The following is a 72,089-nucleotide window of genomic DNA, read 5'->3' as shown; positions in this document are numbered from 1 at the left end:
TTCTGCTACATATTTTTGGTAAAAAAATCCCAATAAATGTATATTGATTAGTTTGTGAAAAAGTTATAGTGGCAACAAACTATAGGGAATATCCTATTAATGACAGCGATCGGTGACTTATAGCGGGACTGCGATATTACAGAGGACAATCGGACACTTTTGACACTTTGTGGGAACCAGTAACACAGTAACACATCCTTTTGGGTGAGGAGCACCCCACTCCCTCATTAGTGCCTCTCATTAGTGTCCACCTGTGTCATGGGTGGAGACCTCAAGTTCTCCCATCTAGAGGAGTGTATTACTCCCATGGTTCAGAGTAGCAGGACCTCCCAGTCTATGGATAGTGTAGGACATACTAATCATGGGGTACTTTATCACAGTAAGGCCGCGTACACACGAGAGGATTGTCCGTCCAACTTAGTCCGCTGAAACGTGTTTCAGCCGACAATCCGCTCGTGTGTGGGCTTCAGCTGACTTTTTCAGCGGACAGTCTGGCGAACTAAGTCTTTCGGAATTTCCGTAAGTTTGTCCGTCCAAACTTGGTTTCAGCGGACAGTCCGCTCGTGAGTAGGCAAGTTGGACGGACTAAGTATGGCGCATGCTCAGAAAGGATTTACACGGCCGAAGGTTGCATTGCAGTGTATTGGACGTCGTATTTCTAGTCCCGTCGTACGTGCTGTACACGTCATCGCGCAAGCTTTCAGCGGACTGTCTGTTCATCGTATGTGGTCAAGTCCGTTCATTCAAAAGTTGGACGGACTGTCTGTCGGATTGTCTGACGAACTTAGTTGGGCAGACAATCCGCCCGTGTGTACGCGGCCTTAGTGGGCTTAAGCACCATATTGCAATATGGGGTGACCAAATCCCCATTTTTTTTATAACATTTTTTGAAAAATGTCTAGGTGTTTTAAACAAGCCTTGCAGGAGGTAAATGTATTTTTTGCATTTGTGCGCTATAATATTTTGTTCTGGCAGACATCTATTCACCGGCACCCGCTAATCAGCTTCTGTTGCGACAAATCTCAGCAGAGGCGGCACACCAGCGGCTGCATGTGCACGCCCCCTACCCGGAAGTGCAGAATCACATATACTGTATATAGTAGATAGTTGCATTTTCAAGTTGAATTCCAGTTGAAACTTTCTTTTCTAATGTTGGACAGGGTGGTGAAGGGTGACAATCTGACAAATTTTGTTGGTGTCTGTGCTCCCATAGTGGAGATATCACTTCATGTTCCAGAGACTTCCAGAAATTAAATTTTTGACGGTTATCATCAGAACAATTGTGCCCATGCAAAGACTTCGCCTTTACTCTTTTTCTGGTAACCACTCCAGGATTGCTTTGGAAACAGATTTAAGTCTCAACTCAGATTTCGGTCTGGACTTTGATTAGGCTAGTCTTTCTCAACCTTTTCAACACAGAGAAACTCTTGAAACTTTCTGATCTCAGGGAACCCCTGCTAAAAATTACTAGAACTAAACTCATGATACATTAGTGTGATGGTCAGTGGGAAAAATGCTCTTTACTCTTGTACTCATTGGGAAGATTTCCCCCATTACAGATAGATAAAAAACATTATTGGTGTCAGTGAGAGCTTATCTGAGAGGCAGAACGTGTCTATTGTTCAAGGAATCCCTAGCAACCTCTGAATGAACCCTCGTTGAGAAACCCTGGGCTAGGCCATTCTAAGCCCTTGTACACATGGTCAGAGATTCCGACAACCAAATTTCGGTCGGAGTAATTCCGATGGATTAATTCCGGAAGAGGTCCGGAAGTGATGTTGCATACACACGGTCGGATTAAGTTGTCGGAAAATCCGATTGCACATAACGTGATGACGTTATTTCATTACGACGGGACTACATTCAGGCTAGTAGCCAATAGCTTTGGTCTAGGAATTTGATCTGAGCATGCATGGCACTTTGTCCATCGGAGTAGGCTACACATGATCGGAGTATGTCCGATAGGAGCCTTTTGTCGGAAAATTTTACCGGCAAGTTGGAAAAGTTGGTCCGTCGGATATTCCGACGGAAACAGTCCGATGCAGACCACACACAGTCGGAATATCCAACAAAACGGTCTGATAGGAAACATTCCGTTGGAATCTCCGACCGTGTGTACAAGGGCCAAGACCCTGGATTCTTGGTTTCAAATCCCACCAGTGTAGTTTGACAGTGTGTTTAGATCTTTATCCTGCAAGTCTCCCTGGGGTTAAAAAGTTCATTTTTGGTCACAATTATAGCTTGGGACTTCACAAAGCTTGATGGGACCAGAGAACATTTGCCAGCTCTAGTCGGGTATATATGTTTTTTTTTTAGCAAAGAATTTCTGTCACTCTTCTATAAAGCCCACCAAGCTTTGTGAAGTCCCAAGCTATAGTTGTCCAGTGATGAATTCCGTTATCTCAGCTTTGAATCTATAACCTTTTTTTGGTTATTGCCCAATGCCTTTATTAGCTAGTCATTACATTTTCCTAGATGCCCTTTTTTATGGTTCATATATGCTGCAGTATAAAGTCGAAAGCGGGTGAATAATTATATAAAGCACTGTAGTATTATATAAAGATACAATTATTTTCTAAATTCATTACTCAAAAAGTTTAAATGAACTTGACATTTTTGAATGTCTTTTTTGGAATGTATGGAAAAGTAGAGGAGGGATAGAACCCATTGATCAAGTTTTTTTTATTGTTATGTGTCACCCTTTTGGGGTGATATAATCTCACTTTTGTCCTGGTGCTTGTTGTTACCAGGGGAGAAAATGAGGGCAAATGTAAAATGTTAGAGTGGTTACCAGAAGAAGAGTAGAGGTGAAGTCTTTGCATGGGTACAGTTCCTGATGATAATCATCGAAAGTGGAATTTCTGGAAGTCTTTGGAACATGAAGTGACATCTCCCCTAGGAGAGCACAGACACCAACAAAATCCGGCAGCTTTTCACCCTTCACCACCCTGTCCAACATTAGAAATTAAAGTTTAGGCTGTTCAAGTTTCCATACACTGGCCTTTTGTACCAATCCCACTGGCCCCTTGGAAATGTCCTGTTTTTTGCACAATCCACTTAATTTTTTGTCTGTTTTGTGTGCTTTTCATTTTTAGTTTTATTTTGTACTTGCCCCAGATTGTTGAGGCGTATGTCTGGTGTTTTGTTATGTTCTATGTTAAAACTTCTAATTTTTCAATAAAATTTGATTGAACATAATAAATATTTTATACCTTCAAACAATTAAGTATGTTTTGTAAATCTAATGGGAAACTTTAAATTTAAATCCATCTCAACTCTAGGTTGTAACATTACAAAATGTGAAAAAAAGTAAAAAAAAGTAAAAGAGGGTGTAAGAATACTTATAAAGAGCAGTGTACAAAATGTATCTATCTCATCTATTAGAACTTAAAGCACATACATATAAATATAATAATTAATGCAGCTCCATATTCACTAATGCACCATTAAATGCATTTTTTAAGTGCAAACACTGAGTACCTGAATTTGATCCAATATTAGAGTTTTGCAGTTCAGGGAGAATACTTGTAAAAGGAGAAGACAGAGAGATGAGCTCATCACTCTGCTACTTCTTCTTTCACTGTCCAGTCACAGGCTGGGGGAGGGACAAGACCTGTAAATGTTACTGAACCAGAGTAGAGAAAATTAAATCTCCTGCCCTGCCAGACAGGGCTGTACTGTACAGCAGAGCTGTGAACATTTCAGGACTGAATAGACATACAAATCATTTGCAAATAAAAACAGCTCCTATATATATAAATATAACCTTCACACTTAGCTGTTTACCTGGAATTCACCCATTAACTGCATTTACCTTTTACTGGATGTATACTTTTCAAAGAGCTTCCCCAGCCAGCTATGTTGATGCAATTAGTCTAAAGAGACAATTATTTCTGCAGGTAGATTTTGGCTAGAACTGTGTCCTCATATATACAAGTCTATGTGCATGTCTTTCATTACATGTCTGCAGGGAATGTTTGACACATACTGAAAAGCTGGAGAAAAATGCCATTAACATGGTAAAAATGATGATCTGTGCTGACAACTCAGGTTATTAACCCAAACAGACTTGAGGTTTCCCACCTGGAGAGGAATCACCCTTATTTATAACTTACTGTCCTAAGTGGCAGGAGTTAAATAGCTGTACAACTAAATGACAGCTTTACGTCTATGACAGAAGCATCGTCTGAATGGGTAGCCACACACACAGTTCCTTCATTTTCTTAGTGTCCCGCTTGTACAGTGCCTTGAAAAAGTATTCATACACCTTGAAATTTTCCACATTTTTTCATGTTACAACCAAAAACGTAATTGTATATTTTATTGGGATTTTATGTGATAGACCAACACAAAGTGGCACATAATTGTGAAGTGGAAGGAAAATGATAAATGGTTTTCAATTTTTTTTACAAATAATTATGTGAGAAGTGTAGCGTGCATTTGTATTCAGCCCCCCGAGTCAATACTTTGTAGAACCTCCTTTCACTGGAATTACAGCTGCAAGTCTTTTTGGGGATATCTCTATCAGCTTTGCACATCTAGAGAGTGACGTTTTTGCTAATTCTTCTTTGCAAAATAGCTCAAGCTCTGTCACATTGGATGGCGAGTGTCTGTGAACAGCAATTTTCAAGTCTTGCCACAGATTCTCAATTGGATTTAGGTCTTGACTTTGACTGAGCCATTCTAACACATGCATGGATATGATTTGACCTAAAGCATTCTATTGTAGCTCTGGCTGTATGTTTAGGGTCACTATCCTGCTAGAAGCTGGAATGTAAAGTGTATTTCCACCTTTAGGCTAGATGTAAACAAATGTATTGAGGTATAAAAATATGCAGAGAATAAAATGCTGAAGTTTTTCCATGCCAGGGAAGCCACAGGTGGCACGTATAGCTGACCATCGAAGTAAATGTCTATAGGTGGCCGTATTACAGTAAACACCATGCTTTAGTGTAGGGATCGCCAAACTTTCTAAACAAAGGGGCATTAACTGTCTTTCAGGCTTTTGGGGGCCAGACTGTGGCCAATGGGATTAAAAAAACACTGTGTTTTAGTATGAGTACTAGTGCTCCATTGTTGATATCAGTGGGAGGAATGGTGCCCTGTTATTAGTATTTAGGGGAGGAATAATGACCTATTGTTGGCATGTAGGGGAGGAATAGTGCCCCATTGTTGGTGCCAGTGGGAGGAATAGTGCCCCATCATTGGTGTCAGTGGATAAAATGGTGCCTCAAAGACTGGGAAAAGGTAAGCAAAGGGTACATCCGCCCACAGGCCGCAGTTTGGAGACCACTGCTTTAGTGCATCAGTGGAAACGTGCATGAAAACAGAATTTCAAATATGTCTGTGTGCATATTGAAATACATAATATACATACAGTATTATTGGGGTTTCTCAAATTTGACTGTAAGGCTTTACAATGTATTCCCATTCACACAAGTACAAATTTGTAATATATTATTTTGTAAATATCTAATGCAGCAGTCAAACAAACTTCACCTTTGTTTAAAATGAAACAGGCCTACTGTAAGAAAAGTATTTTGAACCTCTCAGTAACTTTACAACTCTGCAAGAATCTATTCCTGACATGTCACATTATAAGGAACAGTACATACACTATATTGTCAAAAGTATTGTGACGCCTACCTTTACACACACATGAATTTGAATGGCTTCCCAGTCTTTGTCCGTAGGGTTAAATATTGAGTTGGCTCACCCTTTGCAGCTTTAACAGCTTCAACTCTTCTTGGAAGGATGTCTATGAGTTGTTTTTTTTTTTTTGTTTTTTTAACAGGTATGTTTTTATTTGTCTCCATTAGGAGAAACATGGCGTACAAGTTTAACAGTGTATTACACATACTATTTACATAAAGATCGGTGTATAAACATTCTTTCAGGTTATAGTATTACAAAAGTATGGTATATTGCAATACAGTCACAGTAGTTTGAGGAGGATCCACTGAAGAGCCGAAATTAGATTGTTTGGATACATATCAAACTGTTATTCATATTTCTTGATCATACATCACGGGACACAGGAGCTTCATTACATAGTGGGTTATAGGCACCTCTGGTGATTGGACACTGGTTGACCCTAATTAAGGAGAATTCCTCCCCTATATAACCCCTCCCATCCGGGAGGCACCTCAGTTTTTTCGCCAGTGTCTGGTCGATGGTCACGTAAAACTTAGCTCTATGCGGGTCCCGGCGAGGGCCGAAGGGCTACAACAAACCGGATCCATACCTCGGGCCGATATTTGACTCCCAAGATGGTATGGTACCCAGGCCTCGTCTGCCGAAGACACGAGGTTTTGCCTGTAAGTCCTCTCCATTGGAAGACTGGACTCTGGGACAACCAGACTTGGGGTACTGTTGACTCAGGGCACCCGTAAGTTTCTGGCAGAGTTTTTTACAAGGCGCAGGTAGGAGGATCTTTTCGTAAGAACCCCAGATACGCCTGAAGGTTGGCTAACAATACCCGCCGTGATGGGTGAAGGCTGGAATTGGTCTGAACACAGCAATTCCTGCGGCGGGGAACAGGTATGGGAAGTCATCCTATATATTTAATATATGAATGGATTTCTTCATTGTGAGTAGTTGTATGTCTTACCTGGTTTCCACCACTTGAGGGAGTAAGAGCAAGCCTGATGCATACTTACATGCCTTTCAATACAAACACGCTCAGTGAAATGCCTGGTTCTCCCAGCTACTCACGTCTCCTTGCAGTCCCTGCCACAATAAAGGTAAAAAAGGGGTCCCACGCAGATCAGGGGGTCCCATGTCACTCCTTTTGGGTTCTCCTCCCCCCCCGGATCCCGCGGTCCTCGTGCACGCGCGCGGGCGCGCTCCCGGCCTAATGGGGAAGGGGGGGGGTGTGGTTGCCAGCTGTGCACAATCAGGTGCTCAATGCTGCAGTGCAGGCGCCAAAACGGCCGTTTTAAAAGCCCAGAGCGTCAGGGGACTGTAAGGTGAGACACAGGAGCTGTGGGCTGTAAGCATCCGTGGGATTGGATCCAGGCGAACCTTAAGACACCTACTCGGCATCATATTGTGCAGTTAAGCTTATATTGATTTATTGTGAGACTTTAAGCACAACAAAGTGATTGCATTTTACACTAGTAACTCTGCTTTGTAGCTCAGTACTATGTCTCCTCGTAAGAGGGTTTCAGGGGCAGGTAACAAAAGCACTGGCAAATCACCGCCTAGGTCCAGGGGTTCCAAAAGTGCATGCAGATTACCATCCCCCTCTGCAAGAGTGGAGCCTGCATCTCAAGACGAGTCAGTGCCCCTTTCAGGCTTTGCAGCCTCTCCTAATGGCGCAGCCCCGGTCTATGTCACTGAGGACTCCCTTAGGGCTTCATTGGAGAGTTTTGAAGGGAGGATAATGAATTTTATTTCTGCTTCCCTAAAAGATAGCAGAAAAAGGGGTAGATCCCCTCCCCCTGCTGAAATCCCTCTCTCAGACAGTTGCTCTGAAAATGAGGAGAGATCCCTATCTTTAGAAAGGGATCATGAGCAGTCGGATCAGTCAGAGGATGAGGAGTTAGTCCCCTCCTCCCAGGCACTCAGAAAGCAGGTGCAGTATTACACTGAATTGGTGCGTACCACGTTCAGAATGCCGGCTGCTGAAGTCGCTACATCCTCTGTCTCTTCCCTGGGAGTCAGGAAAGCCCCACAGACTGCTTGTTCCTTCCCAATTCATCCTTTAATGGCTGACTTGATGTATGAGGACTGGGGACATCCCGATAAACTGTTTACTCCTCCCAAGAGGTTTTCTATGAATTATCCCGTGGAGGAAAGTTTCACCAAGAAATGGGGGGCCCCATCTGTTGATGCGGCTATCTCTTGTGTGAATAAAAACCTAACTTGTCCTTTGGATAATGCGCAGGTATTTAAGGATCCAGCTGACAAAAGGCTGGAAACCTTGTTAAAAGCCTCCTTTTCCATGGCCGGCGCTGTGGTGCAACCTACAGTCGCAGCCGTGGGGTTGTGCCAGTTCCTTAAGGAACAGGTCAAACAAATGTTTGAACTCCTCCCCAGCGAGGAAGTAGAGAAATATGCAGAGATGCCTCACATCTTATGTTTCATAATTGATGCGATTTTGGATTCTGTCCAACAAGCATCACGTTTGTCCCTCATGTTGGTACACATGCGTAGGGCTCTATGGCTAAAAAATTGGGCCGCTGAGATGTCATGCAAGAAGCATTTGGCTGGGTTCCCATTTAAAGGGGAGCGTTTGTTTGGAGAAGAATTAGATAAATTCGTCCAAAATATTTCAGGAGGTAAATCTACACTCCTTCCAGTCAAGAAGAGTAAGCGTCCCTCATTCAGGCGTACTCTTTCTCCCGAAGCGTCAAGCTCTAAACAGTGGCGACGGCCTTCCCAGCCCTCCGCTGCTAGAAAGCCTCAGGGCCGAGCCTAGGGACAGAAGAGGACTTGGGGGCGGAAGCCTGCCAAGCAAACCTCCAAGACCTCCTTGTGAAGGGGCGCCCCCGCTCGGCCGAGTGGGGGGAAGGCTCCTGCGGTTTTGCAGGCGCCTGGCGGGAGGAGATTCAGGACAAATGGGTGATCTCTTCGGTATCTCTGGGCTACAGGCTAAAATTTCAGAAGATTCCACCCTCTCGTTTTCTAAGGTCAAGGATCCCCAAGGATCCGATAGAGCGGAAACCGCTACTCCTGGCCTTAGATCAGTTACTATCCCAAGGAGTGATAGTAGAGGTGAGCCCGAAAGATCAGGGTTCAGGTTTTTATTCGAATCTCTTCACCGTTCCAAAACCAAACGGAAGTGTCAGACCTATCTTGGATCTGAGAGACTTAAAGCGGAGGTCCACCCTAACATGGACCTCCGCTCATCGGAATCCCCCCCCCCCTCCGGCACCACAATCGGCACCTTTCAGGGGGGAGGGGGGTGCAGTTACCTGGATAATCCAGGTAACTGCACCCACTTCCGGGCTAGCTCTCTGCGGAACGGGGCGTACGTTCCGCAAGCGCCCGCCCCCTTCAGCAAGTGCCCCGCTGCCTGCTGGGAAACACACAGCTCCCAGAGGCAGCGGGGACCGTCCGGATTGCGCCGCGCGGCTCGCGCATGCGCAGTAGGGAACCGGGAAATGAAGCCGAAAGGCTCCATTTCCTGATTCCCATACCCAAGATGGCGGCGGGACCCGGCAGCCGAGCGAGCGATCGGCTTCGGGTGCCGACATCGCGGGCGCGCTGGACGGGTAAGTGTCACTATTTAAAAGTCAGCAGCTGCAGTATTTGTAGCTGCTGGCTTTTAAAAAAAAAAAAAAAAACGCGGAGTCCCGGTGGACTCCCGCTTTAAACCAGTTTCTACACATCCAGACCTTCCGGATGCAGTCTATACGCACTGTGGTTTCCTCCCTGCAGGGAGGAGAATTCATGGCATCAATAGATATCAGAGATGCATATCTCCATGTGCCAATATTTCCCGCACACCAGAAGTTTCTAAGGTTCGCGGTAGAGCAGCGCCATTTTCAATTTGTGGCCCTGCCATTCGGCCTAGCTACGGCCCCCCGAGTCTTCACGAAGATTCTAGACCCTCTCTTAGCAACTTTAAGAGTTCAGGGCATAGCCGTCATGGCTTACCTAGACGACTTGCTTCTCGTAGAGAGAACTACAACGAGCCTAAGTCGCAGCGTCACCAAAACGCTAGAACATCTGGGCCGCCTAGGTTGGATTATAAACCTAGAAAAGTCGTCTCTACAACCGACCACCAGGTTGGATTACCTGGGTCTCATTATCGACACCGCTCAGGGCAGGGTGTTCCTTCCAAGGCCAAAGGCCTTGGCCATTGGAGATCTGGTGCGCCTAGTTCTGGGCAGAAGATCTCCCTCTATTCGCTTATGTATGAGACTGTTGGGAAAGATGGTCGCCTCATTCGAGGCTGTCCCATTTGCCCAGTTCCACTCAAGGCCCCTGCAAAGATGCATCCTTGCGATTTGGAACAGGAAGCCCCAATTTCTGGATCTTCCTATGCGTTTATCCCCCCGGGCACGCAAGAGTCTTGTTTGGTGGTTACAAACCAGAAATTTGCTAAAAGGCAAAACTTTTCTTCCCCTCTCATGGAAGATTGTCACAACGGATGCCAGCCTGACGGGCTGGGGAGCCGTATTAGAGGGAACATGCTCGCAGGGAAAATGGTCTGCGACCGAAAGTCTGCTGCCCATAAATATCCTAGAGATTCGGGCAGTTTACATGGCACTCAGAGAGTGGTCTCACAGACTGCGAGGCTTCCCGGTTCGGATTCAGTCCGACAATGCCACCGCGGTGGCTTATATCAATCACCAGGGCGGTACCAGAAGTCTGGTGGCCCAAAAGGAGGTGAATCGCATACTTGTCTGGGCAGAAGAGCATGTTCCGTGCCTCTCTGCAGTCTTCATCCCAGGAGTGGAGAATTGGCAGGCGGATTATCTCAGCCACCAGCAGTTGTGCCCAGAAGAATGGGCTCTGCACCCCGATGTGTTTCGAGACATATGTCACAAGTGGGGTACTCCAGACGTGGATCTTTTTGCGTCCAGATTCAACAGGAAACTGGACAACTTTGTGTCAAGGACAAGAGATGCACTTGCTCAGGGGTCAGATGCTCTGACGGTTCCCTGGAATCAGTACAATCTGATCTATGCCTTCCCCCCGAACCCGCTACTGTCACGGTTCCTGGGAAGGGTCAAGAGGGAGGCGAAGTCGGTCCTTCTAGTGGCCCCGGCTTGGCCCAGGCGACCATGGTTCGCAGAAATCATGAAGCTAGCAGTGGGCAGGCCATGGACCCTCCCTCTCCGGCCAGATCTGCTCTCGCAGGGCCCAATTTACCATCCTGCTTTACGCAGTCTGAATTTGACGGTCTGGCTGCTGAGACCCACATTTTAAAAGGCCGTGGTCTTTCGGGGCCAGTCCTTTCCACTCTGGTCAATGCCAGAAAGCCGGCCTCCAGGCGTATCTATTACAAAATCTGGAGGGCATATGTTTCCTGGTGTGAACCCAGGAGATGGCATCCCAGAAGGTATGTCATTAGCAGAATCTTGGCCTTTCTCCAATCAGGCCTTGAATTGAATTTGGCCATAAGCACCATCAAGGTGCAGATTTCGGCCCTGTCGGTCTTTTTTCAAAGACCGCTTGCATCACAGTCCCTGGTACGGGCCTTTATCCAGGGGGCTATGCGGATAAGACCGCCAGTCAGACCTCCGGTATGCCCATGGGATCTGAATTTGGTTCTCTCGGCCTTAGTAGCCCAACCATTTGAACCTTTGCATCTTGCTTCGTTAGTCCTCTTGACAAAGAAGCTAGTCTTCCTAGTAGCCATATCCACGGCTAGAAGGGTATCAGAATTGGCAGCTCTTTCTTGTAAAGAGCCCTATTTAATTATCCATAAGGACCGGGTGGTTATGCGTCCCAATAGGTCTTTTCTACCTAAGGTGGTTTCAGGTTTTCATCTGAATCAAGATATAATCCTACCATCCTTTTTTCCAAATCCTCAGTCCATAGAGGAAGAGTCCTTACACACTTTAGATGTGGTTAGAGCAATCAGTCTTTATCTTCAAGCAACTGCTCAGATAAGAAAAACTGACTGCTTATTTATTCTGCCAGAAGGCCCTAGAAGGGGTCAGGCAGCGTCAAAGTCCACTCTCTCGAGGTGGATCAGACAGGTTATTTCTCAGGCCTATAGCTTAAAGGGGAAGATTCCTCCTTTTCAGGTGAAAGCGCACTCTACTAGGGCTGTCAGTGCTTCTTGGGCAGTGCATCACCAGGCCTCCCTGGCTCAGATCTGTAAGGCTGCGATTTGGTCATCAATCCACACATTCACCAGATTCTATCAGGTGGATGTCAGAGGGCAAGAGGATATCGCCTTCGGGCGCAGTGTACTGCAGGCTGCAGTTTAGGTCCTCAGGTCCCTGGCGGTCTATATTTATGATCTGTGTCTCCCTCCCCTCAACCTGAGCATTGCTATGGGACATCCCACTATGTAATGAAGCTCCTGTGTCCCGTGATGTATGATCAAGAAAATGGGATTTTTATATACAGCTTACCTGTAAAATCCTTTTCTTGAGAGTACATCACGGGACACAGGGCTCCCGCCCCTCTTGGGTTTTACGTGGTTCTTATTGCTTTGCTACAAAACTGAGGTGCCTCCCGGATGGGAGGGGTTATATAGGGGAGGAATTCTCCTTAATTAGGGTCAACCAGTGTCCAATCACCAGAGGTGCCTATAACCCACTATGTAATGAAGCTCCTGTGTCCCGTGATGTACTCTCAAGAAAAGGATTTTACAGGTAAGCTGTATATAAAAATCCCATTATCATTGTTATCCAAAGCAAGGTTTGACAATAGATGCTAGTGATCTTCCATCTCTAAGGGAGGAGGGGGGGAGAGGGAAGGAAGGGGGATCATGGGGTAGAGGAAGGGGACCGGGGACCAATAGTGGGGGGGAGGGGTTGAGGGAGGAACTGAAGAGAGTATGGGTAAACTTATCTCCCCATGTTCTTTCATGTTTCCTCGCTCTGCTCAACTCCATGTATCCCACTGCCTGTCTTGGTGTTCAGCTCTTAGTCCATTTGCCCCATATCTTCCCAAATATTTTGTGACACTTACGACTCATATAAGTGATTTTGTACAGTGGTAAGACCGAGTCAACCATGGCTTTCCATTGTGAAACTGTAGAGGGTCTGATTGCTTCCAATGAAGCAGGATGGTCTTCCTAGTGTAGAATGTCGCATAGAAAATGAACAGCTGTTCATGTGTGTTCGGGGTAACATTGTCACATATACCTAGTAGGAGCATGAGCAGATCTAAACCTATTGATAGATTACCAATTGAGTTGATCGTAGTGACCACGTCCACCCAAAACTGTAATATAATAGGGCAGGACCATACCACAGGAAGGTGCCCAGTTCAGTGGTGCACTTTGGGCATCTCTCCGAATGCATAGGGTATATTCTCAAAAGTCTCTGGGGTGTAAAGTATGCTCTGTGTATGAATTTAAGCTGAATGAACCTGTCTTTAGCATAGATCATTGGGGGATGTATTGTTGGTTCCCTTCCTTCCAGTCATCATCCTGCAAGGCAGGCACATCTACCTTCCATTTCCGAAAAACTATTTTGTCCCTTCGCTGGATTCCTCACAGGATATCTGCAGGTATAATGAGGAGAGAATATGATCTACATTGCTGGAGACTAGGAAGCTCTCTACCCCGTGTCACCTAAGAGAGATTCCGAGAGGGAATTGTGCCCGCACTGCATGACGCAGCTGTAGATATCAGAACAACATCCTAGATGTAAGCTGGAAGGTATCTTGAAGAGAGTTAAATGAGAGCAGCATACCCTCCCGTATTATGTGTTGTAGAATTTTAATATTATATCTGGCCCAGAGAGCTGGAGCTGGGACAGACTGCAGGTGACTCAGCTTTGGGTTAACCCACAATGGTGTGTACAGCGAGATGGTATTAGCCTTGTTAAGTTTAGCTGACATGTGTTCCCATACTCGAAACGTTGTTCGCATTGTGGTAGTCATTTCTGGGTGTGCTCTTGGGCCCCTAAACACCAGGTTGCTTAACGCAGGGTAAGACCCCAAGATTGCTGCCTCCAGGTTCTCTGAAGGGTTAGTATGAGATTGGGTGAACCACCATCTCACTGTTACTGTAACCGCTGCCCAGTAATATTGTTTGAAGCAGGAAAGTGCTAATCCCCCGAGGGAGAGTGGAAGTTGGAGGGCACCTCTGGCTATTCTAGGTAGCGGATCCGGCCCCACAATGAGTAATTTCAGTCTGTTACATATAGCATGAAGAGCCAGGTATCTCCCCTCTGGGTCCAGGTGGAGATCCAGTAGGGTAAATTGGAGGGATTTGTGGACCAGAACACTGAACCCCCTGAAAATGTGGAATAGGTGGAGTGGTAGTAGGAGCCCATCCAGGGTTTCCGGAGGGTCTGTGTCCTGCTCCCCACCAAGTGTGTCTCCTGGAGCAGTGATCATCAACCCTGTCCTCAGGGCCCCCTAACAGGCCAGGTTTTATGTATTACCTTGGGGAGATGCAGACTAGAATACTGCAATCACTGAGCAGCAAATTATATCACCTGTGATGTATTTCAGTTATCTTGCAAACCTGGCCTGTTAGTGGGCCCTGAGGACAGGGTTGAGGACCACTGTCCTGGAGTATGCAGATTCGGGGTGTGTACTTTTTGATATAGTTAAATACCAACGACCTTTTGATCTTTAGAAGTGTGTCTATGGGAATGTTTGACCATTCTTCCAGAAGCGCATTTGTGAGGTCAGGCACTGTTGTTGGACAAGGCCTGACTTGCAGTCACCACCAATGACATGTATGAGCGAGTTTGGGGTGGAGGAACTTGACTGGCCTGCACAGAGTCCTGACTTCAACCCCAATAGAACACCTTTGGGGTGAATTAAAACGAAAACTGCAAGCCAGGCCTTCTCGTCCACATCAGTGCCTGACCTCACATATGCGTTTCTGGAAGAATGGTCAAACATTCCTATAGACACACTCCTAAACCTTGTGGACAGCCTTCCCAGAAGAGTTGAAGCTGTTATAGCTGCAAAGGGTCGACAAACTCAATTTTGAACCCTACAGACTAAGACTGGGATGCCAGTAAAGTTCATGTGCATGTAAAGGCAGGTGTCCCAATACTTTTGACAATATAGTGTATAATGTAAGAGGAAGCATTTCCTCGGTCTCCTCTCCCCCATTGATCAGACTGCAACATTGTAACTTTGTAGTAAGCCACTGCTCAAGGCCTCTTGCACGCTGCAGCTTGAAAGAGCTCAGTACAGCTTTTTTTTAACTGAGCTAAAATACAGTCCATTAATTCTAACGTGCCTATGCACACAGGCATGTAAACAAGCACTGTGCATTCTTCAGTAAAAAAAAAAATAGAAAAATCTGCATTTTTGGTCAGTAATTTACGACTCATGCATGCAAACACATGCACAAATGTGCGCAAATGCCTATTTACATACTGCAGAACAAGAACGCGAGAATAAGTTTGCATGCATTTGCGTGATTGCATATGTTTAAAAAAGTGTGAAAATACATGCAAATACATAAAACAAAAGTCTGAAAGAGTAGATGCTCAAACAGGAGTATCGTGTGCAAGAAGCCTTAGACATTTGCTAACACAGCCAAAGACAGCACAGATACCAGAATTTACATGACTGTACTTCTTGGACTGGGATGGCAGCTCAAAGGTGACAAATAGTGAACCTGGATGATGTATGAACAAAGATGGCTTCTGTCTTTCTGGAGAAAAAAGTAGGTGAAATCATTATTGCCCTGTACACAAGGTCAGAATTTCTGAAGGAAAATGTGTGACCGGATCGTGTTGGAAAATCCGATCGTATGCGGGCTCCATCTGACTTTTTCCGTCTCAATTTCTGACACACAAAGTATGAGAGCAGGATCTAAAATTTTCCGACAACATAATCCGATCGTTTAAATTACGATCATTTGTAGACAACTCCGACGGACAAAGTGCCACGCATGCTCAGAATGAATTAAGAGATCACAGCTATTGGCTACTGGCCCGTTTATAGTCCCGACATACTTGTTGTACGTCACCTCGTTAAGAACGATCGGATTTTCCGATCACTTTGTCTGACCGTGTGCATGCAACACAAGTTTGGCACAAAATCCGTTGGAAAAAATCCGATGGGTTTTGTTGTCGGAATGTCCGACCGTGTGTACAAGGGCATAACAGTGGGAGCACTGAGATCTCTGTGAGAGGTAATAAATACGTAGAAGGGGTAAACTAAATGTGGAGTACAAGCGATTCATCATCATTTAAAGTATTGAAGGTTGCTACACATGCAGTATCGACCGAAAATACAATCTATCAGAAACAATTTATTAAAAACAATCATTTAATTGATTTGTATTAAGATCTGTTGTCTGCCACACATGCAGGTATTCATGTGATCAATCAGAAATGATTGATACATTTCTGTCCTGGCTCGTTGACTTGTCATGTTCTAAATCGATCAGAAGTTCACAAAATCAATTAAATATAAGATCCATAGTTTACGATTTTTACTTACTCATTTAAATTGCACTGAATGATCATATTGATGTGTATGTATACCTTAGGACAGTGATGGCGAACCTTGGCACCCCAGATGTTTTGGAACTACATTTCCCATGATGCTCGTGCACTCTGCAGAGTAGTTGAGCATCATGGGAAATGTAGTTCCAAAACATCTGGGGTGCCAAGGTTCGCCATCACTGCCTTAGGACATAACCTAGCTTGCTCCACTTAACTTGAAAGAATGTATCGGATGTTAGGCCCATTGTGATAAACTGGACATCTGATTCCCATTTCCTTCTCTTCTATGGAGCGCTCAGATTTTTTTTTTTTATAAGTTATCTGCACTCTAAAAGGTCAGTGCACAGCTTGCCTATCACTATTGTCAACCCAGTTACGTATCTTTTTCTCCGACTGAAGACTCAAAGGGGTTGTAAAGATTTGTTTTTTATTTTCTAAATAGGTTCCTTTAAGCTAGTGCATTGTTGATTCACTTACCTTTTCCTTCGATTTCCCTTCTAAATGTTTTTTTTTTTGTCTGAATTTCTCACTTTCTGTTTCTCCTCAGTAAACTTCACACCATCATCTGAGCGGTGTTTAGTCAGCCAGAACAGCTTACTGATCAGCTTACTGAGGAGGAACAGGAAGTGAGAAATTCAGACAAAGAAAACAAAGAAAAAAAACATTTAGAAAGGAAATCGAAGGAAAAGGTAAGTGAACCAACAATGCACTAGCACTTAAAGGAACCTATTGAGAAAATAAACAAACTTTTAAAACCTCTTCAAATACCATATACTTGCCATATAAAAGGAACAGGAACATATCTGCAGCAGTTTAGAAATACTCACAGGTTCGTCCGTCCGTCCCCACCCACCACCTGTAACTGAATAATGAAGAACAAGCAGCAAACTGATTAACTCATCTCTGTGCAATTTGCTTTCTACTCCTATCAGCATGTCCTTTGTTAGCACCTGACCACTGCAGCATGCCCTGATTGGATCTTTGTTCTGCTTCTCTTTTTCCCTGTCTGAGCTCTGCTGTACAATGAATTGCAAGAGACTGATGTCAAGTCAAATTTAAGTACTTACACTGCTTTATGATTATTAAATGTAATGATGTATTGAGGGATACATTCATTTGTGGATTTTATAACTGCCTGCATTTTAGTTTTAGGTAGGCTTTTGCCAAAAACATTGAGTTACACTAATTGAAAACATTATTATTCAAATGAAACTGTTAACATTTCTTTAGCTTGAATGGCTGAATTATATGATTTTATTTACCCTTTTAAGCTTTCCTAATTCATTTAAAATAGACTACATGTAAGCCTGCATTCATAACTGAGCAGAGCGTATTTCTAGTGATTGTTAAGCATTTTTCATGTGTTTTTCAGAGGTTTTGTATTAATTTTGCACATGTTTTAAGCTTCAGGAGTTTATTTATCGCACTGGCGAGAAGAGAGCACTTTTATAGAAAGAGGTGACTTCTCTAGGTGTGAATACACCCCAAAATGGTGCATGTTGAGCTTTTGCAGGCACTCCTATGGGACCAAAAATGCCAATATGCTAAAAAAAAAAAGCTCATGTACTTTTTTTAAGCATAAGTGTTGGGCACGAGTACAAGTGTGAACCAGGACAATTAGAAAGAATGGGATTCTGCATGCCGAGTGTACTCAGGATTAGTCAGACTAGGGGAACAAGCTGAAAATCACAGGGACAAGTGTCAACGGGGGCTTAATGAGAAAAGTCAAACATCGATGATCACAGTGTAACCCCCAAAATCAACCACCTAATTTGTCTGTATAGAAGACACAACTTTGTCAACTTATTTTGGATACCTGATTTTGAGATATTCTTGTGAGGGCTATAGTAAAGACAAATAAAATCAAGAATAGGGGAAAAAAAAAGAGAAAAGAGAGAAAAGATATAGCAAGGGCAGAAGAATATGAGAAGCAAAGGAAGATATTTGAAGAAAAAAGGAAAACACCGAAAAGAAGCAAAAGAGAGGAGAAAAGTCACAGCTAAAAGAATAAGAAAAAAAGAGCAAAAAAGACAAAAGATTTAAAAAAAAAAAACAATTAACAATATTTGAACTGACCTTTCTAGTTTTATTACAGCTTCTCCACTCTTCTGTGAAAGTTGTACTTCTTTCTTCTATGTGTCGTGCAGAGGAGACTGAGCAGTGATGGCCTCACAGGTAAGGTCTTTATAGCCTCAGGTGAGATATGTGTGTGTGAGTGAGAAACCACGTGAGTGGCTTAAAACAAACTCCCTTAGGCTGCATCTGGGTATTTTGGCCTGGGAGTAATTATTCACATCAAAGGATTGATTCAGTATCTTCATCATGTTCTTCTCCAGCTCTCCTGCCCTACCAGACAGAGCAGATAAGTCCTCTCTTTTCAGCTACTGAATCTCTCTATTAAAGGTGGGCCAGATCACATTACAGAACAAGGTGACTGAGATATTTGAATGCATTAAAGGATTACAAGCATCCGTTTAATGAGAGCTATCTTTTCCTGAGTGATGGCAAAATCAAAGAAAATGTAAAACAAAATGTCAAAAGTGTTCCAGACACTTATAGTGTGATGAAATGGGCTGTGATTGTTAGATTTTTAATAATAGCAATTAATAAAACTCAGTGCACGCAAACAAAACGAAACCATATACATAGCATATAAATCTCTTTCAAATGCATGAATAATAGATCTGCGTGACTAAAAAATATTATCTGAATAGAAAAAGAGGAGAAGCAGAGGAAAGGGAAAGGGGGAGAAGGGGAAAAGAAAGGGGACACTTCCCAACATTCCCCATACTAAATAAAAAAGGATGACAAGTGTCAAGCTGCTGCGGTAGCCAGACCGTGCGTACAACTCCAGTACTCCTTTCCAGACTTAACGCATTTAGCACTCTCAATCCTAGACCAAAAAAAATTAAAAAAAATAAAGTGTCAAGCCGCTGTGGAGGCCGGTCTGTACGTATAACCCCAGTACTCCTTTTTAGACTTAGGATATGTAGCACACTCAATCCTGGAGTAAATTAAAAAAAAAAAGAAAGAGAAAAAAGAATGATAAGTGTCAAGCCACTGCGGTGGCCAGGCCCTGCATACAACTCCAGTATTCCTTTCCAGACTGTTAGAACACACATTTAACCCCTTTATCGCCCCCTAGTGTTAACTGTTCTCCTCACGCTGGTAGCGTGAGTAGAAAAATAAAAGCTGATCACCAGCGGCTGCGAGAGAGACATCAGTCCTGATTGTGGAGAGGCTTCGGTGCCCACTAGCCTCACCTACCACAGTGCCACCCATCAGTGCCCACAGTGCCACCTATCAGTGCCCACAGTATCACCCATCATTGCCACCTATCAGTGCCCACAGTGTGTCATCACCAGTGCTGCCTATCAATATCACCTACCAGTGCCCATCAATGCCACCTACCAGTGCCCATCAGTGCCACCCATCAAAAGGTGCTAGACAGCCCTCTAATTTCACACTTGCATCTCATGTCATCTGTAGGAATTGTTTACTGTTCCGTCATTTGCACTTGCTGTTATTTCACTATATAGACTTCTATTAATCAGTTCAGTTTACATATTTATTAATTTACATGGATTGTTTATTACCCCACCATCTGCATTTTTTTTTTCACTTTATTTCATCTTATGGACTTTTATGAATTCATCAGTTCAGTTTATTTACATATATCTGATACCCATAACAGTGTGACCCTACTGGCACTTACGATTTAGGAGCCCATCACCAAATATTGATTTTTTTATACTTTTATTCTTTGGGTAGTGTTTAACCCCTTCAGTGATTGCTGCACCTTTACCAGGGTATTTATCTCCTATTAGCGCAGGAATACACATTTGTACACCATGACTGAGTAATTGTCATTCAAACTGTGACAGCACTAAAAGCTGAAAATTGGTCTGGGCAGGAGGACGTTTAGGTGCCCATGTCACGTCACATTTGGCTACCCATCACATTTTGCTGGAGTGTGAATGCGCGACACCGCCATATGCGCTCCAACACAGGGCCCCTCTCCTCCCTTCGCTTGCCACGCTTTGGGCACAGCCTCGCTTGGCATATTTATAATCTAACTCTGTCCACTTGGATGGTGGGGCTTGAACCTGGACTCACAAATGTGATGGGTCGCCATATGTGACAAAGCAAGAGGTTAAAGCGGAGGTCCACCCTAAAGTGCACCTTCCGCTCATCGGAACCCTCCCCCCCTCAGGCGCCACAATTGGCACCTTTCAGGGGGGAGGGGGGTGCAGATACCTGTACAGTACAGGTATCTGCACCCACTTCCGGGATAGCTCTCTGCGGAAAGGGGCGTAGATTACGCCCCTTTCCGCAAGTGCCCGCCCCTTTCCGCAAGTGCCCCGCTGCCTGCTGGGAAACACACAGATCTCAGAGGCAGCGGGGACCGTCCTTATTGCGCAGCGCGACTCGCGCATGCGCAGTAGGGAACCGGGAAATGAAGCCGAAAGGCTCCATTTCCTGATTCCCATACCCAAGATGGCGGCGGCAGCACCCGAGAGACGATCTAGAGATCGGCTTCGGGTGCCGACATCTCGGGCGCGCTGGACAGGTAAGTGTCACTATTTTAAAAGTCAGCAGCTGCAGTATTTGTAGCTGCTGGCTTTTAAAGAAAAAAAAAAAAAAGCGGAGTCCTGGCGGACTCCCGCTTTAAGATCAGCTGTTGTCTGGCGTTGCCGATGGCACATTCATGTAGGTGAGGGAACAGGTATTTACATGAAGGGGCCGGATATTTCAATGATGGCCAGTGCTGGGGACGGAATTTTTATCGATGGCCAAACAAATCTGCTAAATAAATCTTTATGGAATATAGAAAAAGCTGCCCTTCAATTGACTAAACACGCCCTGCAAGCGTTCACAGTGAATAACAGATAAAGATTTTGAAGATATCTTTGCCCATCGATACCCAGCGCTGCCCATCATTGAAATATCCGCCACCTTCATGTAAATATCTGTCCCTCCGCCACACTAGACAACAGCTGATCGTAAACTCAGCTGTTCCTCGGCTCCATGCGGCGCATGCGCAGTTCCACATGGGCATGCGCAGCTCAGGCCGGGCTCTATCCGCTGGGGGGCACTTCTCGACAGAACAGCGGCACCTCGGTGGTCAATGATTGGTTGGGCCTTCCAGACGTGACGTTGCTTCCGCGTGCGCCATCTTGGGAGCGGAGGATGAGGACGGAGTTTCCGTGGTGGAGAGGGGTGTGAGTAGCTAGCGGTATGGCGCCCTATCTTTCGTCTGGTGGCCCTTAGAAGAGCCGGGAGGTCTTCAGACGGTGTGGAACTACAAATCCCAGCATGCCTTGCTGTCCTTGGTGTGTAGGCTCTCCTATACATGTCACAGAGGGTGGTGGGGTGTATTGCTGTCGTTCTGTTCTACTGGGACTGCACTAGTCACACAATTGAATCTCTTACTACAGAGAGGAGGGTCTTTGAGCAGCCAATCAGATTTCACTTTCCTGGTAGCAGATGATTGACAGATGTCTATTTACTGGTTGCTATGGGTTACCACACTTCCCATCTCATGTCTTTGATGGGGTACGCCCCGAATGTGTGTGTGTCTACCGCTTGTGTTTTTTAACCCCTTCATGACCAGGGCATTATTTTCTTTTTGGCACTACGTTGCTTTAACCACTTGCTTACTGGGCACTTAAACCCCCTTCGTGCCCAGACCAATTTTCAGCGCTGTCACACTTTGAATGACAATTGCACAGTCATACTACAGTGTACCCAAATGACATTTTCAGCATTTTTTTTCCCACAAATAGAGCTTTCTTTTGGTGGTATTTGATCACCTCTGTGGTTTTTTATTTTTTGTTAAAATGTTTTAAAAAGACTGAATTAAAAAAATTTTTTTTTTTATATTTTGTTATAAAATTTTGAAAACAGGTAATTTTCTTCTTCATTGATGTACGCTGATGGGTGGCAGTGATGGGTACTGATCAGCACTGGTTGGTTACACTGATAGGCAGAACTGCTAGGTGGCATTGATAGGTGGCACTTGTGGGCAGGTAGCAATGGCAGCTGGCACTGGCAGGGGGTACTGGTGGCACAGATGAGGCAGAATTGTCTCTTCCCCTTCGGGACCAATGTCCCTTGCACATAAGCCGGTGATTGGCTTTTTTTTCTCCGCATGCTGTCAGCATGAGGAGAAAAAAAAAACCCATTAACGAGCTTTTGTTTACATCATGTGATCAGCTGTCCTTGGCTGACAGCTGATCACGTGGTAAGGGGCCGGGACCGGCCCCTTAATGGGATCTGTGATCACATGAGTCTCAGTGACTCAGTGATCACAGCGAGCACCCTGCAGGGGGCGTGTGCAAAGGGGAGGCCGTCCTGTGATGGCCTCCTGGGAATTCAGGTCCGCTCTGTGGCTGTCATTCGGTTATAGCGCAGACGCCAAGAGGCTAGCTGACCATTGTGCAGTCATGCAACACTGTACACAAAATAATTTATATCTCCTTCATCCTTCTTTTTTTTTTTTTTTTTTTCACACAAATAGAGCTTTCTTTTGCTGGTATTTGATCACCTCTGTGGTTTTTATTTTTTTTGCACTATCGATGAAAAAAGATGGAAAATGTTTGAAAAACAATGTTTTTTACTTTCTGCTATAAAGCATCCAATAAAAAAAAAAAAAAAAATCAAATCTTTTCATAAATGTAGGCCAATATGTATTCTCCTACATGTTTTTGGCAACAAAAATCCCATTAAGTGTATATTGATTGGTTTACATGAAAGTTCTAGCACCCACAAACATGGGATATATACTGGAATTAAAAAAAAAAGGATTATTTTTATACTAGTAATGGCGGTGATCAGTGACTTAGGCCCCTTTCACACTGGGGCAGTGCGGGTGTTTTTAGCGGTGGTATGCGGCCACTAGCGGGGCGGTTTTAACCCCCACTAGCAGCCGAAAAAGGGTTAAAAGCGCCGCTGCAGCAGCGCTTTGCCGGCGGTATAGCCGCGCTGCCCCATTGATTTCAATGGGTAGAAGCAGTGAATACACTGCTCCAAAGATGTGGCTAGCAGGACTTTTCTTCACTGTCCTGCCAGCACACCACTCCAGTGTGTAAGCCCTCCGGCTTTCACACTGGAGTGAAAGGGGCCGTTTTTTTTTTTTTTCAGGCGCTATTTTTAGCACTGTAGCACCTGAAAACTGCCCCAGTGTGAAAGGGGCCTTCTAGTGGTAATGTGATAGCATGGCAGGCAATCTGACACTAACTGAAACTTTGTGGGAACCAATGACACTAATACAGCGATCAGTGCTAAAAATATGCACTGTCACTGTACTAATGACACTGGCTGGGAAGGGGTTAAATGTGTGCCTAGCCAGTGTTTGTGTGTGTGTATAGTGAGGTGCTTTCTGTAAGGGAAGCCCTGATTTGTTTTCCTGCTTTGCTGCCACCTCCCCACTGGCAAGACAGGGCTTTGTCTATGTAAACAATGCAGAGCTCTATCTTGTCAGCGGGTGCCAGAAGTCATCCATTGCCCAGCACCCACTGATCGGCTTGTGCTGCGTCTAATCACAGCTGGTGGTGCGTGTGGGTCCCCTACCCAGAAGCGACAGATCATGTACTAGGTAGGTGATCTGAATCAGGAGAGCCCTGTGGCAGCAGTACAGGGAGAAGTTTCCCTGTCACTGTTTGAAAAGCTGTCCACGTGGCCTTGTCATTTATACACACAGATCTGTGTCTGAGTGAACTACAAGCACCCACAATCCTTAGTGGCTGTCGGCTTGTAGTTATCAATGAACTACCAGGGTGCTGTGGTAGTTCATTGAGTCTTCCTGTCGGGGAGTATCGGCTCACCCATACAAGGAAGCAGATACACTGACTGTGTGCAGGAGATCTGCATGGCATCAGCGATCTACTAGTGCAATGCTTTACAGGTTCCTGCAACAAAAAATAATAAATAAAATGTGCATTTTTTTTTTTTTTAAGCTGAGCTTATTTTTTTAAAGTGCATCACTTGACTAAACCTGTGTTTTAAGTTTAGTCTGCGGGATCATTTCACTAACGGTTATCACATGTGATATGTTTTTTGGAAATATTGTATACAATAAAAAAAGTCACTTCAGCAAAGTAAAATATCAAATTTGAGGTAAATACTGGAAAAAAAAAAAAATCTCTATATGTTGTTAAAGTCAATTCACTTAAAGAGGAACTGCAGTCTGCTCACATAATTTTGCAATGAAAACATCTTTGCCATTGTGAAGCTTCCCTCCAACCACTTGGCATATTATTTTATATATACTGTGATTCTGTACTTGCCAAATATGCTGCAGAAATCTCCTTCAGCTGAGTCTGGCTGAAGCTGCTGCTGGTTCACTTCCTGGATTTACAGAGGCACACCTCCCCAGCTCTGAAGCTCTCATTGACCCTCTTATGGCTCATCTGTCCCTTCCTGACAGACTCTAAGGAGAGAAATAGAGCTGTACATGATGACATAAGCCTAGGCTAATGACCAGACAAGAAACAAGAAGTGGTTTTTATGAGGTATTTACTGGCAGGAAAAAAAAATATTTTACTATCCAAAGTTAAAACAAGGGCAGGACATTTAAAAGATGGAAAGTTGAAAAAAATTACTGAAGGTCTGCTTAAAAAAAAAATTCAGTGGCTATTTATCTCCTTAGGGCCGGTTCACACTGCAGGCGAGGCGAGGCGACTCCGACTTGCCTCGCCGCGACCTGCAGCGGCCTCGGCGGCGACTTGCAAATGACTTCTGTATAGAAGTCGGAGCGACTCAAGTCGCTCCTCTCAGAACGGTTCCATTGTACAGAACGGGGGCGACTTGCGGGAGCGAGGCGAGGCGAGTCGTGTCGCCTCGCATCGCCCGCTGTGTGAACCGGCCCTTAGGCTTCATGTACACGGAATGTTTTTACAACCTCTCCTGAATGACCTAACAGATAGTGACCTACATTTAAAATGTCCATTTTGCAGCGTTAAAGTGTCACGTTTAGCAGCTTTTGCGTTTTTATGTATATATAGTTATATACACATACATACCGTCGTTTTAGCTGCATTTGTAAGCGTTTGGCACTTGAAATGCCTCTAAACTCAGCATCTGTACCTATTTAAAAAACAAAACAAAAAAAACCTCTAAACACAAATGCCTAGAAACGAGTATAAACCACCCTGTGTACATGTACTGATAAGATAACATAGAGGAGAGTTGCGAGGCAGCTGAAAAAAAAAAAATGCCCAACCGCTCCTAAATGTCCGTTTACCAGCAGCAGTGTACATGAGGGCTTATACAGGCAGTTGATGTTTTAGGAATATACAAAATAAGGCCCCTTTCACACGGGACGGATCAGTAATGATCCGCCCCGTGATGATCCGCTCGCTCAGCGGGGATCGCTCCGTTGCCGCTGAGCCGGCTGCGGACAGGGCGGTCTCCGCACACTGTGCAGGGACCGCTCTGTCAGCTCTCCGCTCTCCTCTATGGGGGATCGGATGAGCACGGACCGTCTGTCCGTGTTCATCCGATCCGCTCTGCAGATGGATGGAAAAATAGGATTTTCCTCCATCTGCAGAACCGGACAGTAGCGGAGGCGGGCGAAATCGGGTGTCTGCAGATGTTCATCCGCAGACACCCGCTATCCCATAGGGATGAATGTATGCCCATAATTTATCCGCAAACGGATGGATGAAATACGGACATATCGTCCGCATGTAAGAAAGGGGCCTAACAATGAAGGGAACTCTGAGTGAAAAGTATACAATGTATCAGTTCTACTCTGAACTCAGGATTGGAAATAAAATGTGTGTCCCAGCAGACAGCGCGGCAGGGCAGGAAATGGCGTAGACTCCCGTGGGAGTCTATGCCCGGAAGTGGGTGAAAATACCTGTCTTTGACAGGTATCTTCACCCCCCTCCCCCCTGAAAGGTGTCAATTGTGACACCGGAGGGGGGGGGGGGTTCCGATCAGCGGAGGTTCCACTTTAGGGTGGAATCCCGCTTTAAGGGGGTAAAACCATCCAGGGTCGACGTGGTTATCATGCCTTAAGCTGGCCATAGACGGTTAAAATTCATTCAACAAAAACGTATAGAATGGGGAAAAAAAAATCTGTCGAACTTGCATGCGATAACGCCATCGTTGTATCAATAGATGTGGGTCCAATTATCGACATATTATCGATCGATAACATAAACTGTAGATTTGTGGATGATCAATTTCACGATCCAGGATTACCGTATATACTCGAGTATAAGCCGAGATTTTCAGCCTCTTTTTTGAGGCTGAAAGTGCCCCCCTCGGCTTATACTCGAGTCATCGCTGTCTGCCCGCTCGATCAGCGTGTCGAGCAGACAGACAGCGGCCATTCTATTCAAAAGCCGCGCCTCCGGCTCCGCCTTCGCCTGTGATAGGCGGAACACTGAATTTCCCAGCAGCCTGTGTTCCGCCTATCACGGACATCGTATCATCCTCGTACTACGGACGAGGATGATACGACGTCTGTGATAGGCGGAACACAGGCTGCTGGGAAATTCAGTGTTCCGCCTATCACAGGCGAAGGCGGCGGCGCAGCTTTTGAATTTTACAATGGCCGCCGACGAAGAGGGCACGGGACGGAGGCAAGGCAAGGCACGGCACGGGACGGGACGGGGGCAAGGCAAGGCAAGGCACGACACGGGACGGATGCAAGGCAAGGCACGGCACGGGACGGAGGCAAGGAGGCAAGGCACGGGACGGAGGCTCGGGACAAAGGTAGGCTGGACACACACACACACACACACACACACACACACACACACACACACACAGGGATGGATGGAGACACACACAGGGATGGATGGATGGATGGAGACACACACACACAGGGATGGATGGATGGATGGAGACACACACACACAGGGATGGATGGATGGATGGATGGAGACACACACACACAGGGATGGATGGATGGATGGACACACACACAGGGATGGATGGACGGACACACAGGGATGGACGGACACACAGGGATGGACGGACACACACACAGGGATGGACAGGCATGTCTCACCCTCGGCTTATACACGAGTCAATAAGTTTGCCAGTTTTTTTGGGGGTAAATTGGGGGCCTCGGCTTATATTCGGGTCGGCCTATACTCGAGTATATACGGTACTTTTTAACATGCACAAGGGTTGTAGATTTTTTTTTTCTTAATTGATTCCACTACTAATGTTTCAAAAATTGTTTCATTGCAAAAAATCTGAAGTTTTTTTTATTTTTTTTGGCATAAAAATTAGCCCACTAACATTTGGAAAGTTGAACGGTCGAGCATATTGAATGCTTTTTTTTTTCCTCTAACTGCTTATGGCTAGCTTTAAAATGTGTCAGAAAATGCACATTTTAGCTTTTTTTGGCAGTACTTCTATGAATCACAGAATTGCAATTTGTTCTGCACTCCTGTGACCTGTTTTTAGCCAATAGTTGTAGACCGACGTCACTCAGCTGGTCCTTGCCTTTAAAAGATCCTGACTTTACAGTCGGGATCCTCCCACATGCCTGGATGGACAGCTGTCTCAGCCTCTCAGCCCGGTGCTCTACTGAGTGCTGGAGGGGAGAGCAGAGAGCCGCAGACTGGCAATCATTGGCTCTCTGCAGACTGAATACTGAGCGATCAACTGTCTTTGATCGCTCTTTTCTTGGTGTAGAGCCAGTGGGGGACAGATGCAGCTGGGCTTGGTGCTGCAGCCATCTAGGTGAGTATGTGTGTTTATTTTTTTTCTATTTCCAAACTTCTATTATAACATTATAGGTGCGTTGTTTTGCATTAGTGTCAGCATTAGAATTAGTATAGGTTCACATCTGTGCATGTGGGGTTGATGTGTTTTTGCACCATTCCAAATGTGTTTTTGATATGTCTTCATGCGTGTTTTTTTTTTTTATTTATTTATTTTTTTTTTTTTATTGTAGGTGGAGGAGACTAGACACAGAACCTTACCAAAAACACATGTACATGTATTTTTGATCTGCTTTTGCTGAAGTCTATAGAGCCAAAAATGAACTCTCCTACGTGTAAGTCCCTGCACCTTTCCAAAAAATGCACTTTCAGGAAACTGCATAGATCTGAACGGGACCCATAGGAAATAATGTTAAAGTGATATTAAAGGTTCGTTGGTGTTTTTTTTTTTTTCTTGTTTATGTCATACTTACGTGCTCTGTCCAATCGTTTTGACATCCTCTTCTTGTGTCCCCTGCTGGTGCTCCTGATTCGGCCCCCTTCAGCAGTGCCCCCAATAACAAGCTTGCTATGAGGGACTGTTGCCTGCTCCCTCCTGAGCACTGCTCTGTGCATCCATAAAGTGCTTACAGTTGTGGCTCGGCCCCTCTCTCTCCTCATTGGCTAGCTGGCTTTGATTGACAACAGTGGTAATCAATAGCTCCCACTGCTGTCTCAGGCAATGAGGAGAGAGAGAGAACCCAGACAGCTGAGGCTCCCGTGCACAATGCTGGATCAAGAGGGAGGGCTGTGGGAGGAGCAGCACACAGGTTTTTATTTTCATGCATCAAATTCATGTTAAAAAACCTTCATCCTTTACAACCACTTAAAATGGATTGGAGCGTGTTTCTGCAGGTCAACAAATGCACTAAAAAAACATTGATGTGAACTTTGTCTTGGGGTCGGTAAACGTGTATGGTGTGTGGGTTTTTTAATTTTTTTTTTTTTTTTTTTTTTTTTTGCGAGTTTTAGGTATGCTGTCATTGAATTCTTATTAGAAGGCACGTTTTGATGAAAGTGCATCAATGTCCTGCATTCCACATCTTTGGTGTACTTTCATCAAAAAGCACATTCTGATAGAGTTCATTGGCAGCGCACCTAGGAAATGTGACTTGCCAAAAATTTAAGGCACACATGTGAACTGAGCCTTCGGCCAAGTTCACACTATTGAGTGCCGACAACACATTTGCATGTGGTCTTGAAATGCAGAAAAAACGTGCTGCCGTTTAGCAGACACACAGGGGTACCGTTCACTCCCCATGCATTGACAAAATGTCCATGTTTTCAAAAATGGTTCAGGACTTCTTTCTCTGTTTCTGTGGGTAGGGCAGACCATTCATTTTAATGGTCTGCCCTACTTGTAGAAATGCAGACCATACAAGTATGAACTGGGCCTAAGGATGTTTTTAGTTTTGACAACATTTCTGTGTGCCTTCGTTCATAGAATATGCTTCCTCTGATGCAGTGTTAGCCTGCAAAAAAAAAAGTGATAAAAAAAAAAAAGGTAAAACTAATACTGCTTTCACACTGGGGCGCTTTACAGGTGCTACAGCGCTAAAAATAGCGCCTCTCCTGTCTCCCAGTGTGAAAGCCCAAGTGCTTTCACACTGCAGCCGTGTGCTTGCAGGATGATAAAGGTAAAAAAAATTCCTGCAAGCATCTTTGCAGTGCTGTAGGAGTGGTGTATACACTGCTCCTATACATTGAAATCTGCAGCGGTGCTTTGCCAGTGGTTTTAACCCTTTTTCGGCCTCTAGCGGGGGTTAAAAGCATCCCGCTAGCGGCCGAATATCGCTGCTAAAACAACGGTAAAGCGCCACCGACGCCTTGGTGTAAAAGCATGCTCGCAGTAGATTTAGTAAGTGCTAAATATCACAATACATTAACGCTTTTGTAAAAGGACGCATGTTTTTTGTTGAATTTACTACTTTTGAGGAAAAATGTGATAATTTAACCACTTCTATACCGGGCCCCTTTTCTGGCACTCCTCTCCTACATGTAAAAATAATTTTCAAAATGAGTGTGTGTGTGTGTGTGTGTGTATATATATATATATATATATATATATATATATATATATATATATATATATATATATATATATATATATATATATATATATATATATATATATATTTTATTTATTTTTTTTATTGTGTGTGTTTTTAGCAGACACCATAGCGGTTGTTGCAACTTTTATGTCGCACGGTATTTGCATAAGAATTTTTCAAACGTGTTTGTTTTTTTTGTTTTTGTTTTTTGGAAATAAAAAAACAGTTTCATGAATTAAATAACCAAACAGTAAAGTTAGTCCAATTTTTTTTTTTTTTGTATAATGTGAAAGATGTTGATATGCCAAGTAAATGCCCAACATGTCACACTTTAAAATTGTGCATACTTATGGAATGACCAAACTTCCGTACTTAAAAATCTCCATAGGTGATGCTTTAAATATTTTTTTTTTATGTTACCAGTTTAGAGTTGGAGGAGGACTAGTGCTAGAATTGTTGCTCTCGCTCTAACGCACACGGCAATACCTCATGTGTGGTTTCAACAGTAGGAAGAGGGCACATGGGTCAGTGTGATGGTAAAAGCAAGTAACACTTTATTCAGATACTTTTATACAAGTATCTTGCAAGCTGTACACAGGGTGGATGTGGATCACCAATCAAGCAGTCAGCCATCACAAGGGATGAGAAGACCACTGTGGGGATAAGCTCAGACCTGCTGTATGGAGGTGTATAACCAACAGCGTCTCCAACTTTCACATCTGCTCTCACAGAGCTAGCAAGAGAGCAAATCAGGGTGGGCGGGTCGCAACGCGTTTCTAAGGCACCGCCTCCTTTAGGAAAACTTTTTTTCCCATTTTCTGCTGTTTTGTGTTTGTCTGAGGGAACTCCCATTTCCTGTTGAGGAGCTGCCGGTGACACTGTGTGCAATCCCCATCCACCTGTGGATCCATCCGTCCTGTGGACTTCTCCTTGATATCTTGTAGTATAACAGTTGATCCTGAGGCTCTAGACCCAAAAAAAAAAAAAAACAATTTAACTTTTTTAAAGTGCAGGGGAAGCCCCACTTCAAGGGATGATTTTTATGTTCCCCTAAAGCAGAACTTCACCCAAAAGGAGGAAATTGCACATTTTCATACAACTGAAGATTCTCTTTGATATAATCTTTCAATGCTCGTTTTTGTCTAGGGGAACATTAAAAAGTCATTTTAACTACCTTCTTCCTTGCTCCTGCAGGCTCCTCCTTTCCATGAGATCATTCCTCTAAAGTAGGCCTGCTTTGTATGTAAGAAACCTGAGAGCCTTGCCACACACTGAAGCATCAAGGGAAAAGAAGAGTGCTGGCTGCTGGGGGAACTTGGGGAAAATGTAAGTTAAACTACTTTAAATGTTCCCCTAGACAAAAATGTGCATTTTAAAAGGTTAGATCACCTTTAAAAAAAAAAAAAAAGAATTCTATGCAGCCCATGACCATTACATAGTACTAAATTAATCAGACTTTAAAATGCTTCTGATAGTTTTCACAGCTCTGTCCTGTCCTCTTCTCTAATACGGACCAGCCGTTAGGACAGGTGCCCCCCAGTGGTACAAGAGCAAACAATGTCTTTCTGAGCCCTACACATGCACAATGCTGTCTCTTGTTGCTGCAGATGACTTCCACAGCTGCAGCACGCTGATGAGCTCAGCAGAGAGCACAATGCGGGACTCGTAGAGGACGGTGCTCCCTCCTGTAGGGGGATTGTGTCCCAATAGCTAGTCCTTCCTTGATAAGAGGATAGCACAGAGCTGTTAGAAGCATCTTGGGCAATATTAACAAGCAGTGGGCAACATTGATACTCCATGGTGACACTACAAATCCCATCATACGTCTGCCCCTTGAAGTCATGCCTGTGACTGTCAGTCTTACAATGTGCCACATAGGCTCCACAACAACCAATGCTAAGATTGCCTACTCCTGCTGTAGACTTATAAAATGATCAGTGTGTCACTCTGGGAGTTTGCAGGAGCAACAAGTAGCATCTTCCCAGCTTTAGTCTTTTGTACTTCAGTTTCTGTAACTTTCTCTAAAATGTATTTTTTTTATTTTTTTTTATCCTAGTGAACTTCAATGGAGCATTTATCATACTGTGTTATCAGTTCACCTTGCAGCCACCCTACCTTGACCACCTTTTCTCCATCCCAGAAAATGGAGGCTGCTCATGACTGGTGGAGTGTCTCTCGCTATTCTGTGGCAAGCTTTATGCGACAATGAAATTGGCAGCAGACGCAAAGTGAAACCGGTGCCTCATGTAGGGATATGTAAATTCTTCCTCCATGTTTTATTGGATCCAGCTCTATGCATTGTTCCTTGTATAATACTCTAAGGGCTCGTTTTAAACTTGCTTCAAAATGTGGCATTGTACATGCTTCCCCCCCCCGCTTGCTTTCACATGGGCCTCAGCTTGTTACAAGAGCAGAATCTGAATGTGTCCTCTCTAATCCCCTGCATCAGGTCAGATTGTCTTACATGATACTGAAATGGCCAGAACAGCATATAAAACTATGTGAACTCAGTGTTACTATTTTAGGAGGCCCGAGACAGTAAGGGTGTACACGTGGCTGCAGCGGGAATTCTATGACCAATTATATGCAGGAGTTAAAAAAAAAAGTCCACTTTTTGTGGGCGCCTAATAGTTCAGCAGAAAGCGTAAACCAACAGAGCGCCACACCAAAATCTTAAAAGGCCAAATCACATTGTCTCACTATAAAGCATCCATTGAGTTTCAGGAGACAAAAAGACTCTGGCTTACTTTGGGCTACGAGTTGGTTATGAACAAGTATAGCTAAAAGTATATTTTTTGTTTATACTTTTTTGTAATCCTGAAGAAGGGGATGGTTTTTGACCCCCGAATGGGCTCCTTCTGTTGGTTTATGCTTTGTTACTTTCAGAATACTTAATGGCGGGTTAGGCCAGTTTTCATGCAAGCTACTCAACCAAAGCCACTGAGCTTTCCAAATAATTGTTTTCCCTTCTCTTTTTTTTGTATATATAAGTATTCAATTCCCAGTGCCCCTTGGATATATCACTTTGTAATATATGAACAGGGCTAGCATAGCACATTACAATGCCATGTATCGGGCTTGCTGTTCCCTGTAATTATGTTGATGTCAGTGGATGGAGATCGGCTTTATACTTCATACAATGATGTGTTGCGCTATTATGAATGAAAATTTTGTGAATATATTTTTTTCTGCTGCAGGATGAATGAGTTGAATTTGAGCGCTGTGGGCATGGACCAGCTTACCACCTCCTCAGTTGCAAATGCTCTGCCTGTCTCAGGAAACCACCTTGGACTCTCGGCTTCCCCGCCACACAATGCTCTTACCACATCAGGTACAGGAGGAGACTTGTGGTCCTTTTCACGATTCTCATAAATGTCTGCTATCCATGCTGAAATAGTATAATGTTTGCTTGCCCTTTTTTTTTTTTTCTGTGGTAGAAGCTTGGTAGATCTATTACTGTAGATCTGGACTAGCTCTGCACCCACAACTTCTAAACCCATTGCCTAACCTCACCTGCAGAGTTTATACGTGCAAACCTGTCTAAGATTCGCTTTTATGGCTGTCTGTTACAGAAGAGAGGCATCATTACAAGAGAGTGCTGCCTTGCAAGAGACAAGAGGTAGAGTGCTGTCTTGCAAGAGACGTATTAGAGGTAGATATTGAAAGGGCGTGAGACACTAATACTTTTGCTGGCCATACATGGCCATTTTGACGCAGTTTCATTCAGTTTATGAATAAATGGGTCAACGTACCACCATCCTTAACTTAAAGATAAAATATTAAACGATTGGTGGCAGTTTTTTTATTTTTTCCTGATTTAACCACTTGACCGCTGGGCACTTAAACCCCCTTCCTAACCAGACCAATTTTCAGCTTTTGGTGCTCTCACATTTTGAATGACAATTACTCATTCATGCACCTATATGAAATTTTTGTCCTTTTTTTTTTTTCACACAAATAAAGCTTGGTATTTAATCACCGCTGGATTATTATTTTTTGCAACAGTAGTAAGAAGAGTCGGCGACACTGCAATCCTTGAAGTGTCGTTTATTGGTGCATCAGAGTGAGAGTAAAATATACTGACGCGTTTCGGCAATAGCCTTAGTCGTAGCTGGCTTTTATTTTTTGCGCTATAAAAGAAAAAAATTAAAATTTTGTTTAAAAAATGCATTTTTTTTGTTTTTGTTATAAAATTTTGCAAATTAGTAATCTTTCTTCATATATTTTGGGCAAACTTTATACCGCTACATATCTTTGGTAAAAATAACCCAAATCAGTGTATATTATTTGGTCTTTGTGAAAGTTCTAGAGTCCACAAGCTATGGTGCCAATCTCTGAAAATTGATCACACCTGAAGGACTGAGTTCTTGAGACCCTAACAAGCCAGGAAACTACAAATTCCCCCCAAATTACCCCTTTTTGGAAAGTAGACATTCCAAGGTATTTAGTAAGAGGCATTGTGAGTTTTTTTGAAGTTGTAATTTTTCCCACAATTCTTTGCAATATCAAGATTTTCTTTTTCTTAATTTTTTTTTTTTCACAAAATTGTTATTAGCGGGTTATTTCTTGCACACAGCATATGCATAGCACAAATTACACCCTAAAAAACATTCTGCTTCTCCTGAGTATGGCGATACCACATATGTGAGACTTTTACACAGCGCGGCCACATACAGAGGCCTAACATGCAGGGAGTGCCATCAGGTCGTTCTTGGAGCATAAATTGCACATATCATTTCTTGACTACCTCTTAGGCCGCGTACACACGCGGGGACTGTTCGCCCAACTTTGTCCGCTGAACAGTGTTTCGGCGGACAGTCCGCCCGTGTGTGGGCTTTCAGCGGACAGTTTCAGCGAACAGTTTGCTGAACAAGGTTTTTCGGAATTTCCGAAAAACTGTCCACTGAAACTTGGTTTCAGCGAACAGTCCCCTCGTGTGTAGGCTTGTTCGTCAAACTAAGTTCCGCGCATGCTCAGAAAGGATTTACATGCTGAAAGTTGTAATGCAGTGTATAGGACGTTGTATTTTCCGTCCCGTCGTACGTGCCGTTCACGTCATCGCGCACGGTTTCAGCAAACTGTTCGTTCGTCGTGTGTGGGCAAGTCCGTCCATGCTAATTTTGAGCGGACTGTTTGCTGAAACTGTTTGACGGACAAAATTGAGCGAACAGTCCCCGCGTGTGTACGCGGCCTTACACTTTTGAAGGCCCTGGAGCACCAGGACAATGGAAACGCCCCAAAAATTACCCCATTTTGGAAAGAACATTTTTACACAAAGTTGTCCATTTACACAATATTTGTAACACATAGTATGTACATACCAAAAATTACACCCTAATATAGATTCTCCTACTCCTGAGTACGGCGATACCACATGTGTGAGACTTTTACACAGCGTGGCCGCATACAGAGGCCCAACATACAGGGAGCACCATCAGGTGTTCTAAGGACATACGTTTAAAATCTAATTTGACTGCCTATTACACTTTTGTGAGGTACTGTAGTGGCATGGATGAGTATGGATGGGTATGATTAATTATGGCAGAGCATGGATGGATGGTTAAGTATTGCTATGGATGGATGAGGATGGACGAGTATGTATGGGTATGCTGAGCATGGATGGATGGGTATTCTGAGCATGGATGGGTATGCTGAGCATGGATGGGTATGCGGAGCATGGATGGGTATGCGGAGCATGGATGGGTATGCGGAGCATGGATGGGTATGCGGAGCATGGATGGGTATGCGGAGCATGGATGGGTGATCATGGATGGATGGGTATGCTGAGGATGGATGGGTGAGCATGGATGGATGGGTGAGTATGCAGAGTATGGATGGATTTGTCACTGATTAGCGCTGCCACAATCTCTCCCATCTCCGCTCACACTGGACGGAGAGGGGAGGAACCGGAAATCACGTCAGTTTTACATATGATCGCTCCAACATTTGATGGAGAGATCACATGGTAAACAGCCGCGATCCAGAGGCCATTTACTGTGATGTGCCCAGGTCCTCTGGACCCAGCGGTCACGGAAGTTCTCCAGTGCGTGCGAGAGTGGGATTCTGGGAGGACGTCATTGTACGCCCTCCCAGAGTTAAGCAACCGCCCTGTAGCCGTCATTCGGCTATGGGCCGGTTGTTAAGTGGTTAAAGTAATTTGATTATAGAAAACTTAGAGCTGAACTTCAGCTTTCCCTTCAGTTGTGTACAGGCATTATTTCCTGGCTGGAGGATGTCCATCAGCATCTAGCCCCTTCCTCTTCAGCCTGTCTGTCCCTGGCCTGCCACTTTAAGTCATTGGATTTCAGTTCTTTCAACCATGGAGGCTAAGCATAACATGTGGGCATTATCTAGGGTGGTGTGCATGCAAATACAGCCTGCCTAGGAATGCCCACTCCTCCACACTGACATTCGCCCAGCAAGGTATATTCATCTGCAAAAGTTCCAAGGGCCAGTCCACTGCTGGCATCAAGGTTGAGAGCTCTTGAAAATGAGTACGGAGGCAGGGTGTTGTGATATGTTCAGTAATGTACAGCCTCTCCCACCAGCCATGATCTGCCTGGATTAAATTGAGAAGCACAGAGAACCAATGCTAAAATCACAGGGACCGAAAAAGGGTATAAAACAAACCAGGGAAGGCAAGATGTATGCATACCGAATGCCGGCATTAATGTGTGGCAGGTACTTTTGATCCATTTAGTCACCTTTGCGGTCAAGATCTAGTTGATGGTTTTTGTTTTGTTTTTGTTTTTTTGTTTTCTGCTTTGCACTGATCGAATGGTGGGAAACTTATTGGCTGAGTTTTCCATTTATGTTCCCTAGCAATTGAATACTTGCTGGTGTCTTCTATCCCTTGTATTCCAGCAGTGGGATGTGCAGCAGCCATTAAAGCCCAAAGGATTTTATCTTGCTTTACTTTTGAAACATCAATAACCTAAAGCAATATCCAACTACCAGATAGTTACACCTTTTGTTATGTGTTGTGGGATGGGCAGAGAAAACGCCAGGGGGAAGCTCATCCCACTAGTAAACTCCAATAACTTAACTATTACTTTTGGGTAGGATTGGCCTTCAAAACAAGTGTGTATTCATTGCATTAATTTTGTTTTCTGTTGCGCAGGTCTGCCTGTGGCCATTCCCAACATTGGTCCATCTTTGAGCTCCCTTCCTTCTGCCCTTTCTGTCATGCTTCCTATGGGCATTGGAGAGAGAGGCGTAATGTGTGGCCTTCCGGAGAGAAATTACACCTTGCCACCACCGCCATATCCGCATCTTGAAAGTAGCTACTTCCGTCACATACTGCCTGGTAGCGTATATTGATATTTTAATTTTCTTTGGTTACTACATAAAAATGTCAAGGCTGTTGATAAAAGTACACCTTGTGATTATTGCTCTAGTGCCACTCCTTTCAGATCTCTTCTTGCTCATGAACTATCCCTTCTACTCACCTTGGCTCCCTACTAGCCTATTCACTGTATATAGTCAAAAGGGAAGAGAATAATGGCTGGATGGGGTGGACAAAATGGCTTTTTCTCTATTACTGCACTGGGATTTTAAAGTAAAGGTTGTGGACATTTTAGTGTGTGCATCTAATTCTTCTTTTTTTTTTTTTTTTTTTTTACCACTTAAGAGCAGGCCTTTTCTGACACTTTTTGTTTACATGTAGCAATCAGTATTTTGTGCTAGAAAATTTCTTAGAGCTAGAGAATAAATTGGTGGGTTTTGCAAATTTTTTTTTTAATGTCGCGCAGTATTTGCGCAATGGCTTTTCAAATGCAATTTTGTGGAAAAACAACTTTTTAGAATTTTAATGCAAAAAAAAAAAACGCCCTACATAACCAAATTTATTTTTTTGTAAAAGATGTTTCATTGAGTAACTGGCTACCAAACCTCTCATACGTTAAAATTGTGTATGCCGTGCACTTTAATTGTAGCCCCGGACTTCCTGTGTAAATCTAATGTCCATGATCTGATGTTCGCATTGATACCGCACGTGTGTGGGACTAATGCGTGTGCTTGCCTTTATGCATGAGCATGGGGGGACGGAAATATATATATATATATATATATATATATATATATATATATATATATATATATATATATATATATATATATATATATATATATATAATATATATTATTATTATTTTTTTTTATTTTTTTTTTACACCGTCGCTTTAGAATGTAAACGCCCTTTGTGACAGCAATAGGCATATGATAGGTACTCCCCCCCCCTTCTTTTTTTTTTATTATTATTATTATTATTATTATTATTTTTTTAAAGCCTGCAGCCACAAGCATCATCCTGATATAACCACTTGAATCCCAGTGACGTACCAGGTATGTTGCTGGTTGGCGAGTGGTTAAAACAAGATTTCTGTAAGCTGCAGGCACTCTGGAGCAAGTTTCAAGCAGAAGCGCTGATGTTGTGCAAGGCTTTTTACTTGGAGTCTACTTGTTCCTTCCTCTTAGCAGTGACCTAACGACTCGATGCCCCTGCTCTGCTCTTCCTGTGGTTGCTCAGCAGCTCAGTTTCCCCTTTCCGGAGCTCCTGGGGATAAGTAGACTGCTGGGTTAGGAGAGAAGAGTGCTCTGGGCTGCTGTGAGAATAGGATATACAGTGCCTTGAAAAACTATTCATACCCCTTGACATTTTCCACATTTTGTCATGTTGCAACCAAAAACGTAAAATGGATTTTATGCGATGGATCAACAAAGTGGCACATAATTGTGAAGTGGAAGGAAAATTATAAATGTTTTTCAGTTTTTTTTTTTTTTTTTTACAAATATCTGAAAAGTATGGCATTAGTGTTCACCCCCCTTTTTAGTCTGATACCCCTAACAAAACTTTAGTGGAACTAATTGCCTTCAGAAGTCGCCTAATTAGTAAATGGAGTCCATCTGTGTGTAATTTAATCTTGGTATAAAAATAAATGTTCTATGAAGCCCTCAGAGGTTTCTTGGAGAACAAACAGCATTATGAAGGCCAAGGAACATACCAGGCAGGTCAAAGATACATTTGTGGAGAAGTTTAAAGCAGTGTTTGGGTTATAAAAAAAAAAATAATATCCCAAGCTTTGAACATCTCATGGCACACTGTGCAATCCATCATCCGAAAATGGAAAGAGTATGGCACAACTGCAAACCTACCAAGACATGGCCATCCATCTAAACTGACAAGCCGTGTAAGGAGAGCATTGAATCAGAGAAGCAGCTTAGAGGCCCATGGTAACTCTGGAGGAGATGCAGAGATCCACAGGACAACTATTAGTCGTGCACTACACAAATCTGACCTTTATGGAAGAGTGGCAATAAAAATTATTTAAAGAAAGCCATCAGAAGTCCCGTTTGCAGTTTGTGAGAGGCCATGTGGGGGACACAGCAAACAAGGTGGAAGGTGGTGATCTGGTCAGAGGAGACCAAATCTGATCTTTTTGGCCTAAAATCATAATAGTCGGGTTGATTTACTACAGGCAAGTACACTTGAAAGTGCAGTCACTGTAGATCGTAGGGGAAGATCTTTTGATTTCTATCATCTAATCATGTACAAACAAAAATGCTGTTTTCTATTTTCCTTGCATGCCCCCCTCAGATCTACAGCGACTGCACTTTCAAGTGCACTGTGGATTTGTCTTTAGTAAATGACCCCCAATGTGTGGCAGAAAACGAACACTGCATATCACCCTCAAAACACCATCCCCACTGTGAAACATGGTGGTGACAGCATCCTGTTGGGATGCTTTTCTTCAGCAGGGACATGTTAGGGTCAGTTGATGGGAAGGTGGATGGAGCCAAATACAGGGCATTCTTAGAAGAAAACCTGGTAGAGTCTGCAAAAGACTTGAGACTGGGGCGAAGGTTCACCTTCCAGCAGGACAATGACCCTAAACATACAGCCAGAGCTACAATGGAATACTTTAGATCAAAGCATATTCATGTGTTTAGAAAGGGCCCAGTCAAAGTACAGACCTAAATTCAATTGAGAACCTGTGGAAAGACTTGAAAATTGCTGTTCACAGACGCTCTCCATCCAATCTGACAGAGCTTGAGCTATTTTCCAAAGAAGAATGGGCAAAAAATGTCACTCTAGATGTGAAAACTAGCTATTAAAATTCATATATAACACCCGTTTTGCCATGTAAATGTGGTTTTGAATGGCTGTTTTTTTTATTTTGGTGCATGTAAATGTTTTATAAAAACCTGTTGATCCTGCTAATTTCTGTTCCCTGAGGCCCTTTTTAAAAGCGTGACCCTGCTTTCAGTGTGCAGCATTATCGCCCTCCTATGAACTACAAGCAGCTATGCTGTCATCCGCTTTGCTGCAGTCAGTGCTGCTTGCAGGTTGACTGATTAGCTGCTTTGACCATTTAGCAGCTGAGCATAGGACTTTGCTGGGCAGCTTAGTCTGATTCAAAGAGAGGAAAAATAATGAATCTGCTAGCAGCGGGGTCAGCAGGTATTAAAACTGTTATGGGGAAAACTCCAAAATAAACTGCTGTGTAAATGCAGGTGACAGACTGCTTCACATGTGTCCTCCCTTATTACATATTATTTTATGTTTAATTTGCTGTTTTACTGAGATTTTCACGTTACACTGTTTAAGATCCTGTTCCTTATTCATCTCCTTTTTTTTTTTTCCAGGAATCTTGTCCTATTTAGCAGACCGCCCTCCTCCTCAATACATACACCCCAGCACTTTAACTGTTGATGGTAATGGAGGCCTTGCGGTATCCAACAACTCTCCATCTCTAGACCCATACCAGTCCGGTGGCTCTGTTGGGCTGGAGACAGGAATGGTATCTCTGGACAGGACAGTAGGTGGACATTCTAGCCAGAGCTTACACCCCAGCGATGGGCACGAGGTGGCGCTGGATGCTGGGATCAGTATGGACAATGTGTCCCGAGTGAATAGTCCCATCACTACTGATCGGATAACAGAAGAACTGACCATAGAAGGTGTGACCGGGGAGCACTCGCAGATATCCAGTGTGTCTCGCTCCCACGAGTCTCTTGCTGTTGAGGCCAACCTACCTCCGGACGCTGTGGGCCATGCTGGGGTCCTGCCATTGCACAGCAGATCACTGGAGATTCCCGTGGTCATGGAGAGCGAGCACCATATGGGGGCTCGGTCCAGAATGACGGAAAACTCGCTCAGCGATGCTATCCACACTGTGGCCTTGAACAGTAACCCTGTCAGTGTGGCGCTGTCTACCTCGCATCAGCTCTCCTCTTTAACCTCAGTTTCACTACACGGGGGTGCCATGAGCTTAGAGCCAGTCACCGTTTCTTCCATCACACAGGAAGTATCACTGGCAGGCGGGCATGTCGATGCTGTCAATCTGACTTTCGTCCCGTCCTCCTTGCAGATCGACTCAAACTCCAACAAGGAAAACATGGCCACTCTTTTTACAATTTGTGAGTGGGTTTCAGATAGAATATTTAGCTATAAATATAATTGTGGACGTCATATTGCAAATCTTAGCAATGCAAGTTCTTATTTTTGTTAATGCTTTTAAATTCTGTTGTGTTTTATAGGGACAGCTGTATTTGTTCATTACATATGGAAGCAATATGATTACACTTGAGTTTCCTTCTTTTCTCAGCTCTAGTCCTTGTGTCAGCTCAGGCATTTAAAAAGAACCCGTCCCCAGGCCATTCATATCAACAATCTTGTTACCTGTAAAACCTCCCATGTGTAGATGCCTTAAAGCCCCGAGACTGCTGCTGGGTGCCGCCATCTTGGATGAAACAGAAGACTGTGTCACTTTATATTATTTCACTTTGCTTCCCTTGTGGCAGTTGCGTAAAAGATTATGTAGAAAGGGAAAAGGAGGGGTGAAGTAGTTGGGCCAGCATAGAGAGTTATTTAAAATTTCCAGAGGAGAAGATGGCTATGATTATTATCAAGGTTAATTATTGGAGTATGTTATAGACCACCCAGTGTTAATGGGTGGTCTATAACAGATGAAAAGGGCTGAAACACATAATAATGGGGTGTTTTAACTACCAGGAGATTGACTGGAGTAATGTGACTGCCGGAACAGTAAAGAGCGGAAATTTATAAAACTATTACAAGACAATTTTTTTTTTTTTTAATGGTACAGTTCATAGAGGCCCTAACTAGACATGCTCTGCTAGACCTGTAAATCTCAAACAATGTGGAGACTATTACTAATGTTCATATAAGGGGAACATATGGGTGGCAGTGACCATAACATGGTTTTATTTAATGTTGGCTGTAAACAAACACATCCTGGAAAGATAAAAACACTTAACCTTTTAAGAGCGCAAATTAGGATGAGAGCTGCTCTCCATGTTTTAGACTGGGAGGAAATATTGGCATCAAAGAACACAAAACAGAAATGGGAATTCTTTAAATCTATTATAAAATATATTCCCATGTGCAATACGTTTTTAAGTTATCCTGACTGGACGTCATATGATGTCTTTCAGGATAACTGCTGGTGTGCGCCCTTGGGGGTGCACAGTGTGGCAATCGAAGGTGCGGCATGTCAATCTGACACACTGCTACAATGATCTTGGTAAAGAGCCTCTCATGGAGGTTCTTTACCATGTGATAGCCGTATCCAATCAAGGCTGATCGCAGTGTAAACTGGAAAATCTGTAGAGGAGAGCCTATCGGGGAATACTACCAAAATAAAGCTCTATATTTGTGGGAACAAAATGATTTAAAAAAAATTGTTTTTTTGGGTACATGACCGCACAATTGTCATTCAAAATGTGACAGCGCTGAAAATTGGCTTGGGCAGGAAGGGGGTGTAAGTGCCTGGTATTGAAGTGGTTAAAGGGCTAAAAATAAAACCTACATGGCTCATGGCCAAAGCTAGAAATAAAAACTTTTAAAACATAAAGGAAGCAACACTATAATCCTTTAAAAATTTCAAAGAATATAACCAAATATGTAAAAGGGAAATCGAAGCTGCAAAAATTAAAAACGAGTGACAGATTGCAAAAGAGAGTAGGACAAACCCCCAAAAATTCTTCAAATATATCAACAGTAGAAAGGTCAGGACTTTTTTTTTTTTTTTTTTTTTTTTTTAGGCCCTTTTACTAAATTTTTGGTTGTAGGAGTATAAAGAGAATGTGTTAATTTTATTAAATACCTTCTTCAGCTCTGTGTATACAAAAGAGAATGGGGAGGCTTAAACCCTAAAGAGTATAGTATTGACTTGGCACCAAATGATCCACAATGGCTTGAAATTGAGATGGTCCAGAAACATTTAGACAAAATAATGGTGAATAAAGCCCAAGGACCAGATGGCTTACACCCAAGGGATCATCAGACAGTTGAGCTCTTCCTTTTTTTTTTTTTTTTTTTTTTATCTATGCCATTGTTTCTAATTTTTAGAGGCTCTTTAATGACAGGCATGGTACCACTGGAGGGGCACTCTTAAATCTGGAGAAAAATGGATATAACCTTCACGTACGGAAAGGCTTTTTCACAGAAAGAGCTGTTAACAGGTGGAATAGACTCCCTCAAGAGCTGGTTCTGGCCAGCTCAGTAGATCGTTTAAAAAAAAAAAACTGGATGGTTTTCTAAATGTACAAAATTAAACTGGTTTTTAATATTTAGAGGTAGTAACGACAGGGGTAGTTGATCGAGGACATTTCCAATTGCGTCATGGGGGTTGAGTAAAGAATTTTTACCCCTCACTGGGGCCAATTGGATCATGAAAATATAGTGACGGGGTCTCTTTAAGCTCTTTATGTATCCAAACTTTTGCCAGACGTGACCATAAGCAAAATATTCTTCCTTCTTGCAGGGTGTACACTGTGTAACCGGGCATATCCCTCAGACTGCCCAGATCATGGACCAGTCACCTTTATCCCTGACAGCCCCATTGAGAGCCGGGCTCGTCTGTCCCTTCCCAAGCAACTGGTTCTGAGGCAGTCGGTGACGGGCGCAGAAATAGGTAAGGTTGTGAATGGGCAAAGTGGCAATCTCTCTTTAAAGCATGCTTTTGATTCTGCTTCATACTCGTGGAAGAAAGTGAAGATAATTTAAACCTTAACTATGGTGTCTGTTTGGTTACCCATCTACTTTTACTTTTAGGAGTGTGGACCCAGGAAAATATTCCAGTCAGAACCTGCTTTGGCCCCTTAATAGGACAAGAGAGTCAGTCCTTGGAGGTTGCAGGCTGGACTGACAAATCTGCCAATCACATCTGGAAGGTATCTGAAATAAGCTCTGCACGTTTAACACAAGTTGCCTGCGATTATCTTTAAATTTAAGTGTATTTTTTGGTAAAAACCATGCTCCATACATATCTGCAGTACTTTCATGTTTGTTTTTTTTTTTTTTTTTTTTTTAAACACTCCAAATTCAAAAACATACTTGTTAATCTGCCAGAAAGGCTGTGAGCTCCCGGCAACTGACAACACTGCCTCTGCTGCACTGAAATCTCAAGCACTGTTGTCAGCCCTGCCTAGTTCTCCCTGCTGAACCACAAAAAAAATCCCTATGTTATGGCCCTAAAGGGGTGGAGGGGATCTTTCCAGAAACGAAAGCTCAGGGAGAGATGGGATTGTCATTAACCACTTGCTTACTGGGCACTTAAACCCCCCTCAGTCCCAGACCAGTTTTCAGCTTTCAGTGCTCTCACATTTTGAATGACAATTACTCAGTCATGCAACACTGTAACCAAATGATTTTTTTGTCCTTTTCTTCATACCAATAGAGCTTTCTTTTGGTGGTATTTGATCACCTCTCGGTTTTTTATTTTCTGCGCTATAAATGAAAAAAGACCGAAAATTTTGAAAAAAAATGAATTTTTCTTCGTTTCTGTGACAAAATTTAGCAAATTAGCAATTTTTCTTCATAAATTTTGGCCAAAATTTATACTACTACACATCTTTGGTAAAAATAACCCAAATTTTTGCATATTATATGAACTGTGTGAAATTTAAAGAGTCTACAAGCTATGGTGCAAATCATAAAGATTTGCAAAAAAAGATCACATCTGATGTACTAAGGCCTATCTCCATTCTTGAGACCCTAACAGGCCAGGAAAGTACAAATGCCCCCCAAATGACCCCTTTTTGGAAAGTAGACATTCCAATGTATTTAGTAAGAGGCATGGTAAGTTATTTTAAGTTGTCATTTTTTCCCACAATTCTTTGCAAAATTAAGATTTTTTTTTTTTTTTCGCAAAATTTTTCATTGTAATAGCTTATTTCTCCCACACGGAATGTGCATACCACAAATAACACCCCAAAATACATACTCCTACTCCTCCTGAGTATAACGATACCACATGTGTGAGACTTTTACACAGCCTGACCACATACAGAGGCCTAATTTTGAAGTAGCACCTTCAGGCATTCTAGGAGCATAAATTACACATTTCATTTCTCAACCACCTATTACCGTTTTGAAGGCCCTGGAACACCAGGGCAATGGAAACGTCCAGAAAATGACCCCATTTTGGAAAGCTAACACCCCAATTTATAATCTATGAGGTATAATGAGTCTTTTCAATGGTTCATTTTTTTCCAGAAGTTTTTGGAAAATGTGGAAAAAAATGAAAACGCATTTTTTTTTTTTTTTACACAAAGTTGTCCGTTTATAAGATATTTCCAACGCATAGCATTTACATAGCAAAAATAACACCCCAAAATACATTCTACTACTCCTCCTGAGTATGGCAATACCACATGTGTGAGACGTTTACACAGCCTGGCCACATACAGAGGCGCAACATGCAAGAAACACCGTCGGCGTTCCAGGGACACATAGCCTGCACATACCAAGAATTACACCCCCAAATACATTATGCTGAGCAAAGGGTAAAGAAAAGATTACCTGTGGTTTTAGAAGCGCAGTTGTCCACAGGAGGATATCACTGGTCCAGGCAGCAGGCAGGGACTTGGTCAGCAACAGCGAACACAGTTTTTCAGGCAGCAGGCAGGGATACTGTCCATATTACAGTCCAGGGTCAGTGCAGAGATGTCAGCAGTGCCAAAAATATTGGTCCTGGTAGTAGGCAGGTCCTTGTGGTGTGGTCAGTGCGGCATGATGGCAGTAAGTCCTACAGGCAGCAGACAGAAGTAGAGCCTCGTTCAGGACAGAATGGGGATAGGGGTAGAGGCTTCTCCCTCCCAAATCTCTTTGAAGCCTCCGAGTCTCCAGACCCTAATCTAGGAATAAGAAAACAAAGAAAATTTGTTTTCTTCTTCCAAAAAAACTATACTGGAGCCCCTCACATATGTGAGACCCCGTGTTGAATCCCACTAGTCCAGTTGCAGAATACAAGATCAGTCCAAGAGGCAGGCAAATATCGTGGTCAAACAGTCCAAGGTCAGTTCCAGATCAGGCAGAGATATGTACAGAATCGTTAGACAGAAGCATGGTCGAATAACAGTCCAGGGTCAGTTCCAGATCAGGCAGCGGTATGTACAGAATCGGCAGGCATAAGAGTGGTCAAATAACAAGCCAGGGTCAGTTACAGAGCAGGCAGTGGCATAAGGGGTGTGAAGGTGTATGAAGGCAGGAACTGAGGATTATGTTTACCATACTTCACTAAAAATTTATTGAAGTATGGTAACGCCGAAAACAGTCGCCTATGCAGAGGCCTGGTTGGGAAGGACATTGTGCACAATAATAAGATGTGTCTCTTCTGACTCCTGCTCTGGTACACACCTTACATCTTTTTTGACGTCTTTGGCCTGTTGGTTTGGGGGGGGATTTTATCGGGAAAGTGGCGCTCGGAGAGTCGACTAACAACGTCTGATCGGATATTTTCTGGTGGGCCGTTAAGGGCAGTGAAAACTTCCTCCTGGTAGCCAAAGAAACGTTTGGGGTTTTGGGTGGAGTTGCGGTAAATGACATAGGAATTGTAAATGGCCAATTGAAAAAAATAAATTGCTACTTTTTTGTACCAATGGTATGTCCGTCTTGTGACAAGATATGGTTCCATCATTTGGTCGTTGAAGTCGACTCCCCCCATGAACAAATTGTATTCGGAAATGCATTTGGGTTTCTTTACGGGGCCATTCCTTCTGGGGATTTCCACGAAGGTATCATTGTGGATAGAAGACAACATATACACATCCCTTCTGTCCCTCCACTTCACTGCCAGAACCTCCTTGTTTCTCAGACTTGCGGTTTCTCCTTTTCGCAGCTTCTTATTCACAAGACTTTGAGGAAAGCCCTTCCGATTCCTTTTTACGGTGCCACATGCTGGCGTCTTCTTCCGGTGAAGGTTGTGGAACAGGGGCAAAGATGTGTAGAAGTTATCTACATACAGGTGGTAGCCTTTATCCAATAGGGGGTATATGAGGTCCCAAACAATTTTTCCGCTGGATCCCAAGTAGTCCGGACAATTAGGGGGCTGCAGCTGGGTGTCCTTCCCTTCGTACACCATGAATGAATATGTGTACCCTGTAGCTCGGTCGCATAATTTGTAGACCTTCACCCCATAGCGGGCCCTTTTGCTGGGCATAAATTGCTTCATTCTAAGCCTGCCGCTAAATTTAATAAGGGACTCCTCCACACATATGTGTTGGTCCGGGGTAAACAATTTGGGGAATGTTTCTGAAAAATAATTCAGTATTGGTCGTAATTGGTAAAGCCGGTCATAATTTGGATCATTTTGTGGAAGGCACTGGGAATTGTCGCTGAAATGTAAGAACCTCAGGATCATCTGATACCTGCTTCTGGGCATTACCGCGGAGAAGAGCGGTGAGTGGTGGAGGGGGTGGGTTGACCAGTAGGTACGTAATTGATTTTTTTTGTTGAGTCCCATATTAAATGTGAGGCCTAAAAAAACCTTGAACTCCTCCACCGTTAGGTCTCTCCATTCGTAGGGACGGGCATAACAAGAGGTCGGATTTTGCAAAATAAATTGTTGTGCATTCAGGTTGCACTGGGCCACAATTGACGACAACATATCCTCCGTAAAAATTAAATTAAAAAAATCTATTGGGGTAAAATTCTCCGTGTCCACCTGGACTCCTGGCTGGGCAGTGAAAGGGGGAACATTGGCCTCTCCTGAATTAGGAGGAAGCCACAAGGGGTTCTGAAGAGCATAGGGAAGGCCGGCATGGCTCCTAACCCTTTGGGGCTGGGATGACACCCCACTGGTACTTGGCCTTTCTTGCCGGGGCACTGCGGTGCTGGTGGACGGCACTGCGGTGCTGGTGGACGGTACTGCCTCACTAGAACGCCTTCGTTTGATGGGCCGGATATCTTCCTCCTCGGATTCAGTCAGTGTTTCACTGCTGAGGACTGGCTCATAATTTATGTCGGCTTCAGAATCCGAATCTGAAAAGGAATCTGAAGAGGAGAGCTCCCCGTTGCTCTCGTCTGCCGTGGAAATAATTTGGTACGCCTCCTCAGCGGAAAAAACTCGTTTAGCCATGGTAGCACTGATGTGCACTGATGAGGTGGCACAGATGTGTACTGTTGAAGCAGCACAGAGGTGGCACAGATGGGCACTGATGAGTCGGCACAGATGTACACTGATTATACAGATGGGCGCTTTTGAGGTGGCACAGATGGGTGCTTTTGAGGTGGCACAGATGGGCGCTTTTGAGGTGGCACAGATGGGCGCTTTTGAGGTGGCACAGATGTGCACTGATGGGTCGGCACAGATGTGCACTGATGGGTCGGCACAGATGTGCACTGATGGGTCGACACAGATGTGCACTGATGGGTCGACACAGATGTGCACTGATGGGTCGACACAGATGTGCACTGATGGGTCGACACAGATGTGCACTGATGGGTCGGCACAGATGTGCACTGATGGGTCGGCACAGATGTGCACTGATTTATTGCACGGATGTGCACTGCTGAGGCAGCAGATGGGCACTGCTGAGTCGGCACAGATGGGCACTGCTGAGTCGGCAGATGTGCACTGATTTATTGCACAGATGTGCAGATTTATTGCAGATGGACACTGCTGAGGCGGCTCAGATGGGCACTGCTGAGGCGGCTCAGATGGGCACAGTTTGGCACTGGCGAGGACTGGCTCATAATTTATGTCGGCTTCAGAATCCGAATCTGAAAAGGAATCTGAAGAGGAGAGCTCCCCGTTGCTCTCGTCTGCCGTGGAAATAATTTGGTACGCCTCCTCAGCGGAAAAGACTCGTTTAGCCATGGTAGCACTGATGGGCACTGATGAGGTGGCACAGATGTACACTGATTATACAGATGGGCGCTTTTGAGGTGGCACAGATGGGCGCTTTTGAGGTGGCACAAATGGGCACTGATGGGTGGGCACAGATGTGCACTGATTTATTGCACGGATGTGCACTGCTGAGGCGGCAGATGGGCACTGCTGAGTCGGCACAGATGGGCACTGCTGAGTCGGCAGATGTGCACTGATGGGTCGGCACAGATGTGCACTGATTTATTGCACAGATGTGCAGATTTATTGCAGATGTGCACTAATGAGGCAGCAGATGGGCACTGCTGAGGCAGCAGATGGGCACTGCTGAGGCGGCACAGATGGGCACTGCTGAGGCGGCTCAGATGGGCACTGCTGAGGCGGCTCAGATGGGCACTGCTGAGGCGGCTCAGATGGGCACAGATTGGCACTGGCGGTGCTCAGGTGGGCACTGGCGGGGTAGATCTGGGCGCTGGCAGGGTAGATCTGGGCGCTGGCGGGGTAAATATGGGCACAGATGGCAGAAACAACTTTTTTTTGTTCACTTACAGTATCTCTCTCCTCACACGCTATCGCTGTATGAGGAGACAGATTCGGCAATGGGTGATGATCTCATTTGTTTACATTTGAGATCATCACCCATTGGAGGCGGCGATCGCGCTGTAAACGGCCGCTGTGATTGGCCGTTTACAGCGATCTGTGATTGGCTGTGTCCAGGGGACACGGCCAACACAGATTTTCCCCGATGCGCGCTCCCGGAGCGCGCGGGGAGCTCTTAAAGGGGACGACGTCAATAGACGTAGTCCCGGAAATTGAGATCCGCGCTGTAGCCGTCATTTGACTATAGCGCGGATCTCAAGTGGTTAAAAAAATGCTTACTGAGTTTCATGTGTTTTAACTCAATTTCTGAATTTGGGATGACTATTGGCTAGTGGTAGTGAAGCCCGCTTTTGTGAAAAAAAAAAATATATATATATATATATATTTTTTTTTTTTATTCCTACAGGTAAGCCCATAAGGTAAAAATGTATATTTCTTATCGTACTTCAAGGGACGCAGAGCCATAGTACTTACTATGTGGGTTTAATAGGCCACCTTCAGGTGCTGGACACTGACACTCCCTAAATTAAAAAGTGCCCTCCCTATATAACCCCTCCCACTGGAGTACCTCAGTTTTTTCGCCAGTGTCTAAATTGTTGGTCACGAGTGAAGATGTGCTGTGCTGAGCTCCACTGGAGCAATCCTTGCTGGGGCTAGCCATGCTGACCGGATCCATTCAAAGTGTCTCTTTTGGCCTAATTGAATGGTATCGGTGCCTTGTATCCGAAGAAACTAGGTTTTGTCTGTGAATGCTTCTCTTTTAGAGAGCTGGACCCTGGGATCCAGTACTTTTTGGTAGTGAGGCCATAAAGTTTTACTGACAGGGTGCTGTTGCAGTCCCAGGATAGTGGGTTTCCTCTAGGATCCCCAGCTCCTGAAGGTTTATCGGAACCCACCGTGAGGGGTGAAGATTGGGTCTGTTGGTTTACCACAGGAAACCCTGCGGCGGGAAAGGTAAGTGGAGTTTTCTAAGAAATTTTCAACATTTTCTTATGTCTCCTTTAAAATTGTAAATGTTATGTCTATGTAGTCACCACTGGGGGCTGTATTGAGCACTTGCGTGACTCATGCTTCTCAGAAAGCCACAACGTGATCCAGGAAGCAGAAATTTCTTCCTCCTCCGAACAGCAGCGAGTCTTCCGGCAAGCCTGGGGGGTCCTCTCCCCACCAGACACCCTATGTGCAGTCTATTTTCTCCCTCTCTTCTCGGGGGGGGGGGGGGGGGGGCATGAATGGACGCCACTCGGTGGCTTCCAGCTTCCCCCTTGCCATGCCTGCCTCTGCAAAAAAAAGCACTTTAAAAAAAAAAAAAAAACGGGAGGGGGTGCTTTCTCCAATGTCCAGCGTGGGAAGGGAGCCTTTTAAAAAGGCACCATAGTGTCCATGCTGCTGGAGGGACACAGGAGCAGAGGTGGTTTTTAAAAGGTTTGGTGACACAGGCATTCCCTTTGACACATTTACAGCATCAGGCTGAGCATCAATAGCAGCAATTAAGCTGGACTATTGTTCATGCACTTGATGCACTCCTTCTGGTAGTACCTCTGCTTTGTACATCAGGCTATGAGCGGAAGGGAGGTAAAAACACCTCAAAAGGAAGCTTTAGTAAGACTACTACAGTCACACGGCAGCCTAGAAACATCTCAAAAAAGATGTCATCCCCTGAGAGTGATATAGAGAGAGATATCGCCACTCCAGGTAGGTCAAGCGACAGTAGAAAACCTCATCCAGCTTGGAAGCCCAGGTCCGGTCGTAAAAAATGGCCCCTGCCCAACCCCCCCCCCCCTCTAGTGAGAGCTTTGACGCAGACTCAGGCCCTGCTGGGGCTGGTGACCCCTGCTCTGTTTCAGATGATGCTGACCAGGACCGCTCGGACAGTGAGGATGAGTCCCCGTCCGGGTCCGTGCGTGTCAAAGCACTTGTTGGAGCACTTATCACAGCTGTGCGTGATACCCTGAAGATTCAGGAGCCAGCAGATCCCTCTGCTGATGTAGCGGTTCCTTTTGGGTCCTGTAAGCCAGCCCGTTCAACCAAGGTGTTCCCGTATCTGACTCATTTTGATAAGTTCATTTACAAGGAATGGGGTCGACCACAACAGCCCTTTTCGGTCCCCAAATACATGGCAGTGCGTTACCCCTTTGAGGAGAGCCTTCTCAAAACCCCCCAGTATCCAGATTAAACAAAGTAACCACGATCCTGGTAGAGGGGCTCCTGCCTTTAAGTACCTCACGGACAGGAAGGCAGAGGCAGTGGCTCGTTCCTTGTTTACGGTTGTGCGACCAGTACTGGCATCCGCACTTGTGTCTCAGACACTAACTGGGTGGGCAAAACCGTGAATTGGGAGAGCAACAGGCTTCTCCTGTCTGTGTGGAACTAGCAGACCAACTAGTGCAAGGCCTGAAGTACATTTGTGACGTAGCCCTGGATACCCTTCCTCTGTTATCCAGGGGTTCAGTGTCAGCAGTGGTGCTGAGGCGCCTGATTTGGCTAAAATGCTGGTCTGCTGACCAGGCATCCAAAAAAGCCCTGACGGATCTTCCCTTGCTTGGTGTCCAGCTCTTTGGAGCCTCATTGGATGACATTATTAAAAATGCCACAGGTGGTAAGAGTATACTACTCCCACAGGCCAGGAAGGCTAAGGAGCCACACTGTAGGCCAGGGCCCTCATTCTCCGCTCACAAACTGCATTTTTCGTCCGCCCTGATTTCCTCAGGCTACAAGATAGATTTCCTATCTTGGCCGCAAAACAGATTCTTCCCCTCCAGCATACCCGTACTCCCGGGAGGCCCTATTGGGGGTGGTAAGGGACCTGTTGAGTCACGGGGTGATAGTACCTGTTCGGAATTGGATCCAGGGGTTCTACTCAAACCTGTTTGTAGTCCCCAAAAAGGAAGGGGTACGTCCAATCTTGGACCTGAAAGCCTTCAATTACTTTGTGAAAGTACAGAGGTTCAGAATGGAATCAGTACGCTAAGTAGTCGCTGCACTCCATCAAGGGGACTCCCTGGTGTCCTTAGACATCCAGAATGCATACCTGCACATACCCATATGCCTTTGCATCAGAGATTTCTGAGGTTTGCAGTCGAGGAAGCCCACTACGAGTTTGTGGCTCTCCCTTTTGGTTTGGCATAAGCCCTCCGAGTCTTTACCAAAGTATTGGCTCCTGTTTTAGCGTTGCTGCGCCAACGCGGGATCGCGATCGTGGGATATTTAGACGATCTCCTCCTGAGAGCATCTTCCGCCTCAGAATTAGAGGAGGATGTGGCGATCACCATGCAGACCCTGCAGGAATTTGGGTGGCTGTTGAACCTAAAAGTGGATGATTGTGCCGACTTGTACGTTTGGAGTACCTAGGCTTACTGCTGGACTCCATGGACGCAAGAGTGTCTCTCCCTTCAGACAAGCTGCAAACTCTCAGAGCCGTGGTAAAACTGCTGATGAACCGCAGGTGGTCATCGCTACGCTTCTGTATGCGAGTCCTGGGACTCATGGTGGCCTCCTTCGAGGCAGTACCGTATTCCCAGTGTTACACCAGAGTCCTGCAGAAAGAGATTTTGACAAAATGGGACAAATCTCAGTTGTCCGTGGATCGACAGATCCAGGTGAGCTAGTCAGTCAGACTCACTGACCTGGTGGCCGAGGTCCCCGGTGATTCAGTCCAGGAAATCGTTCCTGCCTCTGAAGTGGACAGTGATCACAACGGATGCCAGCCTATCCGGCTGGGGTGGAGTGATGGGGGTTCAGTCGGCTTAGGGCCTCTGGTCGACGGAAGAACCCAAGTTGCCAATCAATCTGCTCAAATTGAGAGCGATCAGGCTATGCCTCTCCACATGGTCGATGAGAATTCAGGGGCGTCCGATCAGGATCCAGTCAGACAACGCCACGGCTGTGGCATACATCAATCGCCAAGGGGGAACAAGAATCTCAGCCGCTGCACGGGAGGTCGCTCGCATACTTTGGTGGGCAGAGCGACACATACCGGCCCTGTCGATTATTTACATCCCAGGAGTGGAGAACTGGCAGACGGACTAGGAGTCTCCAGATGCTGGACCCAGGAGAATGGGCGTTGCATCCAGAGATATTCAGGTTACTGTGCCTGAGGTGGGGCACACCAAACGTGGATCTTCTGGCCTCCCGTCTCAATTGGAAGGTGCCAAGTTTCGTGTCCAGGACAAGAGATCCGTGGGCAGACGTGTCAGATGCACTGGTGGCTCCGTGGGATCAGTAACACTTTTCCTCCACTGAAACTGTTACCATGCCTTTCATAATGCTGATTAGTTTCTTAAAACACTTCTACTTATACTTTGTCCTACATCACAACGTTATTTTTACCTTTATAACAAAAATAATTTTAAACATACTGACTGCACATTTGGAGTGAACTTTGGACAGAATAAATGGATATTTGGATAGTTTAGCTGTGTTCACAAGTCCTAAAAATTCACACAATGAGTTGTGTTAGCCAAAGTGTTAGCTATTACAACAGTTCCTCACTCGAACACAATAGTTTAGGCCAGGTGAGAGTAATTTCTATGTGATAACAGTCTAGTCACGTATTTGTGTAACTTTTTTTTCCATGGCCTTTTTTTCGCTTTTATTTACAAACTACAGACAGGCACACATCTTTGTTTTGTGAAATGGGACCTTATTATTCCAGTAATTCTGTTTCAACACAAAGTTTGTAGAAAATATTTGATCCATTGAAAACTTGGAAAAATTACTGAACTTGCAAAGACCTTTCAGTTCATCTGTCTTGTCTATTTGAATTTTAACATCTAAATCTGAATATTATAACATATTATTTCTTCATAAATTCACAACACTCCATTTCCAGTAAATCCTTGTTGAGGACTGGTGCCCAGCACTGGACAGCATACTCCAGGTGCGGCCGGACCAGAGTCTTGTAGAGTGGGATAATTATCGTTTTATCTCCTGCAGGTGATCTCCTTTTTAATGCATGCCAATATTCTGCTTGCTTTGTTAGGCTCAGCAATGGCATGCAATGCCAAGCTGCTGCTATCATCTACTAGGACCCCCACATCTTTTTCCATCCTAGATTCCCCCAGAGGTTCTCTCCCCAGTGTATAGATTGCATTACTACTTTTGCCACCCAGATGCATTATTTTATTTTTCTACATTGAACCTCATGTACCCTGTAGTTGCCCACCATGTAGTTCAGATCATTTTGCAAGGTTTCCACATCCTGCTGAGAAGTTATTGCCCTGCTTAGCATCGTCCGCAAATACAGAGATTGAACTGTTTACCCCATCCTCCAGGTCGTTTATGAACAAATTAAATAGCATTGGTCCCAGCTGGAACCCACTACCCACCCCTGACCATTCACAGTACTCCCCATTTATCACCACCCTCTGAACTCGCCCTTGTAGCCAGTTTTCAATCCATGTACTCACCTTATGGTCCATGCCAAGGGACCTTATTTTGTACAGTAAATGTTTGAGGAACTGTGTCAAATGCGTGTTTAATTTTTGGTCACAATTTTTAAGAAAATGAAGGAGAAAAATGATATATATATATAATTTGTGTATTTATTTAAAAAAAAAAAAAAAATTTTTTATATATATATATTTATGGAGTTGATCAGGATTTTTTTTTTTTTTTTTTTTAACATATGATTGCTTATGGCAGTGAAATTCACTGCTATTTTTACTGAATAACAGTGTATAAACACTGTTGTTTACAACTGTTATGTGATCTGCTGTAATTGGTCAAACAATCACATGTTACTGGCAGCGGGCTGGTACACTGATCAGTAATCCGATGTGTCCAGTGGACACAGCAGGTGACAGATCACGCCGGAGAGCGGCCTGTCCTCAGGAGGACATCATATGACGTCCTCCCAGAACAATAGGGTTCCCACTCGAATGTCATTTTTGCAATGACCTGGATGGGAAGCAGTTAAATAACTGCACATGTTTTTGCAGGTTAAAGTGTTTTTCTTTCTCAGAAGCCTGCAGAGCAGTTGATTGCGGGTGCAATGCCAGGCTCCTAGAGATACCTTCTACAGCCCACTGCCTGTATCTCTGCATAGGCTGTCAGTTTCAGGGTCAGGTTGCAGAAGTGTCCGTGGATTAGGAGGACGCTGATCTGCACTCTCGTAGTCCATTGAGAACTACAAGTCAGTCTGCCGCAGTGGAAAAAGGGACTTGTAGTTGATTCATTCACGGATCGCTATGAATGACCTGGCTGTGTGGGCAGAGTCATGCACAGCTGCTCTGAATTATTTTTTTTTTTTTTTTAACTGTAAATTTTTATTATGAGATGAAAAGAAAAATCAGCAAAAAGATACATAGCCAAATGGGCATACCCTGGCAGTAAACTTGTCAAACAGGTAGGGTACATACAGATACAGGTATGCAGACATGGTGTATAACACAGTAACATATCAAAATTCTAGCAGGATACTCGGTTTTGAAGGAAGGGGAGGTTTGCAAAAGGGATGAGTGAGGACATATAAGAGTACAAATATAAAAAAATGAAAACAGGTATAACCATAGTTTGATTTGCGGACATAGTATAGGCAAAAACTGAATGAGGGAGAAAAATCAGACAAGAGAAAAATATACGGGTAGGTCTAGTATAGGTACTTTGGGTATATTCTTGATTGTGGGTAACATCAAGCTTAGGAAGCAGATATAAATTGGATATGATACCCAGGATGTTCAGTGCAATGGGCTACTCCTGGGGTCTGCTATCCAAAGTTTCCAGGCATACAGGAACTTATCGGTTGTGAGGTTAGCTTTAGCAAAGGCGTATTCGAATACAAAATGGGTATTCAGCAATATGAGAACTTGTTTCAGGGTCGGGGAATGAACCGATTTCCAACTTTTTGCAATAGCTAGTCGGGCGGCGATAAGGATGTGGGTCAGTAGGGCGTGCAGGTGGTGCGGCCACGAGAGGACGGATAGACCTAGTAGTAAGTCAGTGGGAGAGAGCGGGAAAGTTATTTTGCAAATCTGGTGTATTAGGTTTTTAATTTTTTTCCAGAATGGTTGTATATAGGGGCAGCTCCACCAGATATGCAGTAATGTACCTCTGTCACCGCAGTTCCTCCAACAATTAGGTGAGGAAGAGGGAAAAATTTTAGCCAGTCTGGTCGGTGTGTAATACCAACCATGATAAAGTTTCATCAGAGATTCCCAATGTGAGATGCAGTGAGAAAAGCGTGCCGGAGCATTCAGAGCTTTCTGCCAAGTTTCTGGGGGAACTACGTGCTACAGTTTAGATGACCAGTATGCAGTGCGTGCAGGATCAACTTCTGGGTCTGGCGAGGTGAGTATTCTGTAGATGAGTGAAATGCCTCCCTTTTTTTGAGATTTATTCCCAAAAAACTGTAGTAGGGGATCCTTGAGTGAGTTCTTGGCGGAAAGAGGAAGATTTGCTAGGATGGACCTGATCCGGAGATATAAAAAGAATGTTGTGGAGGGGACATGATAGATGCATTGTAGTTGGGAGAAGGATAGGGGAGTTGCTGAAGAAAATAATGTTTTCAGATTAGTAATCCCAGCTGCGGCCCAGACCCCTATGGGGAGATCGGGAGAGAATACTTGGAGGGCTTCTAGGGGGACCAGTGGGAGAAGCGTCAGGGAGACATGAGCAGTGTTTTGAAAGTATGTTTGCCATACTCTAAGGGATGCGTTAATTGAGTCAAGTGGGTAACGAGAAGGTTTAAAACGCAACCAGATAGCTGTCAAAATATTAATTGGGTCTGTCATTAAGGTAGCAAGTTCTATTTGCTTCCAAGTGGGTTGTAGGTCTGAGGACCACCATGTTTTGAGTTGATCTAGTAGGACAGCTCGATAATATGCTTTGAGATTAGGGGCTCCCATGCCACCAAAGCGAGTGGGTGTCAGGAGGATAGTATTTCTAATTCTGCGGTGTTTGTGCTGCCAAATGAAAGCATTAAGTATCCCTTGGAGCTTTTTAAGATGGGCTTGTAGGGGCGGGAGGGGGATGGAGCGAAAAAAGTAGAGAATGTGGGGGAGTAGATACATTTTGGTTTGTGCAATTCTACCTGCCCAGGAAGCCGGTGTAGTCAGTAGGTCTTTGGTTAGGCGGTGAAGTTTGCCCAGTAGAGTTTCAAGATTGGTTCTCACTAGAATGGAGCTGGGGTATGTCAGCTGTATACCCAAGTACGGGAGGAAAGAATTAGTAGCCCACATGAAAGAGGTCATTGTTGAAATCTGGGACACGGTGTGTGGGTCTAGGCCAAGATTCAGCATTAAAGATTTGGAATGGTTAACTTTGTACATTGATACAGCGCTGAAGGAGTCCAACAGCTGCTCTGAATTTTAAATGTGTGACAGAGGCTGGGGGGGAGAAAAACCCCTGTCCAGTTACAGGTAGAAGGATTCATAGCAACATGTTGCATCCTATATACAACTGTAGCAAATAACATGTTGCTAAAAGTGAACTTAGCCTTACAAATGGAGTCGGGTTAATATGCTTCTGAATCAAATTCAAGTCCTAGTTCAACAAACTAATTTTTTAGCTTTGAATAAACTTTTAAGAAGTTAAGAATTTTTTGCAGGTTTTTACGTTCTGTTGCCCTATTAAAGTGGTTGTAAACCCTTACAAACCATTTTGACCTACAGGTAAGCCTAGATTAAGGCCGCGTACACACGCGGGGACTGTTCGCCCAACTTTGACAGTTTCAGCGGACAGTCTGACGAACAAAGTTTTTTGGAAATTCCGTAAAACTGTCCGCTGAAACTTGGTTTGAGCGGACAGTCCGCCCGTGTGTAGGCTTGTTCGTCAAACTAAGTTCCGCGCATGCTCAGAAAGGATTTACACGGCGAAGGTTGCATTGCAGTGTATAGGACGTCGTATCTCTAGTCCCGTCGTACGTGCCGTTCACGTCATCGCGCAAGTTTCAGCGGACTGTTCGTTCGTCGTGTGTGGCCAAGTCCGTCCATGCTAATTTTGAGCGGACTGTCCGCTCAAACTGTTTGACGAACAAAGTTGGGCGAACAGTCCCCGCGTGTGTACGCGGCCTAAGGCTTACCTGTAGGTCCAAGCAATATCTCCTAAACCTATATGGTTTAGGAGATATTTGCCCGCACTGAGCGCGGCATTCTCAGCGACGAAGCTGCCGCGTGTGTCGGCTCCCGTGCGCGGGAGTGACGTCATCGCGGCTTCGCCGAATGACAGCGGCGGAGCTGCCAGACCCCACCAACGAGATGGATGCGGCGGACTACAGGGGACAGCGGCGACTTTGCTGGCTCCTGTGTCAGGTAAGTGACACATAATGGGCTACTATGCGATGCATAGTAGTCCATTATGCTTTGCCTTTGCAGGGAATGAAAGAGGAAGTAAACTCATCAGGGTTTACTTCCTCTTTTTAAGGAGTTTTACCTTGCTTCCTGTATCTGAGTCAAAAACATGATTGAAAGGGGAGAAGCTGTTATCACTGGGACAGAATGGCGCACACACAGCAATAAAAAACCATTAGCAGAAGTTTTAACCCTTCTCCACTCTACTAAAATAGTGTTTTCTCTATTTTCCATTGGAGAGATTTCACAATATTGTCTGTTGTGATAGGAAGTGAGGGGAAATTGCTGTGGGTCGGTTCACACTAGGATTACTTGTCAGGCGACTTAGCCGCCTGACAAGTATTGTCCCGTTCTGTACAATGGAACCGTTCTAATCGGAGAGACACAAGTCGCTCCGACTTAGAAAAAGGTTCCTGTACGACTTTGGGGGCGACTTCCATTGACTGCTATACAGAAGTTGTTTTGCAAGTCGCCGCAGCAGTCGCGTCCAGGTCGCCTGTGGCAGTCGCGCTGTAAGTCGTGCTGCCTCAGTGTGACTTGGACCTAAGGGACACCTGTCCTATCCAAAAAGATGCAATGTTTCAGCTGGAGCTTGGCTTTAAAGTTATTTTTTTTATTTTTAAACTGATTTGTTTCATGGGGGTTCTAAAACACTCTTCTGTTCTCAGATGTACAACAACAATGTGATGGAGTTCTGCATCATAACGACAGATGAGAATGAATGTAACTGGATGATGTTTGTCCGGAAGGCAAGGTATGGAGGAATATAGAAAAATATGAAGGAGATGGAATTATTTTGCAGAAGCCCTCAACTTTGGGTTGTCTTTTTCACCAGGAACCCGGAGGAGCAGAATCTGGTGGCGTACCCTCACAACGGGAAAATCTATTTTTGCACCTCCCAGGATATCCCCGCCCAGGAGGAACTGCTTTTCTATTACAGCCGGGACTACGCTCAGCAGCTGGGTAGGGGGAATGGAATTGTATTACAAAGTGAAGCAGCATTCAACTTTTTAATGCCAAGACTGATCCACTCACTCAGTAGTGGTCAGTAAGACCAAATTTTCTGTTTTAGGGACTATATTCAGAAACACCCAGTACTATCAGCTCAGTTAGAGACATTCCCCCCCCCCCCCCCCCAACGTTGTATTGCATAGGCCTCCGCAGCCAGTTGTCAAGCCTGAACACTTGTCAACTGGAGGACGGAAGGTCATTAACCCTGTTTTTAACCACTTAAGAACTGAGCCTTACAAGTAAAAAAATCTGTATTTGCTAGAAAATTACTAGGAACCCCTAAACATATTTTTTGTTAGAAGAGACCCTAGAGAATAAAATGGCGATCATCTCAGTTTTTTTATGACGCCCGGTATTTGCTCAGCGGTTTTTGAAAGCTATTTTTTAATTTTTTTGGAAAAAAATACTTTTTAATAAATGCAAAAAACACAATATATAGCCCAATTTTTGGTAGCGCATAAAAGATGTTATGCCAAATAAATAGATGCCTAACATGTCACACTTTAAAATTGCACATGCTTGTGGAATGGCGACAAACTACAATACTTAATCTCTATAGACGTCACTTTACTGACTTGCCAACCATATAACTTATGTATACTGCAGCAAAGTGACATGGCTGCGTCGGGTCACATACCTAGTACATGAGCTGACACTTCTGCGTCTAGGTCCGTCCATGCTTGCCGCCACTATCTCGCTCCCTCTGTGATCACACGCAGCAGTAGCCTATCGGTGAGTACTGTGGACTCGATATCTGCTGGCACCCGCCAGCTGTTCAGTATACAGGCAGAATGGCAATCTGCCGATGTAAACAAGGCAGATCGCCGGTCTGTCTGTAGGGAAGGCATTAATCCTGTGTTCCTGCAAAGCTGGGACATGGATCTATGCCTTTTGGTTGAGTAAAAGCACATAGTACAGATGCACTGGCTAGGAACACATTTTAAACCTTTAGATTCCCCTGTTTAACTCCTTCCCGGCCAGTGTCATTTTTACAGTGACAGTGCATATTTTTCTAGCACTCATCACTATTTGTGTCACTGGTCCCCAAAAAGTGCAAGTGACCGATTTTTATTTTTATTTTTGTCCACCGCAATATCACAGTCCAGCTACAAGTTGCTGATCGTCGCCATTACTAGTAAAAAAAAAAAGCAACAAATGGAAAAAAAATAAATTAAAAAAAGTTTTATTTTTTTACAAAAAATATGTAATAGAATACATATTGGCCTAATTTGATGAAGAAATTAGATTAAAAAAAAAATTATTGGATGTTTTATAGCAGAAAGGGAAAAAAAGTGATATACATAAAAGAAAAAAAAAAGTATGATATGCACATATATTATTGTGTGTGTGTGTGTGTGTGTGTGTGTGTGTGTGTGTGTGATATGTATTAGAATAAAAAAATAAATAAATAAATAAATATACCACCAAAAGAAATCTCTATTTGTGGGGGGGGTCATAACTTTTATTTGGGTACAGCATTGCACGCCTGCGCAGTTGTCAGTTTAAATAATGTCGTGCTGTATTGCATACGTGGTCATTAAATCTTCTGGAGGGCAAGTAGTTAAATTTTTTTTTACAGGGTACCTGTTCAGAGTTAGAGGGGATCTTGTGCTAGAATTATTGCTCTCGCTCTAAACTTCGCTGCGATACCTCAGATGTGTGGTGTGAACACTGTTTACAATTGCATGCGTGACTTGTGTATGGGTTCGCTTCTGCGCACAAGCACAGAGGAATGGGAGCACTTTTATTGTATTTTTAACTGTCTCTTCAATTTTATTTATACATTTTTCGGTCACTTTTATTTATACTGCAAGGAATGCAAACAATCCCTTGTAATAGAAATAAGAGGTGACAGATCCGCCTTATGGAGAAATCATGGGTCTATAAGACCCCAACTTTCTCCTCTACATTTAAAAGCAGAAGATCAAAAAAAATTAAACTTTTATTCATTTTGTTTTCTTTAAAAAAATTGTTTCCACCCTAGACCAGAAATGACATCATGACACCACTTGTACAGGTTTGATCCCGAGCTACACTGCCTGCACCTATTGACATAGACAACGTGGCTTGGCCCAACCCCCCGATTCCAAATCGCTGGATTTGCTTGACAGCAGCAGGAGCCGATGGCTCCCGCTGCTGCTTCTCTGTCCTGTTAGTAGAGAGTGGATAGAGCTGCTGCTCTCAGGCACAGTCGAGATTGTGCTCCGGTAAATATAAGAGGTGTCTGAGGGGGGGATCCTAATTACAGAAGGTTTTTTTACCTTAATGCAGAGAATGCTTTAAGGGAAAAAACCTTAAGCATTTATAACCTGCTTTTTAAGCTGTATCGGAGCTTACCCAGAGATTTGCTCCAACAGAGCCAGATTGAAGAAGCTAGAAATCTTTTTTAGGTGGAGTGGGGGCAGAATTAAATCTTGTTGGTTCCCTACTACTGTCTAAGCCAGCCTTTCTCAACACAGAGGAACCTTTTGAAATAGTTCTCCAGTCTCGGGGAACCCCTGCTAAAAATTAGAAATCTACAACTCATGATACAATAGTGTGATGGTCATTGGGAAGAATTGCCTCCTCGCACATAGCTAAAAAGATCAATGGAGTCAGTGTGAACTTGCCCATTGCTGAAGGAACCCCGAGCAACCTCTGGAGGAACCCTGATTGAGAATCACTAAGCTGTAAGCAGGAATATTTACAGCTTTCATACAATATTTCCGTCTCTTGCTTCCTCTAGTTTATACTCCGCAGTGATATGGGAGCCATGAATAAATATGAGAGGTCCCTCTGCTGCTTATTGTTTGGGGAGAGACTCTGCTCTGTCAAACTGGAATAATGTTTTGGGTGGCATTGCATTGTATAGGATTCCATTTAAAAAATGGTGCTTTGTTTTTTTTTGTTTTGTTTTTTCAGGTTTGCCTGAGCAGCCAGAGGTGCTGCTGTGTCACTGTGGGAAGGAGTGCTTCTCATACGCAGAATTCAAGGCGCACCTGAACAGTCATGTGAACAGTCACCTCACCAGCGAGACCCTGAGCAGTGAAGACACCAGCCAAGCCTTGACCCCTAGCAAAGAGCGCAAGTGGAAGTGCTCAGTGTGCCCGCGCTCCTGTTCCTCATCCTCCAAGCTCAATGTACACTACATGGGACACATGGGCCTGAAACCCCACAAATGTGAGTTTTGCAGCAAAGCCTTCAGTGACCCAAGCAACCTGCGCACTCATCTCCGTATACACACAGGTAAGCCCCATCTACACCCTTTCCTATGCTGGGTGGACATGCGTCAGTACTTCCTTTGTGATTTCTTAAATGTTTACAACCACTGTAAATATTTTTAAATGAATAAAGTCAGAAGTTTTTTATAAATTTTTTTAATCTTCACGCGTTCTATGCATCTGTGCACAGCAGCCCTAGATCCAGCAATGTTGCAGGCGTGTCGGCAGCCTGGGACTCCCCTCATTGGCTGAGACAGCAGCGCCAATGAGGAAAGAGGGTGGGGCTGGGCTGCAGCTTTGTGTCTGAACAGACGCATTGGAGCTTCGGCTCAGTTTGAGCGCCCCTATAGCAAGCTGTTTGCTGTGGGGGCACTCAACAGGAGGGAGAGGCCAGAAGCACTGAAGAGGGACCAAAGGAGGAGGATCTTGGGTGCTCTGTGCAAAACCACTACACAGAGCAGATAAGTATAACATGTTTGTTATTTTTAACTAAAACAAAAACAAGAGGGGTTATTTACTTGAAAGTGCACTCGCTGTAGATCTGAGGGGGCAATAAAAAATAGCATTTTAGCTTGCACATGATTGGATGATAAAATCGGCAGTCTCCTCTCATTTTTAGATCTTCCCCTCAGATCTACAGCAACAGCACTTCCAAATGCACTTTCGTGCAGAGTGGTTTTGCCTTTAGTAAATCGACCTCAAGGTGTCTTATCCTCTATCTACCTCTTTTCGCTAATGTTTTTCCAGCAGTTCTTTCTCTCTCCTATGACTCCTCTTTCTATCTGTTTCCCTCACACTCAGTCCGTTCCCTTACTTGGGTTTTTTTCCTTCTTTCCTGTTTCTTCTTATTTGATTTCCTTCTTTCTAGATTTATTTTTTTTTTTTAATCATGAACAACAATGACCTTTTGGTCTTGAAAGTCCCTCACAGTAGACGACAGTTGACATCCTCTGTAATGTATCGTCTGTACATAGGAGTCGAGCTATGGGCCATCAAGCTGACTCGCTATCTTTGGTCTATTATTGGTTGTCACTCAGATGTAATTTTAACGTTCTTATTGATAATGACAAACACACTTTTCAACCCAAAAACAAAAACAAGACTTTAGTATCCCTTTTCCCTTTAAATGGTTATCAAAAAATATGAATGGCCTTTTTTTTTTTTTTTTTTTTAGTTTTGGATAGACTGGGGGAGTGTTAGAGCCTCTGTCATGCTTTCATTGCTGTCCATGTCGGTGCTGGGAACCACTGGAAGAGAAAGTGAGGAGAATTCAAAAATTTTACAGTTAGCTACAAAACAAAAACGAGAGGAAATGTTCCAAAGGACACAGTTTCTGCAATGACCAAGAAGGGTACTCTCGGACAGGAATTTAAAGCAACTCTTCCCCAATGAGAAACAGTGTAAAATATAAACCGGCCTTCCCTACTCTACCCAGAACTAAAATGTATTGTCTTTACATTACACTTCAAAGGATGTAAAACAGGTTTTAAAAAAAGTAAAACCCACTGAGAAATACAAATGCAGTGATTGCTGATCAGTCTGGGAAGTGATAGTTGCTTGGTGCTTTTAGCCTCAACGTCTACAGAGTTGATAACTCGCTCTTAAACGGCATGTTACCAATCTGCCTCAGAGGTGCACTGACACGTTGATTCATGGTGACAGCCGGCATTTTCTAAATCTGCATTGGCATCCTTCATTCGTTTCCCATTCACTTTTACATTTCTATTTTCTTTTTGGCCTTTAACGTGTCATCTAATTTTTCCATAGCTAAAAATAGAACTATTGGACCTGTTTTAATGCCAGCTGCCTGACTCTTCCCATAGGGCAGAAGAATCATCGCTGCAGTCTTTGTGACAAATTGTTCACGCAGAAAGCTCACTTGGCCTCGCACATGGTGACCCACACGGGCGAGAAGAACCTGAAGTGTGACTTCTGTGAGAAGATGTTCATGAGGAGGCAGGACCTCAAACAGCATGTGCTCATTCACACCTGGTGAGTAGCCACACCACTCTGAACAGCTTCATATTCATAAGAAAACTGTACCAGTCAGCACAACTAAGCCAAACCAGCCAAAACTTTTTTTGGGGAGGAATATAACCCCTGTTCCTATTTAATTGTTCTTGTTTCCTTCCCTGGTTTCTCCCCATCAACATGCTAATAAAACTTTAGCTTTTCATTATAAGTTCAATTTTGGTAACATGTTACATTGCCACAGACGGTTTGTAGTTCATTGATCTTCCTACACTCCAGTAACTGCCTGCCTGTATGGAAGGTACAATATACTAAATTCTGTAGGAGCCTGACATAGCATCAGTGATCCTGTTTAAATTCCTCTTAGTTGCTAATGCCCTGCGGGCATTGTATTCATCACTGTTTCACTTTTTCTCCTTCTTCTATGTACAATAGGAGACACTAGCAGGCACTGTTTGTTGGTAAGATGTTTTGATTTTATTGAAGGTGGCACTCAATAGGTATGTCATATATTACGGATACAACCCCAATTCCAAAAAACGCTGTGTAAAATCTACATAAAGACATAATTTAATGATTTGCAAAGCTCATAAACCCATATTTTATTCACAATCAAAAACACATCAATTTAAGAAAAAAGTATAAGGTAATTTTGAAATTGATGGCAGCAACACGTCTCAAAAAAGATGGGACATGGCAGGAAAAATCTGTTAAAGTAAGTGGTACTAACAAGGACGAGCCAGAATAACATTTTGAAACTAGTTAGGGATATTTGCAACATGTCGGTAACATGATTGGATATAAGAAGAGGATCTTGGAGAGTCAGTGTCTCAAAGTAAAGATGGGCAGAGGCTAACCAATCTGAAAAGTTGCATCTAAAAACTGTTGGACGATTTCAGGATAATGTTCCTCAACATAAAATTACAAAGACTTTAAATATTTTTTCATCTATAGTACATAATCTCAAAAGATTCTGAGAATCTGGAGAAATCTGTGTGCAAGCGACAAGGCTGTAATGCAATTTTGGATGTCCGCGATCTTCATGCCCTCAGACACTAAAAACAGGCATGATTATGTGATGGACAGAAGAATCGCTTTTTGTACACTGTTCACCATGCCACCCAAAAATGCAAGGTAAAGATCTACTATGCAATGAGGAAGCCATATCTAAATGTGATATATCGTCTCTAGGCCAAAGGTCATTTAAAATGGTCTGTTTGCAAAGTGGGAAACTGTTCTGTGGTCAGACGAATAAAATTATCTTTGGTCACCTTGTCCTCTGGACTAAAGAGGAGAGGGATTTTACAAATTGCTATTGGTGCTCAGTTCAAAGGCCTGCATCTCTGATGGTATCGATGGGCATGTATGGAATTGGTAGCTTGCACATCTAGTAAGGCACCATCAATGTTGAAAGATATATCCAGGTTTTTTGCCCCAAAACTCTAGCTACTGGTCGTCTCAGTTCCCAGATTTTCAGTGTTGAGCGGTAAACATGGCCTTTCCCAATTTTTTTGGGAAACTGGGGATGTACTTTGCCAGTTTTTTGTTGCCCTGTCCCAACCTTTTTGAGACATGTTGCTGTCATCAATTTCAAAATTACCTTCCTTTTTTTCTTAAGATGGTCAATTTTCTCAGTTTAAACATTTTAATATATGTTTTCATTTTTCTATTATGACTACAATATGGGTTTATGAGATTTGTAAATCATTGCCTTCTGTTTTTATGTAGATTTTACACAGCATTTCAATTTTCTGGGATCTGTATGATACTGATGTAATCATTGTTTTCTTGAAGTAGATTGGTTGTTATCCTGTTGTTTATACCAATAAAAGTACAGACAAGGACATTTGGCTCTAGTGCAGGGGTCTCCAAACTTTCTAAACAAAGCGCCAGTTGCGGCCATTGGGAGTAGAAATCCTAGCGTCAGTGGGAATAAAAATGTATCTTTGGTATTGGAGGGGGAGGAATTGTGCCCTATTGTTGTAAGTGTGAGAAATGGTGCCCCATCATTGGTGTCAGTTTTCGGAATAATGTCCCATCATTGGCATCAGTGGGAGAAATAAAATAATGCCTCATCATTGGTGTCAGTGGGAGGAATAGTGCCCCATTGTTGGCATCAATGTGAGAAATGGTGCCCCATTGTTGGTGTCATTTGTAGAATCGGTGCTCCATTGTTGGCGTCAATGGGAGAAATGGTGCCCCAATGTCGATCTAAGTAGCAGCAATTGGTTCCCCATTGTTGGTGTCAGTGGAAGTAAAATTGCCTTAAGGGCCGAATACAGGCAAGTAAAGGGCTGCAGTTTGGAGACCTCTGCTCTAGTGCATTAAAAACTGAATGTTTTTACAGACAGCTGAGGCTTGCACAATGTGGCTGGTAGTGGGGCTTTGGTGTAGTAGTTCCAGCTGAGTTGTTCCTTAGAACTTGCTCAAACCCGTGCTGGCAGACACCCTCTCCTTAGTGCAACTCTAAGCAGACGGTCTGACTGCTTTCAGATAGTTGCTATCATTTTTTTTCTTCTTTTTTTTAAAGGGGTAAATCATCCCTTTCTCAAGCCTAACTAGCTGTGGGTTTGTTGCAGCAATAGTGGAAGTATGACAATTTAAATTAACTGGACTGATATATGATGCATTAAAAAGGTGGAGTAAAGCTTTTTAACCACTTCAATACTGGGCACTTAAACACCTTCCTGCCCAGACCAATTTTCAGCTTTCAGCGCTGTCGCACTTTGAATGACAATTGCGCGGTCATACTACACTGTACCCAAATGAAGTTTTTATAATTTTTTTTCCCGCAAATAGAGCTTTCTTTTGGTGGTATTTGATCACCTCTACGGTTTTTATTTTTTGCGCTACAAATAAAAAAAATACCGAAAATTTTGAAAAAAAAAATTTTTTTGGTTCAGTTTCAAAACTTTGTAAATAAGTAAGTTTTCTCCTTCACTGATGGGCACCAATGAAGTGGCACTGATGGACACTGATAGGCGGCACTGATGGGTGGCACTGATTGGCGGCACGGATGGGCACTGATAGGTGGCACAAATTGGCACGGATAGGCGGCACAGATGGGCATGGGTGGGCACTGATAGGTGGCACGGATGGGTACTGATAGGCGGCACAGGTGGGCACTGATAGGCGGCACAGGTGTTATACTGTACTAATGGATGCCAATCAGTGCCAAACAATAATGCATGCCTGATTGGCATCCATTATGGGCACTGGCATCCATTGTGGCACTGACTGGCATCCCTGGTGATCTAGGGAGGATTACCTTTTGCTGGGCATCCCTGGTGGTCTTGTGGCGTCCCTGGTGGTCCAGTGTGGGCATCCTCGGGGGGGCTGTGCTGATAATCGATCAGCACAGACCCCCCCTGTCAGAGGAGCAGCCGATCGGCTCTCCTCTACTCGCGTCTGACAGACGCGAGTGAGGAAAAGCCGATCACCGGCTCTTCCTATTTACACTGTGATCAGCTGTGATTGGACACGGCTGATCACGTGGTAAAGAGTCTTCGTCGGAGACTCTTTACCGAGATCGTAGTTGCCGGGTGTCAGACTGACACCCCGCAACAACGAAGCCGTGATGCGCGCCCCCGGGGACGCGCAGCGGCTCATAATCCTGATCACGTCATATGACGTCCGATCAGGATTATGCAACCACTTTTCCACCGTCAGTTGCCTATAGGGCGGGCGGCAAGTGGTTAAACACAAGACTACAAAAGATCACTTCATTCCAAAAAATAATGAATTGGAAAAATACCAGGTTTTTCACTAGCTGGAGACCTGAGTTGTAAGTGGGCATAAGGTGTAGCTTCTATATCTGTTACAGTATACTAGATATTATATTTTATCCTCTTTCTACCTCTACCAGTGACCGCCAGATAAAGTGCCCAAAATGCGACAAGCAGTTCTGCAGGACCAACCGCCTGAAGAAACACCTGAATTCCCATGAAGGGAAGAGGGACTATGTATGCGAGAAGTGCTCCAAGGCCTTTCTCACCAAATACCACCTCACACGACACCTCAAGATCTGCAAAGGCCCCACCACAGCACCATTTACTGATGTGGATGAGGAAGATAACTCTGAGGATGAGAAGTTACTAAGCTCAGACTGTAATGTATTTAATACCGATGGGAATCTCTCTCATACGTGACATGAGTGGTGTGGACGCTATTTATTTTATTTATTGTGCACGCCCATCTTGTCGGACTGAGTTCTCAGTGCACGATTGGAAGAAAACCATGATTTTTCTTTTTTATGCTGGCTCCGGGCTGTATAGAAGGGGCTTAAATGTTGATTTGTGTACATAAATGAAGTATCCATATATAAATAAAGGAAATTGTGAAAGTTTTGCTTGCTTTGTAAATATGCACCAACCCGGTGATCAACTGGGAAAAAACATTTGTTGCCTCTTTTGCTTTCTGCTCTTCTGCCCCCCCCCCCCCCCCCAGCATTTGGATTATATTTCAATTTGGGGGAGGGGGGGCAGGTACCTGTTCCCACTTCCACTCTGATTGCCTAGCTGATCTGAGTGAAAGTTCACCCCACCCCCTTTCCTCCCAGCCTGCAGCCTGGGACTGCTGTGGGACCATTCACAAAGTGCAGCACAGCTCGCACATGTGCAGTGAGCAGCCGGCTGTGGAGCCGCAGCCAGATGCACACAGTTAGCATGCCAGTGCTGGGGATGGAAGACCAGTGAAGAAACCACCCGGCTTGGGTGAGGACGGCACTAAATCCTTTGGGCAGGTGAGTGTTTTATTAAAAGTCAGCAGCTAGCTTTTGTAGCTGCTGACTTAGAGGAAGTAAACCCTGATGGGTTTACTTCCTCTTTGATTCCCTGCAAAGGCAAAGCATAATGGACTACTATGCATCGCATAGTAGTCCATTATGTGTCACTTACCTGACACAGGAGCCAGCGAAGTCACCGCTGTCCCCTGTAGTCTGGAGCATCCATCTTCTCGGTGGGTCTCGCTGCTCTGCCGCTGTCATTCGGCGAAGCCGCGATGACGTCACTCCCGTGCATGTGCACGGGAGCCGCCACTCACGGCATATCGCCATAGACAGCTGTGCCTGTCTTTCAGCAAATATCTCCTAAACTGTGTAGGTTTAGGAGATATTTCTTGGACCTACAGGTAAGCCTTAATCTAGGCTTACCTGTAGGTCAAAGTTGGTTGTAAGGGTTTACAACCACTTTAATTTTCACACACGACTGAAGCTCCTCCTGAAAAGATATCCTAACATAAGAACAATAATGTAATTTAACCACTTCAGCCCCGTAATGATTTACCCCCTTCCTGACAGCCATTTTTTGCAATACACTTTAACTGACATCTGTGCAGTAGTGCGATCTTGTACCCAAACTAAATTTGTCCTCCCCCCCCACAAATGGAGCATTCTTTTGGTGGTATTTGATCACCTCTGCGGTTTTTACTTTTTGCGCTATAAACAAAAGAGCGACAATTTAAAAAAAAAAACACAATTTTGTTTGCTATAAATATCCCCAATTTAAAAAAACAAATAAAAACGAATTTCTTATTCCGTTTAGGCCGATTATATTTTCGGTTAAAAAAATCGCAATAAGCGTATATTGATTGGTTTGCGCAAAAGTAGAGTCTACAAAAGACGGACTAGATTTATGGCATTTTTATTTATTACTAGTAATGGCGGCGATCTGTGATTTTTCTTTTTTTTTTTTTTTATAGGGACTGCGACATTGCAGTGGACAGATCGGACACACTTGTCACATTTTTGGGACAATTGACATTTTATACAGCGATCAGTGCTATTAAAATGCATGGATTACTCTGTCACTGATAGGGAAGGGGTTAAATGTGTTCCCTCAGTGTTTGTTCTAACTGGGGGGATGGGACTGACTTGGGGAGGAGACCGATCGGTGTTCCTATATACAGGATTTGTCTCCTCACCCCTAACAGGATGTGGATTTGTGTGTTTACACACATAAATCCCTGTTATCGCTCTGTCAGGCGCGATCGTGGATACCCTGCGGCCACTGCAGAAGCCGGGCATGTGCATCGGCTCCTTGGAGATGCAGCGAGCCCCCTATACTCAAAGCGTCTGCTGTACAGCTACAGCAATTCAGGTAGGAGTGCCATTCTGCCGCCGTCAATCGGCGGGCGGTTGGCAAGCGGTTAGTGCAGCTTACCTCTCCTTCGATACAGAGACTGTTTTAGTTTTTTTCCTATGAAAGATACTTCTTGTTGATCTTGTTCCTTTTCAAGCTGGCCTTCTGAATACTAAAATCATATATTATTCCCCTGCTGATTTTGTAGGTTTGCCCACTGACAAAGAAATGATCAGTCTATAATTGTAATGGTAGGTTTATGTCAGTGAGAGACAGAATAACGACAAAATTATCCAAAAAAACGCATTTCAAAAAAGTTATAAATTAATTTGCATTTTAACTGCTTCAATACCAGGCACTTACACCCCCTTCCTGCCCAAGCCTATTTTCAGCTGTCGCTGTTTAAATGACAATTGTGTGGTCATGCTACGCTGCACCCAAACAGAATTTTTTATTATTTTCTTCCCACAAATAGAGCTTTCTTTTGGTGGTATTTGATCACCTCTGCGTTTTTTATTTTTTGCTAAACAAATAAAAAAAATACCTAATTTTGAAAAAGAAAATGTATTTTCTTTCTGTTCGAAAATTTTGTAAAGTAGGTTTTTCTCCTTCACTGTTGGGCACGGATGAGGCGGCACTTATGGATGGCACTGAGTGGCTGCACTGCTGAGCACTGATAGGGGGGCACTGTTATGCTGCACGTATAGATGGCATTGATGGGCATCACTGATGGCACTGCCAGGCATTGGGATGGGCACTGATTGGCATTTCCTTGGTGGTCTAGGGTGGCATACCTGGTAGTCCAATGTGGTGGCAATCCCTGGTGGTCCTGGCAGCATCCTGGTGGTCCTAGGTGGGCTTTGCTGATAAACAATTGGCACAGACCCCCCGTCAGGAGAGCAGCCGATCGGCTCTCCTCTACTCGTGTCTGTCAAAGGCGAGTGAGGAAAAGCCGATCCAACGGCTCTTCCTGCT

At 44.0% G+C, this 72,089-nt stretch overlaps 1 protein-coding gene across 7 annotated transcripts; it reads left to right on the top strand.

Annotated features, from left to right (window-relative positions):
- Nucleotides 1–21,213: 21,213 nt before the first annotated feature.
- PRDM4 (PR/SET domain 4) lies at nt 21,214–69,379 on the top strand. 7 transcript variants are annotated; one of them, XM_077469145.1, is made up of 14 exons: nt 21,214–21,391; nt 27,979–28,080; nt 31,030–31,161; nt 31,892–32,081; nt 33,033–33,166; nt 36,956–37,141; nt 40,480–41,253; nt 43,623–43,772; nt 43,913–44,031; nt 59,524–59,609; nt 59,691–59,818; nt 62,768–63,091; nt 64,890–65,058; nt 68,903–69,379. In XM_077469145.1, coding segments are annotated over exons 4-14 (2,355 nt in total). In that variant the 5' UTR covers nt 21,214–21,391; nt 27,979–28,080; nt 31,030–31,161; nt 31,892–32,079; the 3' UTR covers nt 69,186–69,379. The 7 variants fall into 7 exon arrangements, with proteins under 7 accessions (XP_077325271.1, XP_077325270.1, XP_077325273.1 ...); XM_077469144.1 differs by having other exon boundaries at nt 27,979–28,174; XM_077469147.1 differs by lacking the exon at nt 31,030–31,161.
- The last annotated feature ends 2,710 nt before the right edge of the window (nt 69,380–72,089 follow it).

The sequence above is a fragment of the Lithobates pipiens genome, unplaced genomic scaffold (assembly GCF_037356315.1).
Source record: "Lithobates pipiens isolate NorthernLeopardFrog02 unplaced genomic scaffold, aLitPip1_a1.2 Scaffold_8, whole genome shotgun sequence".
Lineage (NCBI taxonomy): Eukaryota > Metazoa > Chordata > Amphibia > Anura > Ranidae > Lithobates > Lithobates pipiens.
This window is presented reverse-complemented; position numbering and strand designations above follow the sequence as displayed.

What these genes read in the sequence shown, in the direction of transcription:
- PRDM4 (XM_077469147.1), top strand. An exon ending in CAATGCTCTTACCACATCAG is followed by an intron (nt 33,167 to 36,955) that starts GTACAGGAGGAG and finishes TCTGTTGCGCAG; the next exon opens with GTCTGCCTGTGGCCATTCCC. An exon ending in ATGTTTGTCCGGAAGGCAAG is followed by an intron (nt 59,610 to 59,690) that starts GTATGGAGGAAT and finishes CTTTTTCACCAG; the next exon opens with GAACCCGGAGGAGCAGAATC.